This window comes from Podarcis cretensis, assembly GCF_951804945.1.
Source record: "Podarcis cretensis genome assembly, chromosome: 8".
Classification (NCBI taxonomy): domain Eukaryota; kingdom Metazoa; phylum Chordata; class Lepidosauria; order Squamata; family Lacertidae; genus Podarcis; species Podarcis cretensis.
Window position 1 is genome coordinate 69,125,071 of NC_137177.1, and position 56,834 is coordinate 69,181,904.

The 56,834-nt window shown below is 45.0% G+C and overlaps 3 protein-coding genes and 2 long non-coding RNA genes across 5 annotated transcripts; 2 read left to right on the top strand and 3 right to left on the bottom strand.

Moving 5' to 3' along the window:
* The first annotated feature begins 3,414 nt into the window (after positions 1-3,414).
* LOC307222259 lies at positions 3,415-5,986 on the top strand. The gene is made up of 2 exons (XR_013841688.1): positions 3,415-3,577; positions 5,769-5,986. It is a non-coding gene; the product is annotated as an uncharacterized lncRNA (long non-coding RNA).
* A 3,954-nt stretch (positions 5,987-9,940) lies between these two features.
* CFAP107 (cilia and flagella associated protein 107) lies at positions 9,941-15,293 on the bottom strand. Its single transcript, XM_079987333.1, has 4 exons — positions 15,058-15,293; positions 12,925-13,038; positions 12,643-12,820; positions 9,941-10,207 (listed from the first exon to the last, which is right to left on the bottom strand). The coding sequence occupies exons 1-4, from the start codon at positions 15,166-15,168 to the stop codon at positions 10,011-10,013; spliced, it is 600 nt and encodes a 199-aa protein (XP_079843459.1). The 5' UTR covers positions 15,169-15,293; the 3' UTR covers positions 9,941-10,010.
* Positions 15,294-17,559: 2,266 nt separating this feature from the next.
* LOC307222080 (arylacetamide deacetylase-like 4) lies at positions 17,560-28,721 on the bottom strand. The gene is made up of 4 exons (XM_079987151.1): positions 28,380-28,721; positions 22,213-22,429; positions 20,843-20,906; positions 17,560-19,223 (listed from the first exon to the last, which is right to left on the bottom strand). The coding sequence occupies exons 1-4, from the start codon at positions 28,554-28,556 to the stop codon at positions 18,449-18,451; spliced, it is 1,233 nt and encodes a 410-aa protein (XP_079843277.1). The 5' UTR covers positions 28,557-28,721; the 3' UTR covers positions 17,560-18,448.
* LOC307222295 lies at positions 28,717-29,666 on the top strand. Its single transcript, XR_013841731.1, has 2 exons — positions 28,717-28,846; positions 29,607-29,666. It is a non-coding gene; the product is annotated as an uncharacterized lncRNA (long non-coding RNA).
* A 393-nt stretch (positions 29,667-30,059) lies between these two features.
* On the bottom strand, positions 30,060-42,288 carry LOC307222085 (arylacetamide deacetylase-like 4). Its single transcript, XM_079987158.1, has 4 exons — positions 41,767-42,288; positions 35,516-35,726; positions 32,283-32,346; positions 30,060-31,652 (listed from the first exon to the last, which is right to left on the bottom strand). The coding sequence occupies exons 1-4, from the start codon at positions 41,941-41,943 to the stop codon at positions 30,881-30,883; spliced, it is 1,224 nt and encodes a 407-aa protein (XP_079843284.1). The 5' UTR covers positions 41,944-42,288; the 3' UTR covers positions 30,060-30,880.
* Between the last annotated feature and the right edge of the window lie 14,546 nt (positions 42,289-56,834).

Consider the following 56,834-nt stretch of genomic DNA (forward strand, 5'->3'; position numbering starts at 1 on the left):
CGTCATGTGGAATAACGACTCAAGACAATGTGCTATAGGATTAAATTGGCCACAACTTTATTAAATTTCAAATGTGGGTAGACCTTGGCTTAGGCATTGGGCGTTCTCCCTCCCCAGTCCCCAGCCAGGGACCTAGGGAGCATCAGGGTTATCCAGTGTGTGTGTGGGGGGGATGGGCCAGCTCTGGAGAACATATGTTCAAGCAGAGATAGCCACCCCCGTTACGCCGCCGCCGCAGGGGAGAGCAATGACGACCTTTCGGTGTACAGTCAAAGCCTCCCTTCAGAAACCCCTTTAACGGGGAACCCTGGTATCACCGCCGCAAAGAGGAAGATGGACTAAAGGATTCCGCCCAAGGCCTGATACCGCCAAAGTTGTGACATTTTGCTATGGGAAAGGCGAAACCTGCCAATGCAGGGAAATTCCTTTCCGGCCCTTTAACAGCGACCTTAACGTAGCAGCGCCCGCATACCTGTGAAGAAAAGTTAACCTGCAAAACCTGTGAAGAAAAGTTAACCTGCAAAATAAGACATTAACTGAGGGTGGGTAGGGTGGGAGAAGCTCTGGAGCCAAGTGAGGATTCCCAGGTAAGATCCTCCCTCTATTGTGTGGGCAGGTAACCCCTCCCCTACCTGGCCTGGTCTCCTTGGCAACACTTCCCCCAGGTGGGATTGGACAACTGACTGAGGTAGGCGGAGACCTCCAGGTATCCCACCTGAGGGAAGGCAAAGCCAAGCCTATGCTGTTGGGGCCGCTCCAGATCCAGGGTCTGCGCGCGTCCACGCAAAGGGCGCCCCCCGTTTTAAGCGGGGAGTGGTCATTCTTGCAAAGCAATTTGCCCCCAAATAATTTTCATACTTTAGTTTCACTCGTATGTGCATTTTTTTTGGGGGGGGGGACATATCACCCCACGATATGCCATTTTGTACACGCTGGAGAACTGCCCTGCAAAATTCTGAGAAGTAAAAAAATTGTTGAGTCTCAGTTTGCATATCATTTTGGAAAGAGTGAATTAGTCGAGTGAGCATCTAAATGCGAAGGCGAGTTGAATTTCTCTCCCTCCTTAGTGGAGGCAGATGATATCGGGTGGTACCATGCATTTGAGACTCCCAGATCATATTCTTAATCTCTGCAGAGGATGGGTCAGACAAAAGGATTGTCCAACTCTGTGACTCATGGAATAGACTGTGGAGCAGGCAAGGGGGGCGGGGGAGAGTGACTTCCCTCCCCAGGCTACTGATCCTTGGATTAAAATTAAAGGCAGAAAGTAATTGTTTTGCTCCATGTAATCTGCTTGATGAGCAGCTTTAGTGAGCTGATTCAATTTGTTTCTTCTCCCTGCTGCATCAGACTCCCAAATGCGTATTATATATATAAATGAAGAAGCTTCAAACGGAAGCAGGGTTGAGGCTTTCAGGGTGGCAACCTGCCTATGTGCAGAGCGAGGAGAGATTGCATTTCCTGCCTCTGAATACCCTTGGTCACTGTGGCTGCTGTATAAAAGACAGAATGCCTCACAGGGATATTGGAATTCCTCCACCGAATTCCTCGTTCACAGCTCGGTGGCAGAGAATAAGAATAAGAAGAGTTTGGATTTGATATCCCGCTTTATCACTACCCGAAGGAGTCTCAAAGCAGCTAACAATCTCCTTTCCCTTCCTCCCCCACAACAAACACTCTGTGAGGTGAGTGGGGCTGAGAGACTTCAAAGAAGTGTGACTGGCCCAAGGTGACCCAGCAGCTGCATGTGGAGGAGTGGAGACACGAACCCGGTTCACCAGATTACGAGTCTATCGCTCCTAACTACTACACCACACTGGCTCTCTGCTTTGCATGCATGCAGAAGTTCCAAGGTTCAGTCCCTGGCATTTCTAGGTAGTGCTGGAAGAGACTCCTGTGGGAACCCCCAGAAAGCCACTGCCAGCCATCGCAGTCAGTACTGAGCCAATCCGCTTTTGTTTAAGGTGGATTCTTACATTCTTCTGATTCAATCTCCCCTGCCCTTCCAGTTTAATTTGGTGAATTTATCAAAATTTTGTTTGTGTCTGGGTGCAATTCAAGGTGCTGGCTTTAGCCCAGTGTTTCCCAAACTCGGGTCTCCAGCTGTTTTGGGACTACAATTCCCATCATCCCTGACCACTGGTCTTGCTAGCTAGGGATGATGGGAGTTGTAGTCCAAAAGCAGCTGGCGAACCAAGTTTGGGAAACACTGCTTAAGCCTTTAAAGTCCTAAACCAGGGATGCAGTGGTGAGATGGAAGAAAACCAATCTCAGCTTGAATCCTGGAATGATAGAAACACTGTGGGTGAGTAGTTCCTGTGTCTAAGAAATTGGTCCATTGCCTACAGTGGATGATGATCATGATGATGATTATAAATTAATAATTAATTAGAGCCTCAAGGTCCATAAATAGCAACACCCTAGTGGTCCCGGGCCCTAAGGAAGTTAGATTGGCTTCAACTAGAGTCAGGGCCTTCTCAACACTGGCTCCGGCCTGGTGGAACGCTCTGCCTCATGAGACCAGGGCCCTGCAGGATCTGATTTCTTTCTGCAGGGCCTGTAAGACAGAATTGTTCCGCCTGGCGTTTGGCTTGGAGCCAATTTGATTCCCTCCCCTCTTTCTTTTTCCTTTTTCCTTTCTCCTCCTTTGATGAGGCTGCATTTTAATATTTTAATGTTTCAATATTTTAATGTTGTATTTTAATATTGTTTTTAAGTTGTATTCATTCAACTTGTTTTTATTATTGCTTGTTAGCCGCCCTGAGCCCGGCATTGGCTGGTGAGGGCGGGGTATAAATTAAAATATTGTTATTATTATTATTATCTGTACCCCGCCCATCTGGCTGAGCTTCCTCAGCCACTCTGGGTGGCTTCCAACAAAGATTAAAAATACATTTAAATGTCATATGAAGGAGCAGGTTGACGTCTTTGGGAGTGCTTTGGGATCCAGCCATGTCACTGGAGACTCAGTAGCTAGACAAGCCTTCTACCAGCTGCAATTGGTTTTGCAGAATCATAGAATTGTAGAGTTGGAAGGGGCAACAAGGGTGGTCTGGTCCAACCCGCTGCAATGCATGAATCTTTTAGCCCAAGATGGGGCTCGAACCCACGACCTTGAGATTAAGAGTCTGATGGTCTACCGACTGAGCTATTACTGGTTCATGCATTGGTTACTTCCAACAACATCAGGAGGGCCACGGGGCTTCTTCACCGCTTGCCTGAAGTGTGTATCAGAACTGGCCAGGATTTCAGTTGCTGGGGAATTCAAAGACAGGCTTGAAGGCATCTCCATGACAACCTTCTCTGTTACAACCATCCCATGTCACTCTGAGGGACACCTCAGTGGGGAGCTCATATATGAATCATTTCTGCAGAAAGTCCTGGAGTTACATTTCAAGGCGATTGTTGCTGTAACACGAGCACACACCCTGCTGTGGGCTGGTTGGAGAGAAAGGACAGTGTGTTTAATTTTTCAATAAATTAACCAGCAGCTATGCAGAAATGATGCCTGTGGTTAAATTCCATTCTTAATAGGTTAATCGGGCAAACACGGAGAAACAGCTGCACATTAGATCAGGTTAGTGCAGGATTTGTAATGCAACCAAACATGACCAGGCACCTGCATGGATTGTTTAACATCTGCCCCATCTATCTACAAAAAAGAAGCATGTCTTTCTTTTTCCAAAAAAAGGAACTCTCTCCCCCCCTCTGTCTAATTAAATGCAGTTATTTAGTTATTTAGGGTTGTGTCCAACTAAGTCTTACCTGGAGAAGACCCCCTGAAATTATTTTTAATAAGCCTGCTCTGAGTAGGACTAACATTGGACACAACCCTTAAGTTATATAATTTCTTTAAAAAAAAAAACTTTTATTGATAAATGCAATACTTACAAACACAAACCAGAACACTAAACAAACTTATTATGCATAGATACATACACCTCATGCTGGCCACATGACCTGGAAGCTGTACGCTGGCTCCCTCGGCCAGTAAAGCGAGATGAGCTCCACAACCCCAGAGTCGGTCACAACTGGACGTAACAGGGGTCCCTTTACCCTTACCTTTACATACACCTCTCAACTTAGATTACAAAAAACAACAACAACAAACATACAAACTAAAAATACAGACATAAATTTTGACTTCTGTATATGTGGCATCCTTTGTTTCTTTTCTTCTTTTTGCTGTGTTATCAATCTTATTTTTGACTATCTCATCTTATACCCATTTCTTCTCAATTTTTTACTCTATACGTTTCATTCATTTCATATTGATATATTAATACCAGAAAAATGTTTTTTGATGTATTCCTTCACGCACGTCCACTCCTCTATCAGTTTTTTATTTTTGATTGGCCTCTTACCCCTGCTGTAAGTCTTCCTGATTCTATATATTCACAAAATCTTATTTCCCCTTCTCTTATTGAAGGAGTTTTTTCTCTCTTCCAATTTTTTGCTATAATCATTCTGGCTGCAGTTATATCATTTCAACAAATTTTATACTGGTTAACACTACAGCTTCTAAGTGGCATACAATGATTGTAGAGAGATATCCTCCAAGTTTCCCTATTTTCCAGGGACAGTCCTAGACTGACAGAAGCCACCCCTGTTTCTGATTAGACCCTGCTTTCCCTTAGGACATCCCTATTTTCATTGAAAAACTGTTGGAGGGTATATGAATGAGATAATTCAGTTGAAGTTAATAATAAAGTTAGAAAAGCTTTCTTAAAATGCCTGCTGAAATAAATAAAGTCTTCACCACACACCAAAAGTTCAACAGGGACAGAGCCTGTCTGATCTCAGCCAGAAATGGGCCCACAATGCACGTCTCCTGTGGAGTTCAAGACAATGACTTCAGGGATCAGGACTCCCCAAAGTCCAAGTTTCACCAGGAAGTGGTCTGACGATGACAATCCTCCCCCCTAAAACGTATATGCTGATTAATTAAAAGCAAGAAGCACCGCTTAAAAACAGGCAATGGGGTTAATGCACCCCTCCCCAAGATCTGGACCACTCCTCTCTCTGTTTGCGATGCCCACCAGCTGATATTCAGGGCCATGTGCTGCCTCAGAAAGTGGAGGTAGAGCACAGCCCCTGTCTGGGTGTCAGGATTGGTTCAGCTGCTGGTCAGCATAGCAACTCAGAGACGAGCAATAAAGTTGACTACAGAGAAACCTACAGCCAGAACTGACAATCTGTGCCTCCCTCTTCCCTCTAAGTCTCCTTCGTGTCTGGCTGCTTTCCCAGCAGTCTTGAACTCCATAGGGGAGGGGGGCCCTGTGCTCTTTCCTCTGCAAAGCTCTCTGTGCCCTTGGAGACAAGGGAGGAGGGGAGCTGAATACAGTAGGACTGGCAGGCTCCTGTGAATCTCAGTCCCCACCTCCTCCTCAGCTGCCTGTCCTGTGTCTGCAGTGCTCTCTGCCTCTTTTTCCTCTCTCTCACTCTAGCCTGTTGCTTTTTCAGCATCCATCCATTCTGCCCTCACTTCATCCTCTGACCTATCTTCCTTATCCCACCACCACTCCCCTGGCTCTTCCTCTTCTGAGACTTCCCTGAAGGGCTTTCTGGCTGCAGCCTCCCACCGTTCCTCGTCGTCCAGATGGTCCATAACACTCTGTAGCTAGTAGCCACTACTAGCACTACCCTCTATGGAATTGTCTAATCCTGTTTTTTTTAAAAAAAAAGAAGAAAAGACATCTTCCCATGTAGCTGGCGAGCTATTTCAGTGTTTGTTTTAATCTTAGTCTTTCTTTTTTAACACCTTCCAGGCGATAACAGCTTTGGTGGGAAACGCAGCTCGGGCTTCTTAGCAGCTGTGACAGAGTCAGGTGAGGGGAAATAGAACAAAGAGCATCATCAAAGCACCATCTTGTTGGGTTCTAAGTGGAGCATCATGCTGCCTGCAGCAACGAGACGATAGGACATGCCGTTTGGGAGAGGTGGCTCGGTGACACTTCTCCTATAAATAAAAACTGTTGAGCCAGCCTGTGTGAAGTATCCAGATCCCAGAAAAAGAAGCTTGCTAATTAGTGTAAAAGGTACACCGTGCTTCATTAAGGACACGGCTGCTCCATCTTCTGGCTGTTGATAGCTGGTTGCAGGCCAAAGTTCAAATGGTGCAGCTTCCTGTTAACTCAATGTCAATGATGGGGAAAGCTGCACTTTGGGAGTAGGAAAATCATTTATTTAATCAATCGCTTAGTCCTCAGAAATGTAAGCAGCTGCCTTTGCACACAGGCACTCCCAGGTTCAATCCCAACATCTCCCGGCAGGGCTTGGACAGATGCTACTCTGAAATCATACAGGGTTGGATTTGATATCCCGCTTTATCACTGCCTGAAGGAGTCTCAAAGCGGCTAACATTCTCCTTTCCCTTCCTTCCCCACAAGAAACACTCTGCAAGGTGAGTGAGGTTGAGAAACTTCAGAGAAGTGTGACCTGCCCAAGGTCACCCAGCAGCTGCATGTGGAGGAGCGGAGACATGAACCCGGTTCACCAGATTACGAGTCTACCTCTCTTAACCACTACACCACGCTGGTTGCTGCCAATCAGTGTAGAAAATACTGAGTTGGATAAGCGATGGTCTGACTTGGTATAAGGCAGATCCTGACTTTCCTAAGTTAACAGGACTATGAGTAGCACATCTGGGGCTGGGGATTCTGTTTCGAATGGACACTAACACTTCACCAACAAAGATTTGCACAAAGTTCACCTATGTGGATTTATAATTTAAGTAGGAATAGTCAGTGTTGTCAGCTGCTTTATTCTATCTCCCCTGCTCCCACCCTGGGCAGGACCATCTTGTGACTTAACTTCTGTACAAGGAGCAAAAAAAGAAAAAGAAAGACTAACTCTCATTCCCATTGGAGGAGAGGAACTGTATCTGAATAAGTGTGCATGCACATGAAAGCTCATACCAACAACAAACTTAGTTGGTCTCTAAGGTGGGACGCAGGTGGCGCTGTGGGTTAAAGCCTCAGCGCCTAGGGCTTGCCGATCGAAAGGTTGGCGGTTCGAATCCCTGCGGCGGGGTGCGCTCCCGCTGCTTGGTCCCAGCGCCTGCCAACCTAGCAGTTCGAAAGCACCCCCGGGTGCAAGTAGATAAATAGGGACCGCTTACCAGCGGGAAGGTAAACGGCGTTTCCGTGTGCGGCTCTGGCTCTGGCTCTGGCTCTGGCTCTGGCCAGAGCAGCGATGTCACGCTGGCCACGTGACCCGGAAGTGTCTCCGGACAGCGCTGGCCCCTGGCCTCTTAAGTGAGATGGGCGCACAACCCCAGAGTCTGTCAAGACTGGCCCGTACGGGCAGGGGTACCTTTACCTTTAAGGTGCCACTGGAAGGAATTTTTATTTTTATTTTGTTTTGACTACGGCAGAATAACACGGCTACCTACCTGTCACTGGAACTGTACCTGTAAGACTTCAGCATGGTAAGAGGTTTAGGACCCCTGCCAGGGGATGCACTATGCCATGGCTGTTGTTTTAGCATATCAGGACACAGCACCCACTTTTCAGGCAGAAGTTCCCGTGTTCAATCTTGGCATCCCCAGGTAGGGTCAGGAGACACCCCTGCCAGCCAGTGGAGACAAATACTGAGCTAGGTGGAGCTGATTCAGTATAAGGTAGCTTTCTTTGTTGCAAATGAACAAAACAGCAAGGTCTCCTTGAGAGAATTTGGTGGCCAGCCTCTGTGCTTTTCAACCGTGGCTTGACCTACAAATGTTAGCAAACAGCAAGCTTTATCTGCATCCCGTGAAACACTTCAACTGTAGGTTTTTGATCAGCACTTAAAGGTAAAGGCCAAGTAATTTCTATCACACGCACAAACACACACACCACCAGGTGGCTAGCAGCCTTAACTTGAAGGTTGTGTCCTCATTTTCTACAAAGCAAAGGCAAAACCTGCTGGCTCAGTGCATCTCCAACTGCTTTTGTGTACGTAATGTACTTCCCAGAGTGCCTGGCGATGTACACACCTTCAAAGCCAAGGGTGTATAAAGGTCTACTGAAGCCAAGGGCACAGAAAGGTTTGTTTGCAAGTTGCACTGAGAGCCAGAGAATTGGCAGGAACGCGGTGACTTTCGTTCACCTTGAATGCATACCTTATTTGCATTAGGGTGGCTCTGTGTTTTGCCTTTAGAGGACCGTCTCTCTGTTTGAAGAAGGTCATCGGGTTCGAGTCCAGCCTAAAGAATTATTTTTGTATTCATTTAAGTAAAGAATATGCAAAACCAAGGCGGCGCAAAACGTAAAGATGTAATACTACCAAATCATCAGTTAAGAATGATTTGTGTAACAACAACAAAAGCCTCCCAAAGGACCTATCTGAACAGGTACAGGTTTATAATGATATCTCAAAGAAAGCAGAACTGATTCTGGCAGGATTTCTACTGGTGGGATGTTCTGCAGGGGGCAGTCTGGCACTCCAAAGGCTTGGTTCCTGGTGGAGGCCTGCCAAATCTCAGGGCCATGGGATGACCCATGAAAGTGCCCCGCCAGAAGATGTCAGTGATCAAAGTGTAGCATGTAGAATAGCAAATAATTAAGGTACATTGGGCCCAGGTAGTTCAGGGCTTGCTGAATAAACCTAAGAGCCGGGGGGGGGGGGGTTTGACTGCGTCTTGGGAGACCTTGAGATCAGTCAAGTTGCAAGTGCTAGTTTAACTGCATTGGCACACTCTGCCCTGAGCAGTGGTTTTCAACCAGTGTGCCGTGGCACCCTGGGGTGCCTTGAATGATGGTCAGGGGTGCCATGGACAACACTGGCCTCTGTCCCTCTTTCCTTCCCTCCCTCCTCTGATGGCCTCTCGTGTCTCTGCCTCCCAAAGGCTTACACAGCAGTTTGTTGCAGCAGCCCTGGCTACAAGCTCACCAGGCGAATGGTGCCTCTAGGAGGCACCTCCCTTTGGGCCAGTGGGTCTACTCTGAGTAGGGCTTACTTGGCCATGGACATACATGTGATGTTGGGGTGGGTGTGCTCTAACTCCTTGACCCTTGCTTTGGCAATGAAGCTGTCATAAGCATGTCCACCAGGGAACTGATAGTTACTTCAAGGGCTCAGTGGCCCAGGCTCACGACCCAAATTTGCATACAATCTGCAAATGCAGATGAGGGGGGGGGGAGCAAGGAAAGCAGCAGAAGATCTGGGGCCTGTTGCAAATAAGAGGCATGTTTAGCCTGGAAAAGAGGAGACCAAGAGTAGATACAATATCTATCTTCAATTAGCTAAATGACTGCCACCAACATTGTTTTCTCCTGCTCTGGAGGCTAGGACCTGAACCAATGGAATCAAGTGACAAGAAAGGAGATTCTAACTAAATATTAGGAAGAATGTTCTGACAGTACAAGGACCAAGCAGGCTTTCTTCCTGGCCAACAGATGAAAGATAATATAAGGAATGTCGTGAATATAATTGAATATTTGATGGCCAGCAATGAAAAGCAAGCGATATTAGTTTTTGTGGATGAAGAAAAGGCCTTTGATAATATATCTTGGAAATTTATGATTAAAAAAATTGGAATTAATGGGCATTGGACAATCATTTATAAATGGAATAAAAGCAATATATTCTGATCAAAAAGCAAAATTGATAGTAAATAATAACAGAAAATATTGAAATTACGAAAGGTACAAGAAAAGGGTGTCCACTATCACCATTATTATTCATATCGGTACTGGAAGTCTTTCTAAGGACTATAAGGAAAAATGAAAAAATAAAAGGAATTTCAGTTGGTTGGAAGGAATATAAAGTGAAAGCCTTTGCAGATGACTTGGTATTCCTTGGAGGTTTGTAAGCATAGTTTGGACGGCCACCTGTCATGAATGCTTTAGTTGAGATTCCTGCATTGCAGGAAATTGGACTAGGCTGAGCCAACTCTGCAGTTCCATGATTCTATCCAAACCCTTACAACTTGACACAAAGCACTGATTGTTGCAGCTGGTTGGGTAAAGATACAACATTTAATTCACCTCTGCGCCGAAACATGGATGGTCTGCACCCTTTCAGAGAGACTAAACAGAACTTCGTGGTAGCCACTGTGGAACACTGGCCTCAAGGGTGTGAAATGTGACAGGCCGCCGGCGAGCGCTATAGGCTGTACTAGGCGGCTTGACGTAGGAGACCATGTAGACGCTGTTCATCACTCCAGGCACGTTCTGGCCCCATTTTTTCACAATGTGCTTGAAAAGCCCATAGTTGGTAGGTGGTTCTGAAATGAGGACAAAGGCAAAAGTGGGCAGAGAAACTGTACTAGTTTCTACACACAGTCATCCGTTCCTCTGGATCTTCTGCACAGGCAAATCATCATCAGAATTCAAGGACCACATTACGGCCGGGCAAAAATGCTCAAGGAAGATGCAAAGCAAGGCAGGTGAGAGGGTATGGTCTGGGGAAAGCGGGGTGACTAAGGAGGAGGTGTGACCTGGAGAGAGTCATGAAGGCCAGGTAGAGAGGACCTTGGACCTGAGTTTCTCCACCGTTGCTCTAGGGCTGGAGGTACTTATTTGAAAGGTCCCCTGCACCCAGAGCAGCTTGCCTGCATGTTAAGATCAGTGACAGAGGCTCTTCTCATTTGCCTGCTACTCATGACAGACATTCAGGACAGGGCTATCTTTGCAGTAGCCCACAACTTTAGAATTCATACCAGGTGGCCTTAGAGACCCACCTGTTTTCATTGGCTTATCCTTCTTCTCTGTTTTGTTACTGAGCTTCCTGGGATGATGGCCTTGCAGAAAGTTTGCAGTTTATTTATTTCTGAGCTTAGCCCCTAGGTCTTAGGTTAGGTGAAGTGCTGGAAACAACTTTGATGTGATTTGTGCAACATTCCCCCCCCCATGTGATTTACTGATTTAGCAATTCAGAAACAAGACCTAGCCATTCAAAATTTGAAATTCAAACCCTCGACAGCTTGGGACAGGTTTACTTGAATTATCTCCTTACCCTATATCTGCCCACTCAACCACTTCCATCTGCGCAACTGGCACATTTACAAGTGTCACATAATGTCCGTTCTGCACTTGTAATGAATCAGTGCTTCAGTCTGGCAGCACCAACTCTTTGGAACTTCCAGACTGTTGATATTAAGCCCCTGATGCATACAGTGGTACCTTGGGTTACATACTCTTCAGGTTACAGACACTTCAGGTTACAGACTCTGCTAACCCAGAAATAGTACTTCGGGTTAAGAACTTTGCTTCAGGATGAGAACAGAAATCGTGCTCCTGTGGCGCGGCAGCAGCAGGAGGCTCCATTAACTAAAGTGGTGCTTCAGGTTAAGAACAGTTTCAGGTTAAAAACAGACCTCCGGAACGAATTAAGTACTCAACCCAAGGTACCACTGTATTATGCTCTAGGAGGCTTCATTTGGTCAGAATCAAGTATACACTTCCAGAGATAATGCTAAATGCATTACTTCTGGTAAATGAACCACCATAGATGCTAGAGGGCTGTGAACATTTGTGTCCTGGGCTTTTTAGCCTTGCCTACGCAGGTACCAATGAAACCAAAAGGATACATTGTTTACCAGATGTAAAATATATTGACATTATTTTCCGCTCTCCTACCCCACTAATGTAAACTGCTTCATGCTTTGGTTTGCTTTGCTTAAAGGTAAAGGTAAAGGTACCCCTGCCCGTACGGGCCAGTCTTGACAGACTCTGGGGTTGTGCGCCCATCTCACTTAAGAGGCCAGGGGCCAGCGCTGTCCGGAGACACTTCCGGGTCACGTGGCCAGCGTGACATCGCTGCTCTGGCGAGCCAGAGCCGCACACGGAAACGCCGTTTACCTTCCCGCTGGTAAGCGGTCCCTATTTATCTACTTGCACCCGGAGGTGCTTTCGAACTGCTAGGTTGGCAGGCGCTGGGACCGAGCAGCGGGAGCGCACCCCGCCGCAGGGATTCGAACCGCCGACCTTTCGATCGGCAAGTCCTAGGCGCTGAGGCTTTAACCTTTAGCGCCACCTGCGTCCTTTTGCTTTGCTTAAGCAGCATATAAATCTTTCCAAACAAAGTATCTAACCATTGAATTATCCGGGCAGAAACGCAAGTGAGGAGAGTATTGCAAGCATTGTGATGCATAGGGCAAAAATAAAAATAAAAATCTCTGTGTTTGGATGACTTTCTCAGCATTATGATGATGATGGAATAAACCAAAGGCCTTAATGAGAGGAAGGGATGGGCAATCCAAACAGCATGTAGAAGAGATGGGGAACCTGTAATTCTCGGAATGTTGCTAGACTACAGATGCCAACATCCCTGCCCATTGGTCATGCTGGCTGGGACTGTCGTCCAATGACATCTGGAGGGCTACAGGTTTGCTAGTTACAATATTCTTTTAATTCAGGGATGGGGAAGCTGTGTGAACATAGTTCAGATGTTGCTGAACTACAGCTCCCTTCATCTTTGACTATTGACCATGATCAGAGTTGGAGGCAATCAACATCTGGATTCTGTTCCTACAGTATTCACACAGGATCCCCATGGAATAAATACTTGGGATGTTAATGGGTCAATGGGATGTTAATAGGTTAACAGGACCATATAATAAATGATGGGTCGGTATGCATGATGAGAGCAACCTCCCCTATTGTCAACCTTCAAGGTTGCCTTGTCTCTTTTTCCTTTTCTTGAGATGCTACCACATACCAACAAGTGGGTAGTCTGTCTTCTCTGGGATCCAAGCCATTTTGTGTCTATTCCATTTGCGAAGTGGAGGCAGCAAAGGGTTGTAGCCGTGCCTATTATATTGATCGTCATATTGCGATACCAAGTGATGGTGTCTCGGTTCTTCGTGGTGGGTCAATATGTACTTCTTTGGCAGGCCCTAAAGTATAACACATGCTGAGCGTTAGCACAAGAATCCATGCTGCTTTTGGAGACGTGCAGCCCCAGACCTGGATCTGTCTTCCCACCCTCCCTATTACTTACATCCAGCTGCTTCATAATTCTTTTCATCACCGTTCGGTCTGGAATCTGAGCTGGGTAACGAACGTAATCTCGGTCGTAGCTGCTTTCGCCGGTTCCCTCATGGTCACGTATGAACTATGAAAATGCAGACAAGTGGCAGTCACTCTTTGGGAAGCAAGCATGGTTTATTCAAGCACCTTGGAGTCCTGGAGCAAAATTCAGACCCTCTCAGATTCCACAGCAGGGGTAAGGAACAAATGGGCCTCCATATCTTCTTGGACTAGCGTGGCGGCTAGCATGTGACTCTCTAGATGTAGTAAGAGTCCAAGCTCCATAAACCCCAGTCAGCAAAGAAATAGTGGAAGTTGTAGTTCATCAACTTCTGAAGTCTGTCTAATCCTGTGCTCCCCAACATCAGGTCTCCAGCTGTTTTGGACTACAATTCCCATCATCCCTGACCATTGGTCCTGCTAGCTAGGGATGATGGGAGTTGTAGTCCAAAAACAGCTGGAGACCCAAGGTTGGGAAACCCTGGTCTAATCCTTTCTTAAAGCCACCCATCTTCTGCGAGTGAATTCCATCATTTAGCTCTGAAGAAGTGCTTCCTATTGTCCTTGATCTCCGACATTCACAAATTCGCTGGGTGTCTCCAAGTTCTGGTATTGTGCATAATCTGATGCATAAACACCATGCAAATGTTTATACACCTCTATCATATTACCACCCCACGATATAAGCTGGAAAGCCCAATTTTCAGAACAACTCCCAACAGAAAGTCCAAAATAATCCAAGTAAAGTTATACACAAATTCTAGCAAAAACAAAATAACACAATCAGATAAAACTTGGCTTTCAAAATTACCAGAGATCCAAAATGACTAGCGTTTTCAAAAGGGTTTTCATGTGGTGCCAACAAGCCCTGGTTGCCCCTCTGGGAAGAGAACTGGCTCAGATCCAGGGGTCTCCATTGAGAAGACCCTGCCAGTAGTCACACCCACCTCACCTCTAACATAATGGTCCCCGAGAAATTTATACAGTCATGCAGGAAGTTGCTTTGGACTAATTCACCCCATTGGTCCATGTAGTTCAGAATTGTGTACTGTACATAATTATACAACCATCTGTAGACATCTGAAGGCAGCCCTTTATTGGGATGCTTTTAATTCATGTTGCTCTGCTGTGTTTTTGTATATTCTCCTGGAAGCCACCCAGAGTGGGCTGGGGCAATCGAGTCAGATAGGCAGAGTACACACTGACTGGAAGCATCTCTCTGTGGTTTCAGATGGGGGACATTCCCAGTTTTGCCTGGAGATGCTAGGAACTCCTCCTTCATGCCAAGCATCTGCTCTACCAACTCATCCTGAGTCAGACCATGGGTACATCTACCGCAGTATTGTCTACACTGACCAGCAGTGGCTTCCCAGGGTTTCAGAGAAAGTTATCTCCTAAGCCCTACCTGGAGAGACCAGTGATTGAACCTGGGACTTTCTGCCTGCGTCAAGCTGCAGTAATTGGTTGCTAAACCACACAGAGCTTAATAATGATAATGATGATGATGATGATGATGATGATAATAATAATATAATAATAATAATAATAATAATAATAATAATAATAATAATAATAATTTTATTTACACACTGCCCATCTGGCTGGGTTTCCCCAGCCACGCTGGGCAGCTTCCAACAAAATATTAAAATACAATAGTCTATTAAACATCAAAAGCTTCCCTAAACAGGGCTGCCTTCAGATGTCTTCTAAAAGTCTGGTAGTTGTTTTTTCCTTTGACATCTGAGGGGAGGGCGTTCCACTGGGCGGGTGCCACTACAAAGAAGACCCTCTGCCTGGTTCTCTGTAACTTGGCGTCTCGCAGTGAGGGAACCAAGAGAAGGCCCTCAGCATTGGACCTCAATGTCCGGGCAGAACGATGGGGGTGGAGACACTCCTTCAGGTATACTTCAGGTATTCTTTATAGGAATGCAAGCCCTTTGATCTGTTCCTAGAAATGGACCAGGAAATTAATGTGCCCCATCAATTTTATCCCATGTTATAGGTGTTGGGGTGGGGTGATGCTTCATTACCATCTTCTCCCTCCCCTCTCTACTGCAACCACCTGGGATTTAGTTCCCTTTCTTTCTTCCCTTCCCAAACCTACCTTTTTTCTTTCTTCCAGCCAGTTTCCAATAAGTACTTTAGTAGAATATTTGGGTTCTACCTTCCAGCTGGGAGTGTACCATTCCTGTGCATCTCTACACTGAGTAAACATGGTCCCGTTCACATGCTTTGGCAAAAAGTGAACTCGAAAGGTCCTAGACTTCCATCTCTGTATGTGCAGAGCAGGACATTTAACCTCTGATGTTCCTTGGTCTCGGGTTGCCTATTGTTGACCATCCCCATGGTAACACTCCAGGCAACAAGGGATTCTACCGTGGTGAAATCAATTCTACTATTCCACTGAAGGCAACAAAACACGTGTTTGTGAATGGACGCAGAATAAGGGGATAATGCTTGCTGCTTACCCCACCCAAAGATGAGGAATCCAAATCCAGAGGCATGATAGGCTGGGGCTGGTGGAATTGGAATCCATCAACATGCAGATTACCATTGCAATCTGACCACTGTGAAGATGTCTGGGTTTGGACAGAAAAGGGCACCATCCTATGCATGCCTGCTCAGAAACTACTCCCATTGGGTTAACCTGGAACTTAAAGGTAAAGGTAAAGGTACCCCTGCCCGTACGGGCCAGTCTTGACAGACTCTGGGGTTGTGCGCCCATCTCACTTAAGAGGCCAGGGGCCAGCGCTGTCCGGAGACACTTCCGGGTCACGTGGCCAGCGTGACATCGCTGCTCTGGCGAGCCAGAGCCGCACACGGAAACGCCGTTTACCTTCCCGCCGGTAAGCGGTCCCTATTTATCTACTTGCACCCGGAGGTGCTTTCGAACTGCTAGGTTGGCAGGCGCTGGGACCGAGCAGCGGGAGCGCACCCCGCCGCAGGGATTCGAACCGCCGACCTTTCGATCGGCAAGTCCTAGGCGCTGAGGCTTTAACCCACAGAGCCACCTGCGTCCCGAACCTGGAACTTACACTTAGCTAAATGTGTACAGCAGGCATGTCCAACTCCCAAGAGACTGCGATCTACACACAGTATTAAAAATCTGGCCGTGTTGTTGAGCTTTATTTAGGGAACCAGAGTCCCTCATTTTCCATTAGCATGCTCTACCTAGTGGCGGACAGCACTACCACAAATAGCACAATGTGCCAAAGCAAACCTATCTTGCCCTCTAGGGAAGCCCAGGCAGCTGCAGTGGTGGCTAGGCGCTCACTCTCCCCACCCCCTACCCAACTTAGGCTAGTAGTCCAACTGTAACTCTAACTACACTGTCTGATTTTGGCCTCCTTTATTTATGCATTTGTTACTTGCCAAGGTAGACTACTGCAAAGCATTTAGTGTGGGGCTACCTTTGAAGATGTCTCAGAAGCTTCGGTTGGTACAAAATGGGTTGTATCCAACTAAGTCCTGCTCAGAGTTTACCCATTGAAATGAAAAGATCTATGGTATGACAAATCTGCTAACTCCTGTGGGTCTGCTGTGAGTGGTGCTAACATCGGATACAATCTGATATGTCCACCTGGCTATTGTTTTGGACCAGGTGGTCAGAATGCAGGTACACCAACGCCTGTTAGAATTCATGCTCTGTGATTGCAGTCATGGGATTGTTGTCTTTCACGTGACGGTGTATGTTTTGACTCCACAGTGGGAAGTGACGGAGACAGGATGTTTGTGTTACTGTGTTCCGTGAAGTGGGACTATTGTCCTTTGTTTTCTCTCTCTTTGCTGTCTGATGCTAGAGAGAGAGGGAGCCATGTTGCAGTGCTCCGTGTACGTTTATATGTAAATAAAGTAGATTAGCCAAAATGCTGAGTTGCTGAGGTCTGTTACGCACACTGCGAACACTCTGCAGATCCCTAAGTGTGCCAGTGTCTGTTGGCATCAGTCGCTGTGATGTTTGGGCTGAAGAAAGCTTTTGAAGCTCCCGAACGAACAACCAGGAGGGAGAGAACATGCCAGTCGGGCCTGTGTCTCTACCAGGGTCCTACTCGGGTGTAGGATGAGCTCCTGACAATGCCTAGTGAGGTCTTTGCTCCCCCCCCAATATTTTCTGGTAGAGGTCTGGGCCCCCGTGATGATGAGCAGGCAGAGGAGGCTGAGCACAGTGTGGTTCAATGGCTGGCTTCACCTGAGCATGAGATAGGAAGCCACGTCGCACTGGGCTCCCTGCTTGGCCTCCTCCCAGTGACACAAGGTCTCTATCCCCTTTCTCCTTGGTCTAACATCATGTAATATCTTCATGACTGAGTGGATGGTGGAATGGGGATGTCCCTGATACTAGTCCAACTCTGATGTCCCTGATACTAGTCCAACATTCTGACCACCACTCTAATTTTGTTAAATTGTGGGGGCGGGGTAGGGAACCCTCCCAGGGATTTGGGACTCCAGTTGCTCCCCAGGGATACTGGGTACAGACTCCAGTCTTGCTCCTCTAAAAAAGCATCTAAACATTTGAGGGTTTGTAGGAATGGTTTGCCAAGAATGGTCACATGACTGATCCCCTACAGAAAAAAACGTTGGCACAAAAAGCCGAAAGACACAAATCTGTTTCCCAATTACCTTGTCCTTAAATTGGCAACATTCAAACGTTTATTGAGGTTGCTTCTTTTCCTGAATATCATCCATATGAAGATTTTTTTAAAAAGGGTTCAACAACCTTGGACCATAGGCACTACAGTGGTACCTCGGGTTAAGAACTTAATTTGTTCTAGAGGTCCCTTCTTATCCTGAAACTGTTCTTAACCTGAAGCACCACTTTAGCTAATGGAGCCTCCTGCTGCTGTCGTGCCGCTGGAGCACAGTTTCTGTTCCCATCCTGAAGCAAAGTTCTTAACCCGGGTCATCCTGAAGCAAAGTTCTTAACCCAGGTATTTCCGGGTTAGTGGAGTCTGTAACCTGAAGTGTATGTAACCTGAAGCGTATGTAACCCGAGGTACCACTGTATTAGGGTTGCCACATGAACATACGTGTGCACAGAACAATTTATTAAACTGCTTAACATGTACATATGAGCTCTCTTTAAGGCAGGGGGATGTTAACTCTTGCCCTACCAGACTCCTTCTCCAAGATCTTGTAGCTTAGCCAGCGTATATCGTTCTCAATAGGTATATTGTTCTCAATACTGAGAAAAACTCCCTGTGGTTATTAGACCATGATGGCATCAGGGTATGTGCGTGATTTCCAGCAGAACATAGCTCAATTCCCATTGTAAGCATAAGGTTGGGTGTGTTTGTCTCTCTGTGTGTTATGCCATGCTCCCGACAGCAGCCATTTTTCATTATGCCATACCCCCTAGCAGCCATTTAGCGTCATATCATAGCCCCACCATGGTAGCTGTTTTATGACTGGTGCCCCAGCACTCTCTCAAAGTGCAGGATGCTCCCGTCGGTCCAAAATGGTCGGAGACCCCTGATTTAGAAAGATGCTTTTTGGTTTTATAAGCTCTTTATAAAATTGACTATCTTGTCCAGCCCTCTTTTACCAGAAGGGAAATTCAACCAGTCTCTGTCGAAGAAGGTTAGAATCCCGTGGAACCCATTTTCAATGTGGTACCATGTCACTGCTATGCCATTGTCCTCCAATCTTTTCTTGTAGAGTAATCCATCATCCCTCAGGACGTCGTATTCACAGGTCACGATGCAGGTCTCGGGAAGCAGGCGGACAATGGCATTGTCGGCAAGAAGGGGCGAACACTCTGAAGAACTTAGGACCTTCACTTTGTTGTAGACTTCATCATCACAGGGAACTGTCGCCACGGGCTTGTAGCCTCTGGTTTTAAATTCGCTTGGGATGTTTTCTGCACTCAGCCATTTCTTGTACTTCAATCTCAGGTCCACTGGAACATGAGAGCCTTCCAAAATATCTTCAAGGAGTGAAGCTTCCCCATTCACGTGTTGCAATATGTAAAAAGCAGCCCGTTCCCTGAATAAAATGGGCACGGCGTGGTTTTGCTGGTATGAAGGCAAGTTGAAGTCTACAGCCTGGAGGCCCGGGTAAATGAGGATCTGTGCACGCACTTTTGCAAGGCCTGGTCTATTCACTAAACTCTGGGAGATACAGGCAGTCATGCAGCCACCCGCGCTGTCGCCAGCAATGATGACACGGGTGTTGTCCACACCATAGTCTTCTGCAGTCTCCAGAAAGTGGGTGGTGGCAGCAAGACAGTCGTTGAGCGGGGCTGGATACTTGTGCTCAGGAGCCAGACGGTACCTAAGGCAAAATCAATCCACAGTAAATCATTTCCATCTGAGATTGTGTATGATGCTCCTGCTTTTGAATGATCAAATAACGGCCAGTCCCCATAGGGTGAAAGGCAGGAAGCCCACCAGCAGGTGGAGCCAGAGCCAATGACAGGCAACTAATTCTACTCTTTCCCTTTATCTCCTGTCTGCCGAGTTCTTCAGGAACAATGCTGAGATTAATGAGGAAGCAGACAAACCATACCTACTATCTCTATCTATCTATCTATCTATCTATCTATCTATCTATCTATCTATCTATCTATCTATCTCTATCTATCATCATCTATCATCTATCTATATCTATCTATCTATCTATCTATCTATCTATCTATCTATCTATCTATCTATCTAAAAAGGGAGGCGGGTGGCCCTGTGGGTTAAACCACAGAGCCCAGGGCTTGCAGATCAGAAGGTTGGCGGTTTGAATCCCCGCGACGGGGTGAGCTCCCGTTGTTCGGTCCCAGCTCCTGCCCACCTAACAGTTCGAAAGCACGTCAAAGTGCAAGTAGATAAATAGGTACCGCTCCAGCCAGAAGCAGCTTAGTCATGCTGGCCACATGACCCAGAAGCTGTACGCCGGCTCCCTCGGCCAATAAAGCGAGATGAGCGCTGCAACCCCAGAGTCGGTCACGACTGGACCTAATGGTCAGCGGTCCCTTTACCTTTATCTTTCTTTCTTTCTTTCTTTCTTTCTTTCTTTCTTTCTTTCTTTCTTTCTTTCTATTAATCTATCTATCCATCTATCATCTATAAAAATATATTCTACCCTACCTCCCAAAGAAGCTAAGGGCAGCCAGCACACAAATGAAAAAAGCAATTAAAACATCATAAGAGCAGCTGCAATACAGATGCAGACTGCAAAATAGGTCTCAAAAGGCTCGTTGCAGGAGGAATATCTTCACAGCACCTGTAATATTTAACAGGAGGAGTTAGATGCCACAATACCAATAACCTGCTTCCTACACTGTGTGGAATGGACCTCCTGATAAGATGGTACTGGATTGTAAATAATAAGGCAGCAGGGCTTGGAGGAATCAAGACCAAGGTTGGTGGTGCAGGGCCCCATTTCCCCCTATATGCCATTTAGGCACATGGGCTTACCCTCCATGGCAGTGGCATAGCATGGGAGGGGGCCACAGGGGCATTGACACAGATGCTATTAGGCAGTTGAATGCTCATGCATGCTCCGTCTGTTTCCCTCCTTCCCACTCCATTGTTCCGCATGGCCCTGGGCGCTGGCAACCCACGCTATGCCACTGCTCCATGGGCAGGCAGACCCGGAAGGTGGTCCACAAAGGGAATGTTCCCCTTGGGCTGCAAAGGGCGCTCTTTCCCTGAGGTGAGCAATGCTGAGCTAGATAGACAAAAGTCTGGCATGGTATAAAGTTGCCTCTCATCTATGTACAGTGGGTTACCCGACTTGCTCAGTGGTCAGAGAGCCAGGGGAAGTTGCGGCTCACGGGGCAACCACACAATTAGGCTTCCTTCTACAGCTGGCAAGTGAGCTGCTCTTAACATTTTGCCATGCTGTGGTTGAGTCCATCACAACCACAGGGGGCTGGGGGGGGGTGGAAAACATTGACTTACTCCACAGACACAACCACGGATTCACTCTCTCGGGCCAAATAGCGGCAGATATTTTCATGGGTTTCTGAAACAATAATATTCCCATAGTTATCCATATATTTAATCATTAGTAAGATGTGATGGTTTGATTATGTACCTCCCAGGTGCAACAGTTAATGAGAAGAACCTCATCACCACCAAAAATATATGCCAACAAAATTAACAGAGAAGAAACTCCCTGGGGATGTTATTGCAATATATTCATTCAACAAAATAGGGAAAATAAGTATGTTTTTCACCATGATAAGGAAGAGAGGGAGGGGAGGAGGCACAGATCCCATCAGGGCCTGCCCCAGTCAGACTCCATCCCCTTTGGCCAATAGGGAGTGGATGGGAGAACAGTAAAATTACAGAATTGCATTATTGTAAACCATATAAATCCCAAACCTACAGTTTCTTCTAGTTTCAAAATGCAGATCACTGCCCCGTCTCCCAAAAGATTTTTGTCCATTACTTTCCAGTGACTGAAGAACAGAGAGTTAAGGTGGGCTAAATTAGCAGGTTAATTACAAGCGGAACAAATAAATAAATATAACCCCACTGAAAAGTGGTCCAAGATGCAAAGCTCCAGCCTCATACTGGAAAGCCTTGACCTACCCCCTTCCGATTTTTAAGTCTCTTCAAAAAGATTTGAAAGTTTTTCCTCTAGAGCCCACGAGGACTGGAAGGTTGATGTTGTTTCTCTAAAGCTAGGATGGGGAACCTTTGGTCCTCCAGATGTTGCTGGACTTAATTGTCCCTCATCACCTTTGGTAATGCAAGCTGGGGCTGACGGGAGTTAGAGGTCAGCAACATCAAGAGAGTAAAATGTTTCCCACCCCATGCTCTAAAGCAGTGTTTCTCAAACTTGGGTCTGCAGCTGTTGTTGGACTACAACTCCCAGCATCCAACAATAGCTAGAGTCCCAAGTTTGAGAAACACTGGTCTAACCTATCTCACAAGGTTGTTGGGAAGATATAATTGCAGGGAGAATTGTGCAGGTCAACTTGAGCTTGTTGGAGGGATGGCGGGGGAAGAAAACAAAACAGAACAGAACAGCAGCAGCAGCAACAACAATGCACAGGAATCAACAACTACTTTGAAACTTGTCAATAAATGATGGCTGCAGCCCTTAGGATTATTAAGGCACATCCTGACTCCAGAAAGCCCCCTTTGGCTTGAGATATTTTTGTGGATGCTTTGGTGTGGTTAGATGGCTGATGATTTTGAGGAGAAACCTTATTATGAACTGGGTCTTAATTCAGAGGAGATCCCTCTACAAATGCTCTCTGTGTATGCGTTACCCTACTTCATTCAGGTGTTGACGCAGATTAAGTTTGGACATAACTCACGGATGCTTCCAAACACCCAGCCGCCTCCATGAAAGAACACGATCCCCCTCCTTCCGCCAGCAGAGGGAGCCTTCGGTTGGTAAATCCGGACAGGCACATGCTTAAACTTTGCGTCTTTAATGAAGAGTGCATTTTCTTTCCCCAGTTTCCGGCTGTTTCGCACCATCCGCACAAACTGGATTTGTGTGCAGATATGTAGGTTTTCCAAGATCCTTCCCTTTTGAGAGGGGGACAGGGAGAAGAAACAAAAGTCATATAGGAATTAACTCGTGGCAAGTTCATCCAAACAACTATTTAGATGTTCAAAATCTAAGGATCATAGTGCTACCCAGATTGGATGAAACATGCTGGGGCATGAGGACAGGGGAAATCATTTCAAAATTATAACATTATGGGTTATGTGGTTGACGTGCTGGATTTAGATATAAGCTAAACAAGCTATAGCTTGGGGCCCACTCTCTTGGGAGCCCCCCAAAAATATAAAGGGAAAAAACCCCTGGATGTACATTTCCGAAATATAAGATAAAAAACAAATAAAATAAAACCTACATACAGCAACAGTGTTTTGTGTTGTGTAGGCTCCTATGATGTAAGTAATGGGCCCTGCCTGCTAGCCTGCTCCCTAAAATATCACTGGTTTGCTCATTTCTATATGTTGGGTGCCTACATTCTGCATGTGCAAATGGCTTTAGATACATATGAGGTCCATAAATTACCATATAGCATATATTCAACACAAAAAATAGTGACAATTTCTTGTTGACAAAGGACAGCTGGACATATAAAGGGCCCCATTACCTTCAGTAGCTTAGGGCCTCTTCAAAACTAAATCTGGCCCAGTGTGGAGGATGTGAAGAGTAATGATATAAGAGAAGATTCATTTTATTAATATGCTTTTTATTAGTTTTCTTAAATAACAAACACACACAAAAATTAACAAAATAAAATAATAACAAAAGGAAAAACATACCTACATCCATAAATCCCTAAGTTCTTACAACCCCCCCCCAAACCCTTACACCACCATATTCTTAATTCCCAATTATCCTTCCCAATAGACTTCTGTCTTCCTCAAAGGAAGGAGGTCATGACTAAATAAGCGATAGACATTGGCTATAACATTGACTTTGAGAGTCCCTTTATCATATCTTGTTTAATTGCCCTTTATACACTGTTCCCCGATCAAGGATTCTGAGTTCAACCATTCTGGAAATTGTTGCTAAGCCACCTGAATTACATCTAGCTAGTTGCAGTTCTTTCATATAAAAGACTTCATGGAATGCTGCTTGACTATTAAAAATCTAGTAAACTATATGCACCATCTTTATCTTCAAGGCCATAATACGGTACATCTAGAGATTGTAAGTAATGTGAAGGAGATTATCCATTGAAATATTTTAGTTGATATTTTAGAATGTAAAATGCTATTTTATTTATTGATTTGTTTTACCTTGTGGGCTTATAGCCGAATAAAGTATTATCTATCTATCTATCCCCCCCTGACTTTGAGAGATGGCTGGAATTGTGGAATGTTAATATGAAGTTCATGGCGTGTACGGCATTAAGGGAAAACCTGTCGAAAATGATCTACAGGTGGTATCATACACCAGTGAAGCTAGCTAAGATCTATAGATTGAAGAACAAAAGAGGCTGGAAATGTGGGGAGGTAGAAGGAGACTTCTACCATATGTGGTGGTCATGCAGCAAAGTGAAAGGCTTTTGGGAATCAATCTATAATGAGCTTAAAAATTTTTTTAAATACACTTTTCCCCAAAAGCCCAAAGCTTTTCTGCTAGGAATGATGGGCAAAGAAATTAAAAAAGAAGATAAAACATTATTTTTATATGCCACAACAGCTGCAAGAATTATGTTAGCACAAAACTGGAAAACGGAGGTAATACCCACTATAAATGACTGGCAGGTTAAAGTGATAAACTATGCCGAGCTGGCTAGAATAACAGGAAGATTAAGGGATCAAGACGAACAGAAATTTCATGATAATTGGAACAAATATTGGAACTAAATATTGGAACAAATATTGGAACTAAATATTGGAACAAATATTGGAACTAAATTTCAGATGACACTGGCGGGGTTGGAATAACTCTAACAGTAAATGATTACTATGCAAAAGAGATAAAATATGTGACCATAAAACTTATTTGATACTTACCAAAGGAGTGGAGGGAAGTCCAAGGCTCGGCAGAGCCCAATTCAACTGTGTATTATACATATGATTTATGGAACAGATATAATATGTGCAAGCTATGTAATGGATTTGGTATATGTCTATATGTATATATATGTAATATCAATAAAAATTTATTGTCAAAAAAACAAAACAAAAAACAAAGCGGGTCTGTCTTATCTTTTTGTTAAACTGCTTCTTTGACCATTTTCCCATTTCTTTTATTATTTGAATGTTATACTTACAATATTTCTTGTAATTTGCGAAAACTTAATCAAAGCATGTCCAGCTTTTGACTTGAGGACACTGTTTTTGTTTTTTGAAAAAAAATTCTTTATAAGTTTCCCACTCTTTTTTTAATTTTTGGTTTGGCTGTCTCCTAATTGCCTCTGTCGTTTTTTCCAGTTCAAGATATTCAAATAATTTATTCTGACATTAGGTTACGTTTAGGATAAGTACAATAACAACCTTGTTAATGCTTTTTTCTTTTCTCTTGTCTTATTTATTTATTTACATGGGTGTGTATTAACAATTGTTATTCTTTTCATCATATATATATATATATATATATATATATATATATATAATCCCCCCCTATTTTTCAATAAAGAATATTAAGAAGAAGAAAAACCTAGCCCATCTAGGAGAAGCAAATCTCTGATCCTAAACCTCTGCTGCCTTGGGATATATTTGGGAGAAGAACAGGCTAAGCAGTAAACCAGCGGCCAGCAAAATTTTTCAGCAGGGAGCTGGTCCACTGTCCCTCAGATCTTGTGGGGGGCAGCACTATATTTTTTTGGAGGGAATGAATGAATTCCTATGCTCCACAAATAACCCAGAGATGCATTTTAAATAAAAGGACACATTCTACTTAGGTAAAAACACACTGATTCCTGGTCCGTCCTCAGGCCGGATTTAGAAGGCGATTGGGCCGGATCCGGCCCTGGGCCTTAGTTTACCTACCCATGCAGTAAACCCTACACAAATCCAGAATGCAGTCCCTAGGATGGTGCCTTGTACGCCTCCTTCCGGCAACTCCTGCAGCCAAACTGGTGCCAAACGTCCCATCAACCCTGGCCACTGGCCATTTGTGCTAGGGCTGATATTGGGAGTTTTAGTTATGATGTGTATGGCATATAGACCTAATGAACTTGACCACTGGTTCCCAACTGGTACCCTACCCTATAACAAGCTTGATTCATAACAGCAGTTTGTGCAACCTCCTAAGGAAGGTGACAACGCAACAAAATTCAAAACAGTAACAGCTAATTGCACATTTATCCAATATCAAATTAAAACTATTTAATTAATTCAGCAACATTGATGAACTCAATCGAGCTTTTGAAAGTCATTGGCACCTACACTACATCCCTCTTGCTTCTTAGCAACCCCCCCAGCCCCCGCCCAGGTAATCCCACTGCCCCTTTGGGGAACCGCTAGGCTAGATGAACAAACTAGCTTTATGGAAGGCATGCTTCAACTGATTGCTTTGAAGAAAAAGCAACTGTGGCAATGGAGGCCCTGCTCCACCAACCTCAGCGAGTCCCTGCCTGCCTGCCTGTTCTGCCCGCTTATCAACTTCCTCCACCACCACCACCCTAATCTCAGTGTTGTCCTTGTCGAACTCAGCAAAAGTTGAATTCATTGGCTCCATAGAACTGTACAATTGTAGAACTGTGGAGCTGGAAGGGACCTCCCCCCCCCCAGGGTCATCCAGTCCCACCCTGCAATGCAAATAAATTCAACAAAACCCCCTCTAGGTAGCCATCCAACCTCCAATGTAAGAGAGAGTCCACCATTCTCCGAGGGAGTCAGTTCCACTGTCAAACAGCTCTTATCATCAGAATGGTTCGTAGGAAACTCTTTCATTATAATTTGAATCCACCGGTTTGGGTCCTACCAACCTGCTGGGATCTTGGTGGTCATCTAGTCCAACACACAGACACACAGACACCTCCGCAATACCGGCATCTCAGCCCTCGGTCCCCCATCCAATTTGAAACCATACCGGACCCTGCTTAACTTTACAAATGTGCTAGCAGTTTTATTGCTGCGCCACTAGGAGGCCAACTTGCTCCATCTTCCATGCCACAGCTCTTCAGATATTTTGAGGACAGCTCTCCTATCACCTCTCAGTCTCCTCTTTACCAGGCTAAACATCCCCAACTCCCTCAACTGTTCCTCATTGGGGGCTTGGTTTCTAGACCCTCGATCATCTTGCTTGCCCTCCTCTGCACACATTCCAGTTTGTCAATATCTTTCTTAAACACCCTCCCCCCTCTCAATAGCTCTGGTGCCACCTTTCTGATTTCCACCTTAACACTGGGTAGCAGCTACCACAGAGGTGCAGAATCCCTCTCCAAATCTGGCACAGGGCCTACACTAATTGCCTGGAGGAAATCTGCCTGCCTATTAACTGTTATCTGCTCCTGAAAGGACAGTATGTAGTAAACAACACTTTCAAGGGCAAACAGCAGCCCAGGTGTGGGTGTGGGTGCTTCAGCAGGAAAGAGAGTGAGCGGGAAAAGATTGAACATGCCTCCTTCACCTCACCGCATACCATTCTCTGTAGTGGCACCTTGCCAATGGAGCTCCCTTCAGTCTGTGCTCACCTCAGATATGTTTTAAGAGGTGACATTAAACCATTTTATCAGGCCAGAGTTTTGGACTCCCATGAGATAGACCATTTCCTTGGAGTGCAATTTTATTGATATTATTGCAGCAGTTCTGGCCATGCCGACTTTGAGAGTTTAACTTCCGTTTTACTTCAGCACAGCTGTTTCATTTGTTAATGTTTAGGTTCCCTGGGCTCCAAAATGAAAGACGGGCACAATATAAAGGTCTTGTGTAATTGCGTAATTTTTTTTTAAAAAAATCTGTGTTGACTTTCTTTCTCACAAAGTTTCTTCTTTCTCATTCTTTCATTTATTCATTCGAAGTCTGCCTGTGAGCCTGCTACAAACACTGCTCCCACAGCAGGCAGTAATTGGCCTTTGGATGAAAATGTTCCAGAGGTTCTGTCAAACACCATTAATAATTTTTAAAACTTTCTCCTTCTCTCTCTCTTTCTCTCTCTCTCTCTCTCTCTCTCACACACACAGAGAGAGATAGCTGTCACATCCAGACTGTTTAAAGCACATGGGTTCCCCCAAGGAATCCTGGGAAGTGTAGTTTGCTCCTTACAGAGCTACAAGTCCCAGCAAACTGCACTTCTCAGGATAAAGGTAAAGGGACCCCTGACCATTAGGTCCAGTCGTGGCCGACCCTGGGGTTGTGGCGCTCATCTTGCTTTATTGGCCGAGGGTACAGCTTCTGGGTCATGTGGCCAGCTGACTAAGCCGCTTCTGGCAAACCAGAGCAGCGCACAGAAATACCGTTTACCTTCCCACTGGAGCAGTACCTATTTATCTACTTGCACTTTGAGGTGCTTTCGAACTGCTAGGTTGGCAGGAGCAGGGACCTAGCAACGGGACCTCACCCCGTCGCGGGGATTCGAACCGCCAACCTCCTGATAGACAGGTCCTAGGCTCTGTGGTTTAACCCACAGCGCCACCCGCATCCCTACTTCTCAGGATACTTTGGGGGAAAGTCACGTGCAGCAAGGATGTGACCAGAGTCTCACTCAAGTCACTACAGAAAGTTCAGCGAAATGCTAGCGCCAAGCAGCTACGCTGAACCTGGAGGATTAATCCTGCCCAATCATTCAGCACCAGACCAAAACTTTTCTGGGTTGCGTTTTTAAACACTGCCAAACTCGTTCCTTTCCTTTTCCCTCCTCCTGCCCAATAATTCGTCTCTCGTTAGATCTCTCCCTCTCCGACAGGGGGGCGCCCACTTTACCATTCGCGATGTCGGATAGAAGCAGGTTAAAATCAGGAGGAGAGCGCAATGGCGCGTGGCGGATGGGGAGGCGGTTAAGTTCGTGGGTTTCCCGCAAGTTACAACCTCGCCTTTGGATGGGGCGCTGCGATCCACTCACCAGGACAGACGCCCCAATCAGCGTGGCGTGAATGATTCGCAACTTGGCCGGGTGCTCGACTCCGGGAGGGATCTCCGAGTTGGCGTAATCGAAATAAATGCTTCCCAGAACCAGCAGGAGGAACGCTGCCAAGAGGGCAGCCACCAGGAGCACCAGGAACGCGTGCAGGAAGCCCATGTTGCTGCGGCTCGGAAGAGCGCCTGCTTACGCCCTTGGATTTTCCTTCTCACCGAACTTGGCTTGGGCTGTAGCTTATTTGCTGCTTTCTCCCGTGGCTGCGATACTCAGGTTGCAGGCAGCTGGAAGGAGCGTCCCTAATCCCCTCCCACGCGCGGGAGGGAACGAAAGGCGAGCCCGGGTTCCTTCAGAGCAGCAGAGAGACCGACCGAAGCCTCGCAGGATTCGATTGCCACCCCCAGAAATTCAAACGCCCCCTCCCCTTTCCCATGCAAGCCGAGCAGAGGCAAGTGTTGTTGCGCATGCAAAGAAAGAACCAGCGAAAGGTTTTCGCGTCCTCAAGGTTGCCGAACAGGTTAACAGACTATTGAGACACCCGAACAGGAAGCGCTGCAGAAGGCACGGCGAAGTGAAACTAACTTAGGCTCAGGAGCTGGCCGGGCCAAGTATTTCGTCTCTGTTGCACCTCATTGGGTGGAGAGAATGATTAAATCTAGGAGTCTCCACACAGCTCCAGCGGAGGTGGAAAACCTGTGGCTCTCCAAGTGCAATTGGACCACAACTCCCACCATTCCTGACGGTTGGCCATACTTGCTGGCGGAGCAGTACCTGCGGGGTGGGCCGGGGCGAGGGGGGGGGGGAAAGGGTTACCCAGATTTTTTGTCCTCGATGAAGGCTCCAGAGGGGCGCCATTGACGCTCCCAACCTGTGTTTGTGTGTGTGCGCGCGCGTAAATGCGCATGGGGTGGGGTGCCAAACTGGGTCTTTGACCCGTGCTAAATAAAGCCCTCTTGCTGGGGCTGATGTTGCCCACTCCTGTCATAAAGGATGCCTTGTTGTAGTAGAAGAACTGGTACAGCTTCTCCAAAGTTCATCTCATCAACTTTTTGGAATGCTTGAAATGTACAAAAACACATGCAACAAATTTGGAGTTGTGGGTGGGTTTTGAACCAAGAACCATGTAGATGCTACACAATCATTTTCTGAAACTAAACTCTCTCTCTCTCTCTCTCTCTCTGTGTGTGTGTTTGTCTGTGTGTGTGTAGGAAGACAGGATCACAGTCACTGGTCAAGCCCTCAGTACTTTCAGAATGTGTGTAGGGTTTTTTTTTAAGAAGGTATGCACAAACAGAAGCAGGTTTTGGTGCGACTGGCTCTGCTGCACTGGGAGCCAACACTAGAGGGCGCTGCAGGGCTTCACAACTATAATTCAGTGAATGGAGCAGAACAGAAGAAGAGAGGCCTCTGGGTGCTGAATTTTAGCTTTGCACAAGGTGCTGCTGAAATGTTAAAGAACAAAGTCTGCCACTGGCACAAATGTGTGTTGAAGGAGGGGGAGACTAGTGGGCACAGTCCCGCCCCCTATATGTGTGTTTAGTAAACCACTCCATAAGTTCTCTCAAAAAGTCTTATCATAGCATAAGAGTTCCCCAGGGCTGCTGAAATTCAGGGAGACATATTCTGGGCCCTGCTACCAACAGCCTGGTGACCCAGGGGCACTGATTTATTTTATTTGTTTGTTTGTTATATGCTTCTCATTCCAATGAATCACAAAGCAGCTTACAAACAATAATTAACAATAACAACACAAATACAGCACAATTAACGGCATGAGTAAAGCAATTGCCTCCCATAGAACACCATCGACGAAACAACTAAAAAAATAAGCTAAACAGCGCAATTGTAAAAAGTCAAATTATAGGATTCACAAAGTACTATGGCATTCATCTATGAAACAACGCCAACCGCATTAAAAAAATAACAACCAAGTGCTGCCAAATTCATACACACACGCTCCCCATCCCCATGATTCAAAATCTTTCCTTTGGTTCATTAAAAGGCAAGTTCACATAATGCCCATGGCAGCAAGGCTGTCCAAAAGGTTCTTCGGGCTGGAAGTGAGCAGCTGAGCCTCTTCTTCCCAGAAAAACATCAGGGCAAAGTAGAAAACAACCCTTCTTGCATCCACTGGGCAGTGAAGGGACAGCTGCTCCCAATGCTTGCTTTCCTCTTCCCTCCTCATTCCTTTATCCTTTTATATCACATTTCTAAGGTGGCACGCCTGCAAGCAGGAGCTGTCTTATTTTTAAATATCTGTAGAGCACATTTTACAATACGAAAAGTATCCCTGCATCTCTGCGTTCCTCATAACTTCTGCCATTGTTTAAAACCACCACCTGAAGCAGAAATGGTGTGAAGTGCAGTTAAAAATATGGGAGAAGCCAAAATGAGCAGATCCTTTCATCTCTATTCAAAGATAAATAAGATAGTTGCTGTTGATCATAAGAAGTCAGAGATACAAATCATGACTTTTTTTTTAATGCTCATAAGTCTTTTAGAAATGTTATAATGCTGTCTACCCCCTTTTTCCCAGAAGGAAATGATAGAAATCCATCAAATAGACTTATCACCCCATGAAATCCATTTTCAATGTGGTACCAGGTGACCGGTACCCTATTGTCCTCCAGTCTTTTCTTGTAGAGGATGCCATCGTCCCGTAGAACATCATACTCACAAGTTACGATGCATGTTTTTGGAAGTTGGCCGAACACAACGTCATCTACCATGAGCGGAGAGAAAGTTGGCTCTAGAGCTTGTTTCACCACTTCGTAGAGGTTGTCCTCATAGGAAGCGGCTGTAGGTGGCTTGTAGCCTCTGACCTTAAACTCACTGGGGATGTTTTCTGAGCTGATCCACTTCCCAAATCTCATTCTTATGTCTCTGGGAACATGGCAGCCCTGCAAAACACTTTCTAACACTGACAAGTCCTTATTGAGATACTGCAAGGCTGCGCTAATGACTTTCTCCCGGTACAATATGGGGACGGCTCGGTTTTGCTGGTACGAAGGCAGGTTGAAATCTAACGCTTGGAGGCCAGGATAGATCAGAATCTGAGCAAGTGGCCTCGGGATACCAGATCTCGTCACTAATGCCTGGCAGACAGAGGCAGCAATATTCCCTCCGGCGCTGTCTCCGCTGATGACGATGCAGGCCGGGTCGACTCCATAATCTTTGGCGGTTTTCATAAAATGTATGCTGGCAGTCAGGCATTCCTTATACTGGGATGGATATTTCTCCTCAGGGGCCAAATGATACCTGGGATATGATTTATTTGTATATAAGACAAATCTGGCCAGAATAACCAAACCAAAATAACAGCACGATAGGATCACTTCTTATACACATTTAACTCACATGATTTCAACCATATGTGGCTCATAATCAGGCATAGGCAAACTCAGCCCTCCAGATGTTTTGGGACTACAACTCCCATGATCCCTAGCTATCAGGACCAGTGGTCAGGGATGATGGGAATTGTAGTCTCAAAACACCTGGAGGGCTGAGTTTGCCTATGCCTGCTCATAATGAAAGGTTGTAGCCAGCTAGGTTCCGCTCTGAGTAGACCTATTACAATTAATAAGCCTAAGTTACTCATGGTCATTAACATTAATGGGCCCTACTCTGAATAGGATCCAACCCCAAACTCATAGCCATTTTCCCATCAGGCACTGCAATCTGAATTTACTTTGCATTGGGCTGGGTGTGTTTCAATTGGGAAGAGATAGCCTTCTGCTGGGGTCCACCATTAAGTGATGCCAGTTGGGAACTCCACATTCTGTCCACTGAATGTGTGACCAGGCAGGTGCCAGTGGTGGAATCCCTGCAGCGTTTAGCAAATTCAGCAGTATAACGCTATTAGTCAGTTCCCAGGGTCTGTTTACTTACCCAACAGAAAGCACCACCGAATCACTTTCTTTGGCAATGTAGCGGCAAAGGGGGTCATAGGAATCTGGAAAGACAAGATGTGTGGGCCATGTTAGAAGAGTTCTGGAGGCCGTCTCATCCTAGCAGAAAGTTGGGATTAATACAGGTGTTATGAAGGCAAATGATTCCAATTAGAACAACCAAAGCAACAAACATGTTCCATACAGTTTCAAAATAGTAGAATCATAGAACGGTAGAGTTAGAAAGGACCACGAGGCTCGTCTAGTCCAAGCCCTGCAATGCAGGAATCTTTTCTTCAACATTTTGTTCAACCAGGGGCGTCTTGCCCATAGATATACTTAAGACGGCCCTGCTCACAACTCTAAGGTTAAGAATTTAATGATCTGCCAAATGAGCTAAATATGATTCACCTTTGGTCTTTGTGCACCTGAGCACTTCAAGATTATTCATTTATAGCCCTTTATGAGGAAACCAACAAAGCATCTTAGAATGCTCAGAGACACAAGGACCATTCCATGCTCCCCACCCCCACCCCAAACTGTATGTTATGCATTTTTCAGTACACTTGAAAGGACAAGGTGAGCTCCTCACCGCCAGCTATTCCCGGCTCACTCTGGGACAATCTGTTAAGATGGAGAGTAGGAAGATACCCAACTGATGTAATCTGTTCTTTTTTTAAAAAAAATTTTTTTTATTGGTTTTACATTTTCGAAACAAATTCCTAGCAGCAATATTACAATACATACAAAAAACAGACAAAAAGTAACGAAGACACAGGTGCAATCTGTTCTAAACTATTTGCAAGCTGAATGTTTGGCTGCATTATTTACATCATATACACCTGGAATGTTACTTGTTGCATAGGGGTATATGGAGATGATCTGTTTTATGTATTTTTTAGAAACTGAAAAATAAAGTTAAGAAGAAGAAGAAGAAGGGGAAACAGACAAACAGACAAACAACACTTGTAGCTCTTCTGGGATCTGAAGGCATGAAGACTTTTCCCTCTCTAATCATCCATAAGGACATCTCTCTCTCTCTCTCTCTTTCTCTCTCTCTCTCTCTCTCTCTCTCTCTGTGTGTGTGTGGCATGAGAAACTCATCCTCAGTCTGATCTCAGCCAGTGGCACTGACTATCACCTTTCTCCTTCTTGGTCTCATTGTTTCCCTTGCAAGGAGGAAGAGGAGGAGGAGGATGGAGACAAAACTAGAATTAGTTGAGTCTGCCTGTCATTGGCTTTGGCTACTGTTGGCCTCCCTGCTTTCTGTTATAAAATGTGGCTAGTTAATTGCTTTATGGCCCAATTAGCCCAGTTTATAGCGGTCCGGCACACTTCTTAGCCAAGCTGTGCCGACCTTCTTCTCTCCGGTTTCGCCTTGCAGAGTAAAAAAACACAGCGGAAAAAACTGTTGCTGCTTGCTTAGATCCAAACAAACACATCAAGCTCTTGTGTGTCCAAATTTATCAGTTCTTTATTGCAGCAGAATATTTACAGCTCAGCATTTCTCAGATTCTCCTGGACTGCTAGCATTCATGGCGTCCGTCTCTTTCAGAGACAAAGAGAGAACAGAACGTAAAAGCTCCTCCCTCCTTCCAAACCTTGGAAACCTGACGTCAGAATGTGAGGCATTACTCAGAACAACTTAACCCTGTACGTTCTGAATCCCAACACTTTCCACCGTACCAGTCCCAGTAGGCACCAACCATCACAGTACCAACACTGAGTTAGATGGACAGAAATCCACAACCAGAACAGCATTCATCCCTCAATTACTGCAAAAATCTTTCTCATTTCATCTAGCCCAATTGCTCTATCCTCCCTCAAGTGCTGCAGAGGAAATTGCCACAGACAAATCAGAGGTTGGTCCCAGAGGTAGAGCCCCAGACTTGATTTTTGTCCCTTAAGGTTGCAGCTCAAAGCTTAAGGTCAAATGTGAGGTTGTGTTGTTGTTGTTTTTTAAAGTTCTGTGTAGGTAAAGGGATCCCTGACTGTTAGGTCCAGCGCAGACGACTCTGGGGTTGCGGCGCTCATCTCGCTTTACTGGCCGAGGGAGCCGGCATACAGCTTCTGGGTCATGTGGCCAGCATGACTAAGCCGCTACTGGCAAACCAGAGCTGTGCATGGAAATGCCGTTTACCTTCCCGCTGGAGTGGTACCTATTTATCTACTTGAACTTTGACGTGCTTTTGAACTGTTAGGTGGGCAGTTGTGTAGGTGGTTCTATCTTATTTGCTTAAAAACAAGCAGTTCAAACTGGTACTGATAAACAATGATGTTGTTGACATGTGGAAACAACTGTACGTACTACTGCTTCCCTGGCTAAGGTTACTTTTTGACGTCAACAACCAACACAGTGGAGTAACTTCTTTCCTGTTGAGCCATTTCCCCTGTTGAAAATTATTTCCACCTGCTCCTTTTCTCATCCATTGGAGGACCATCTCCCTTGTTCTTTGGCTTCATGTCTCCAGTTTTTTTGACTGACTGCCCACACCAAAATGGTCAAATCTTTCCTTGTAGAAAAACTGCTAAAAAATAAAAATAAAAAACCTGGATGGATTTGCTTGCAGTTTATCCAGTTTCAGTCTATAAGGGCAAATTTGCCTGCAACTTTCATTCACTTCTGCAGGAAAAAAATATAGCTTTTCTTTTAGATTACTGATGGGGCCGGGGGCAGAGCATCAGATTTCAGAGATCTGATTTTGCCCGGAATAACAAATCAAATAGGAAAAGCAGATTTGATCCAAGACAAATTCAGTTATTTCTCAATGCTACAGACAGTATTTATCTTGGTGATGATCTAGGTATTACATTTATTTCATTATTAGTAACCATGACTAGCTTCTTTTTAAGTAATACAAAAAATGCCGTCCCACAGCATGTGGGGAAAGAGAAGTTTAACCATTTCCTCCCTAGCCTTGAAAATTGTCCCCATGTTACAATATAATTATGAATAAAAATAAATAATTAGTTATTATTACCATCATCATCTATCATCCTAAATAGAAATAAATGAAGACTGTCTAATAAGGATGAGAACTATTATAATGTTGCATTTCAGGGAGATGGAGTTATGGATCCTCAGGTCCATGGACAAAATGAAGCCCTCAAGTCCTTTCTATTTGACCCTTGGCTATCTCAGGTGAGATACCCTCTTCCCCAGGCCACACCCATCAACATCTCTGCTCCCTGCCTTCCTCAAGTGGAAGTGGCTGACTTTTCAGAATGCCTTACTGATGCTGCCGAACATCCAACTTCCTCCATGGAAGTAGATGACTCCTCTTCTTTCTCTTGGGCCCCATGGCTGGTAAACCCTTACTGGGATGTCCTCAAACACCAGGTCCCTAATGTCAAGCTTGGGGTCCTCCCCCATTCTCTTTACTTCTTGGATGTAGCGGTAGAAGTCAATCTCAGTGCACAGGTGGAGTTTCTCCAGAATCTTCCCCTGTTTGGAAGAAAAATACAGTGAGAGGAGAGGAGGTGATATGAATTCCAAAGAGCGTGTTCTCTCCTGTGCTGGATGTTTCCATTCTCATAAGAAGAGTCCAATGGCGCCATCTAGCACAGCATCCTGTTCTCATAGCAGCCAACCAGATGTCTCTTCTGGGAAGCCCTCAAGAGGTAACTGAGCACAAGAGCCCTCTCCCCTGCTGTGGTTTCCAGCAACTGCTATCATTCTCCCATTATTGTAACTGTTAGGAGTGGATTTCTGTTAAATCTTGAAATGCTAATATTTAATGTTATTCTATATTATTTTAATAAATGTTGTTTTATTTGCATATTGCGTATTGTATTATGCATATTGTCTTGTCTTGTCTTGTTCGCTTCCCCGCTCCTCCACATGCAGCTGCTGGGTGACCTTGGGCTAGTCACGCTTCTTTGAAGTCTCTCAGCCCCACTCACCTCACAGAGTGTTTGTTGTGGGGGAGGAGATTGTTAGCCGCTTTGAGACTCCTTAAAGGGAGTGAAAGGCGGGATATGAAATCCAAACTCTTCTTCTTCTTCTTTATATGATACTAGCTGCTCTGAGCCTGGCTTTGGCCGGGGAGGGCAGGATACAAATAAAATTTATTATGATGATGATTATATTCCCTATTTCTGTCATTGTCATGTATAGCCCTAGCAGAGTGCCAGATTCTGAGTTCTTAGCGGATGAACAAGACACCTCACAGTCTGAGGATACTGAGGAGCAGGCAGGGCCCCCTGAGGCCAACACTGAGTCTACTTGTGAGTGAGGTGTCTCTTCGTAAGTAAGCAATCCCAGACACTAGGGCTGGGAGATGTCAGGTTTTCAATATCATGATGTATCACCAGCCAAGCATTGTGGTTTGGCGATACACCGTGAGGTTGAAACTACAAGCTGCATTGGCCCCAGCCCAAGAGGTGCTGGGTGAAACTGCCACAGCTCTCACCATGGGAGCTGAGGAACTTTTCACCCCAGTGCCTCGTGGGCCAGCACAATGCAACTTATTTGCGAGGTTCAGCTGGGGAGTGGGAGGGCTCCTTCCTCCCAGCTGAGTGAGCCCCCAGGCCCCTGACACTTGCACACATGTGGCAGGAACTGCTTCTGCCCCTCAGCTGAGAATGCCCCATGCCTCTCCAGCTTGCATGCGAGGCATCAGAAGAAGAAGAGTTTGGCTTTGATAGCCAACATTATCACTACCCGAAGGAGTCTCAAAGCGGCTAACAATCTCCTTTCCCTTCCTCCCCCACAGCAAACACTCTGTGAGGTGAGTGGGGCTGAGAGACTTCAGAGAACTGTGACTGGCCCAAGGTCACCCAGCAGCTGCATGTGAAGGAGCGGAGTCGTGAACCCGGTTCACCTGATTACGAGTCTACTGCTCTTAACCACTACACCACACAGGGCTCGCTTAGCTGGCAGGTGAGAGCAGTTTAAAACAGCGGAGGGAGGAACAAGCTGTATCAGCCTGGCGATACAGCTTGCTCCTCCCTCTGCGGTGTGAGGGGCTGAACAATGGCAGCTTCGCCCGGCCGTAACTTTCAGGTGAAGCAGCCGCTGCTCCTCAGTCCCTCTGCTACCAGTGGCCCGGTGTTGAAAGTGACACTGGTAGCAGAGGGACTCAGGAGCGGAGGCGGTTTCGCCTGCAATATATCACTGGGTGAAGCAGCCTTCATGGCCTGCCCTTCATATATCAGTACATCGCCCAGGCCCCAGGCCTACCTGATTCTCCTGCACTGCAAGCAGCCATGGGTGGCTCTGAAAGAGGATTAGACAAATTCATGGAGGATAAATCTGTCAATGGCTATGCTCTGCCACCACAGTTGGAGGCAGCAAAGCTTCTGAATACCAATTGCTGGGAAGCGAAAGAAGGGCAGAGGCTCTTGTGCTCAAATGCCACTTGCTGGTTTCCCACAGACATCTGGGTGTACAGGATGCTAGATCATTGGCCTGTTCCATCAGGCTCTTCTTTTGTTATCCTGTCAGGAGGCCAGGGTATATAATGCCTTCCTGGTTCTGGAAGCAACACGGGTCTCTGTCTTGTTTCCGAGTCTAGTAGTCACTCTGCTCTGGTGTGTTATACCTTGCGTGGCACCCTGTGATATTGACCTTTCCCTTACTTCTGGTGTGTGGACACACACTGCCTCCCTATGTGTAAACTTGGTTTGTTTAGACTGTGCTGCACTGGAAGCTCTGTTTGTGCTGGTCAGTACTTTGGTGAAAGCCTTATATCTCCTGGGGCTGTAGTTCTTGAAAGCACCCACAAGAACATGACTGAAGAAGCAGGGAAGACGCAAAAACACAATGTGAACCATAATCTACTATTGCTCCAAAAAGTGCTGTGTTTGGGGGTGGCCCCCAAGTCCCATGGAGGACACTGTCACGTTGCCCCTGTTATATAACAACAACAACAACAACAACAACAACAACAACAACAACAACAACAACAATTTATTATTTATACCAAGCCCATCTGGCTGAGTTTCCCAAGCCACTGGGCGGCTTCCAATCGAGTGTTAAAAACAATACAGCATTAAATATTAAAAACTTCCCTAAACAGGGCTGCCTTCAGATGTCTTTTAATGATAAGATAGCTGCTTATTTCCTTCACATCTGAAGGGAGGGCGTTCCACAGGGCGGGCGCCACCACTGAGATGGCCCTCTGTCTGGTTCCCTGTAACCTCACTTCTCACAATGAGGGAACTGCCAGAAGGCCCTCGGAGCTGGATATCAGTGTCCGGGTTGAAAGATGGGGGTGGAGACGCTCCTTCAGGTATACAGGACCAAGGCCGTTGAGTCTAGTTGGCTTCTCTACAGTGGTACCTCTGGTTAAGAACTTAATTCATTCCGGAGGTCCGTTCTTAACCTGAAACTCTTCTTAACCTGAGTTACCACTTTAGCTAATGGGGCCTCCTGCTGCCGCCGCGCCATTTCTCTTCTCATCCTGAAGCAAAGTTCTTAACCTGAGGTACTACTTCTGGGTTAGCGGAGTCTGTAACCTGAAGCATCTGTAACCCGAGGTACCACTGTATATGGAACAGGGCTGGCCTTTGTAGCACCCCTTTGGCCGTAGCCTCTCCAACCTTCCAGCTCTCCAGCCATGCTCTCTTCCTGCCTCCAGTACCTCTTTCATCAGTTGTTCTCCCTCTGTCTCAAGGGAACCATCAACTTGGGAAAGCAAGACTGCCCACTGCAGTCCTTGCTAGGGCTGCCGTTTCCTCCGTAGCTTCTTTCTGAACCAAACCTTCCATCTGCTCCACAGTCCCTGCCATGGTCCTTTGTGCTGGGGTATAATCAGGAAGGATGGATTCTTTGAACTCATACGTCACCCTTTTCCCCCTTGAAGGAGCCCAGAAAGCCACATCGTCAACAGGCATACATAAGAAGAGCCCATCTAGTCCGGCACCTTGGCCTCACCATGGTGGACCTGAAGGAAACTTCAACACACAGGAGCATTCAAGAGCATCCTCCCCTCCTGTGGTTTCCAGAAACTGGTACTCAGAAGCATTACTGCCTCTGGCCATGGAGGCAGAACATAGACACTGTGGCTAGTAGCCAGTGACAGCCTTATCCTCCATGAATCTGTCTAATCTTATTCTAAAGCCGTCCAAGTTGGTAGCCATCACTGCCTCTTGTGGGAGGCAGTATCATAGCTTAACTATACACTGCGTGAAGAAGTGCTTTCCTTTATCGGTCCAGAATCTCCTAACATTCAGCTTTCTTGGAGGTCCATGAGTTCTAGTGTTATGAGAGAAGGGGATAAATCTTTCCCCTATCCGCTTTCTCTGCGCCATGCAATTTTTATGACCTCCTATTGACACATGGGATGCTGCTTTTGTGGAGTCCACCTAGTTCACTATTGCCTGCACCTGCTTTGGCCATGGGAGAAGCTGGGGTATGAATCTGGGACCTTCTTCGTGCAACACAAATACTCTACGATGAGTTTCAAGATTATGCCAGGGAAGCTCGCATGCAAAACTGTATTTACATATTTCTTTCATTCAGCCTACATACTTCCCGTTCCTATCGTATTTAATTCCAACTGAAATCAGGAAGCTTCATTATACTAAGTCAGACTACTGGTCTCTCTGGCTCCTCAGTATCTACACTGATCGGTGGTGGCTTTCCAGGTAGGGGACATTCCGAAGCCCAGTCCAACCTGGAGATAGTTGGGATTGAATTTGGGGACCTTCTGCATGCAAAGCAGTTGTTGAGCTACTGGGCTATGGGTATTCTATAGACATAGGAAACAGCTTCATACCAAACCATCTCTCTTTCCAAACTGACTTGCAAGAAGTTAAAATAGTTGTCCTGTATTAGGGATGGGGGGCTTGAGACCTCCAGCTGTTGTTGGGCTTCAGTGCCCATGTTCTCCGCTGGCTCTCGTGGGAGCTGGAGTCCAGCATCATCATCATCATCATAATAATAATAATAATAATAGTAATTGTCAGGGACTCAGGAGCAGAGGCACAGGGAAGAGAGGAGATGGAGAGCGAAGGGGAAGAATCCGAGGGGAGCGTAGGAGAAGAGGACAGTGGACCGAGGGATTCCATGAGCCTCTCCAGCGAATTGGAAGATTCACAGAAGGGGGCACCAGTGGCCAGGGGTAGGGGGTTCCCAAGGGGAACTACCCAGGAGCAAGGGGGCAGCAGGGACTCCCAGAGCAGTAGTTGGAAATCAGGACCAGCTTCCCCACCAGAGCAGAGTGGGGGGGAAGAGTCCCAAGTATCGGGGCCAGTGCATTCCCCACCAGGGAGAGAAGACGAGGCAGGGCTGACCACGCCTCCATCAGAAAGTCGGACAATGGAGGGGAGGTCAGATCCGGCCAGTATCACGGAAGAGGGAAGCAGTGACCGAAGTAGTGTAACGGTTAGGAGAAAGGTCACTGGGTTGGCGCGAGAGGCAAGTTCAAATGTACAGGAGCACGGGACAGCAGAGAATGAGGATTGGGAACCGGGTCCTAAAGCCCGCCGGAGGCAGGGGGAGGAGCTAAGCGACTCAGCGTCGGAAGAGTCCAGAAAGGGCAATGCCCCAGCGGGCAGGAGGACCCAGAGGAGGAGAGAGCAGCGTAAAAGGTGGAGCAGGGCTAGGATCTTAAACTGGTGTCAGAGGGGAGGAGACTCAGACGGGACTTTGCCGATCTAGGGTTTAAGACGTAGGGCTGCGCGCTGCGGCTTTGAAATGGAAATTGAACTTCAATAAAGACTTTTGTACATTACGACAGCCTAGCGTTGGTCCTCTGTGAGCTGGGACCTAGAGGCAGCTCTGACAGTAATAATAATAATATAATGATAATTTATTATTTATACCCCACCCATCTGGCTGGGCTTCCCCAGCCACTCTGGGCGGCTTCCAAAAATATATATTAAAATACTGTAATACATCAAACATTAAAAGCTTCCCTAAACAGAGCTGCCTTCAGATGTCTTCTAAAAGTCTGGTAGTTGACATCTGGTGGGAGGGTGTTCCACAGGGTGGGCGCCACTACCGAGAAGGCCCTCTGCCTGGTTCCCTGTAACTTGGCTTCTCGCAGTGAGGGAACCACCAGAAGGCCCTCAGTGCTGGACCTCAGTGTCCGGGTAGAACGATGGGGTGGAGACGCTTCTTCAGATATACTGGACCGAGGCCTTTTAGGGCTTTAAAGGTCCATTCCTGTTCCATATAACATGCAACCCTGATATCCTAATGGATGCGAGCTTGAGTCAGACTATAGCTTAGTGTTAAAGCATCACCCTTGTGTGCAGGAAGTCCCAAGTTCAATCCCTGGTGCTTCCAGGTAGGGCTGAGAAAGATTCCTGCCTAAAACCTGGAAGAGACCCTTCCAGTCAATGTGGAGCATACCGAGCAAAATAGTCCAATGGTCTGACTCACCATTCCTGCATTTCAGGGGGTGGACTAGATGGCCCTTGGGGTCCCTTCCAGCTCTACAATTCTGTGATTCTAAGGCAGCTTGCTATATTCGTAATCATGGAGGCAATTTAAAAACAAAAAGGTTCCATCGTTAAAAAACACACGAAAAACTTACCAGGAGTGTTGCAAGGATCAAGAGCCAGTTAAGAATGCGAAGCTTCATAGGCTGGTCAATGCCAGGAGGAATCTCAGACTTGGAGAGATCACAGTAAATGACCCAAGTGATCAGCAGGGCAAAGGAAATGATCAGTATTTGCAGGAGAATCACGAAATAGTTGAAGATTAGCAGCATGTTCTCCAGTGTTGGTTGGATGCTTCCAGTTGTTTGTTATCTCCTGGTTCCAGATGCTTGTTATCTCCGGTGTCTGCAGTTTCCCAGTGTTATAAGCTGCATACTGTTTGGAACACTGTAGTAGTATCTGAGGGTGGCTGGGCTTTTTTAAGGCTCCGGTTGCAGCAAACACACAGGAAGCCCAAGAGCGTCTGAAAATAGAAGTTGGCCAACGAGCCGCTGGAGTTCTTTTAAGGTTGTGCAAGCCCTGTCAAAGAATCGGGCAACTAAGGAAGGTTAGGAAAACATGACTGTTTTGATCCCAGCTCACATGTCCTGTGATCCATGTGCTGTTGCTTTCTTTTGGGAAAGAGCAAGTTCCAGTGCCTCTCTGCCAATGGAAGTGGTTCAGGAACACCTTGCTAAACACAAGCATGTCCCCAGGTTACTCACTTCAAAGGCATCGCAATGCCAAGGGCGATTGCGAAAATGGATGCGGAGGGGTGGAGCAAGTGGTGCAAAGGGGCAGAACCCTCTCCTAATTTCTGTAACTAGCAAGACAACCACCACCTGGATTTATGAGGGTAGGGGATCTGTGTCTAAGGTTGCCTCTGAGGAAGGCTCCTTTATATCCCTCAAGTTTTATAGCACCCAGCAGAGCATGCCCCTCTTTGTTTTCATGTTTTGGGTCCAAATTAGAGTTTGAGCTGCCCTGCTGCAATCTCTCCACCCTCTTGGAGCTAACAGCAGTTTATGCCTGCCTTTTTGGCATGAACTGAGCTAGAGCCAGCTCCAGGGGTAATTTAGATTTTGGGGAAAGGCAAGGACTTGCAACCTTGTTTGAGAAGATAATATTACATTTTATGCTGTAAGCCGCCCTCTTATATTAGGGCAAAGGACAGAAAACAAACAAATGGAAGAGGAATTTCCACAGTACAGAGTCATAGTTCAGTCACTCATGGAGGACCTGGAACAGAGCTGGTGAGATGTGTGGTCTGGAGAGAGTTCGAAGGGCCACACAGAGAAGCCAAGAGGGCCACATTCATATACTTGCCAATTTAGGATGGCATCCCATGCATCTGAGAAAGTGGACTGTGATCCCCAAAGCATATGCTTGTAACACAGTCCCTTAAATAGAAAAAGTCCACGCCACAACCACTTCCATTCCTCTGTTTCATGGAACATAGGGTTGCCAGACCTCCAGGACTGAGCTGAAGTCTCAAAATTAGCCTGTCCCTTTCCAGGTTGCAGGTGGAGGGCTTGACTCTCCAAGTGGATGATAATGCCATTTAAAAAAAAAATAAGTAGACTGTGCATGTAGCTTCAGCCTGGCAGGCGTCAGCTGCAGATTACTGCATAGACTCTCTTTCCCAATTAACCTCCGCCTCTGCAAATTATTGCATAGATACTCCAGGGAGTCTGCCCTCCTCCCTTTTCCCAATTAACCTCTGACTCCGGGGCTCAGAGGGAGTGCAGAGAAAGGAAAAGAACTGAGCTAGGCTCAAAGGGAGGATGGGGGTTATGAGTGTGACTGTGCATCTAGTGCAGGGTGACAGAAGTGTGCAGAATATGTGAAGAGCAGCAGCAGGAGTTAGGTTCTGCTGCCTCTGTTGCCCACAGAAACTCCCAGGTTTCAGGTTTAGACCTTGAATTCTCAGGATGATCATGACCTGACAACCCTAGTGGAACAGCATCCTTCTCGAGATCCACTATCTGATCTTTCTGGAAACAAATGTAGATCATTTATCTTTTCCATCAGTGTGGTGTGTGTGTGTGTGTGTGTGAGAGAGAGAGAGAGAGAGAGAGAGATTAGGTCTCTGTCTTGAGTGTTTCTTTGTGTTGTATTTTAAAGCCAATCTTAGATTTTGTTCGTACTATTCTTAAACTTATTTAAGCTGTTTTTATTGCATGCTTGCAGGTTGCCTCGGGACTTATCTGAAACATGATTCCTGCATTCATAAAAGTGTAATAATTAGTATTAGTGTTTATAGTCTTTGCGATGCCGGAATATACTTGCATTTCAGTGACATTGCAGGGATGTTGGGAGTGAAGGGAAGAATACAATGCACATATGCCGTCACTCACCTCCAAATGAGCCCCAACAGGTTTAGCTTCCAATTATGCAACTGCTCAAGGAGCCTCCTGAGGACATTTTCTCAAAGGCTTAGTGCAGATGACATATGAGTGCAAGAGCTACCCTGCTTAATAACATCAAAGACCAATCTACATAGGCACCCTGCTTCCCACAGTGTCCTACCTGATGCATCTGAGAGGCCCACACCATCTGAGCCTTGGACTTCAGGGTCCAAGATGGACCTCGGTGCAGCACAAAGAGCTCCTCCTACAGTTGATCCTCTGGGATCCTCCTCCAGTCTTCAGTTTCCTTATATTCTCTTATCAAACCTTTCCTTCTATCGCTATATAGTTTGAGCAATCATCCTTCAACAGCCTGTTAATAATAAGGATCCACAGATTTTCTTTGAAAACAAACCAAAACAAAACAAGCCTATTCCGTCAATGAAAAAAATACAGTCATACAAAAATTAAAACAAAGGGCCTTAAGGGGAGAAAAGGAAAGGGAAAATAAGTAATAGAATGAGTGGCTAGTAGCGACAATGACTGCCGTCTACTGGACAAGGCTACTACTTTTACTATCGGAGGCAGTATACTGCCAGTATACTGCAACGAATGTGTCCTTTTGGTTTCAAATGGTACATGGGTAGATGAGTCTAAGAAGCCCAGGACACAAATGTTCACAGCCCTCTAGCAGCAATGGTGGTTCATTTACCAGAAGTAATGTATTTAGTGTTAACTCTAAAAGTGTATACCGTGGAACTTTGGTTGTCGAACTTAATCCATTCGACTCCCGGAACTGTTCGAAAACCAAGGTGCAGCTTCTGATTGGCTGCAGGAGCTTCCTACACTCAATCGGAAGCCATGGAAGCCACGTCGGATGTTTGGCTTCCAAAAAACATTCGCAAACTGGAACACTCACTTCTGGGTTTGCTACGTTCAGGAGCCAGTTTGTTTGGGAGCCAAGCCAGTCAACAACAAAGGAACCACTTTACTCAGTTCTGACCAGACTAAGCCTCCTGATATATATTGTGCTCTAGGGGGGTTTAGTTTGGTCAGAATCAAGTATACATTTCTACCCATGTACTATTTGAAATCAAAGGGGTGCATTGGTTGCCAGATTTGTGTTTTTTTCTGCTCTTCTTCCTCACTACAGAAGCATAGAGCTAATATTGCGCATAGAGCTGATATCTTGCTTTCATGCTGTCAAAAAAGCAACTGCAGACCCACCAAGTGTCCTTATTTTCCAGGGTCACTCTTGGATTTACAAAAGCTGTCCTGGTTTCTTATTTGATATTGGAATGTTCCTCTTTGCCTTGTTGTTGTTGTTTAGTCGTGTCCTACTCTTCGTGACCCCATGGACCAGAGCACGCCAGGCACTTCTGTCTTCCACTGCCTCCCACAGTTTGGTCAAACTCATGCTGGTAGCTTCGAGAACCCTGTCCAACCATCTCGTCCTCTGCCATCCCCTTCTCCTTGTGCCCTCAGTCTTTCCCAACATCAGGGTCTTTCGCCTTAGGACATCCCTATTTTTATCAGAGAAATGTTGGATGGTATGGTAGGATGTCTCTATTTTCACTGGAGGGTATGGAGTTATACGACCCCCTAGACAAGTAACTACACAACATTTAGAAGACATCTGAAAGCAGCCCTGTATAAGGAAGTTTTTTTGTTTTTTTTTGGACTTCCGGAGGCGGCGCGAACGGCAATGGCTGCCCTCTTCTAACTGGGAGAGGGAAGCTCCGTTGAGAACGGGTCGTCCGCTGCGGCGAAGCGGAGACCCGCTTTGAAAAACCACAGGCGGCAGAAGCCTGTGGTCCCGGGACCCGGCGGGCGCCAGGAGCAGCCCCCAAAACGTTGAAGGAACCCCGTAAGGGGCTCCGGATCGCGGAGGGGGTTGCGGCGCTGTGGGTCGTTCCGCGATCAACGGAGCGAAGCCGCGTTGCTGCTGCCAGTGAGCGCTGACCTTTCTTCCCTAACCTCTGATTCGGAAAGCAACAATCCGTGAGTAATTTGGATCTTACAAACTTCGAGACTTAAAGATATTGAATTTGGCAAAGCGGAGTGACGAAAAAAAGGGAAGTCCGTCTTCCGCTGACACTGAACTTTAAAGCAAAGAGCGGGAGGAGTGGAGGCAAAGAGTGAACTGTCAACTTAATTGATCTGAGCATCCGTGGAAATTATTTTTAAGCAGAATAAGGATCTTAAGCAACTGATTATTTGACTTCTATTTGGACTGTGATACCTTTCCTCCATTTGGATTACAATTTAAGCAAGATACCCAGGTGCTGGAACTGCCTGAGTAACTGAGTAGTCAGTCTGCAGGGTTGGATACTTTGAACTTAAATTTTGAAACAATCTGAGGGAGCTGGACTGGCTATTTTGAAACACCTTATGGAATACCAGTAAGCACTGTTTGAAACACTGTGACTTTTTAAATATTAACTCTGCTAAAACCTACCCTATTGAAGGTTCCTGGATATTAAATTAGACTTTATTAATTCTATTGGAATTGATTTCTTCCTTAAAGACATTTTAAGCTCCCTCTAGAGGATCTGGGATTTACAGCAGTGACATTGTTTTACTTTCCTTTTCCCGGCCTCCTGTTTGACTGTTACCATCTGGGCCGTAGCTTTCTCATGGGAAAAACTCAGTTTGACCTTGACTCTTAGATATCTCTGGAATGAGTGGCGCAAGAAAAAAGGGACCGAAAACCAGACAAACAACTTTAACAACTCTAACCGCAGCCTCTCAGGCACGTAGATCATCTGTGCCTACTCTGCCTACTTTGCCTATTTTGACCTCTGAGGAAGAAGCTGCTTCTCTGCCACGGGCAGAAACTGAGGAATTACAATTGGAAGAGATGGCCTCAGGAGCAACTGGCTCTATGTTAGAGAAAATTCTTGAAAAATTGGAAGCTTTGGATAAAAAAGTTGATCAGCACATAGCTAAAATTGACCAAAACACAGAATGTCTAAATAGATTAACTGGACAAGTCGCACAGAATGTACAAGCAATTGGAGAATTAAAGGAGACTGCAGGTGAAAATCAGAAATTGGCTGAGGATACCAGCCAAAGACTGGGAAATTTAGAAAAAGAGGTGAGGCCACTCAGCAAACAAGTAGGTGAACACCAGACCTATCTTTCTATGATAGAACTGCGGAATAGGGAGACCAATTTAAGGATTAGGTCGGTACCAGAGGTGGAAGAAGACAACCTAGCTGAGTTTCTGACTAAAGAATTTTCCAAGTTCTGGAACTTAGAGGAGAAAGACTTTAAAATCATATCAGCTTTCATGCTTGGAAGACTTATAAAGAAAGAGAAGCCCAGAGACTGTCTAATAACACTGAGATCAAAGGAGGAAAGGGACAAGATTTTAGGTCTGCACTACGGAAAGTCACTGGATATTCTGGACAAAAGAATTGAAATTTACAAGGATATTCCTAAACAGCTGTTGGACCTTAGATCTGACTATTTGGAACTAGCAAGACTGTTGAGGAACAACTCAATCATCTTCAGGTGGGATTTCCCTCAAGGATTATCTTTCACTTTTAGAGGGAAGAAGATTAAAATCAGAACACTGCAAGATAGAGACAAGTTTCTGACCGCCTACGGAGAGGACCTTCAAAAAGGACTTGAACTACCTTCGGGGCCTGGAGCACCAGGGGTGCCTGCACCCTCGGATCCTGAAGACCCAGCGAACAAGGTACCACCCCTAGAAAAATAATCAGATTTATTCAGGATGTCTCTGCAACTTTTGAGCTGGAATATAAATGGCTGTAACATTCCGGAAAAAAGGAGGAAAATTTTTCATATATTAAAAAAGGAACAATTGGACATTATTTGCTTACAAGAAACACATGTGACTAGGCTCCACAGAAAAGTATTAATAAAAAAAGACTTGGTCAGGAATTTATATCTTCGGACAAAGTAAAGAAGAGAGGCGTGGTGATATATGCAAAAGAGAGCCTGTCACCTAAATTTTTATTTAAAGATGAACATGGAAGAATCTTGGCAATCGAAATACAACATCAAGGAGAAAAGATTCTGATATTAGGAATTTATGCACCAAATGAAGGGAAGTCGGAATTTTTCAAGAAGTTGCATGAGATTATGCTGGATTATCTGGATTATGACAACATCATTATGATGGGAGACATGAACGGGGTCGTATCAACTAACATGGATAAGTCACAAAGTCAAAATGTTACAAAAGATGGCAGACTACCAAAGACCTTCTTTGAACTGACAGACAATATGGACTGGATTGACATTTGGAGAACGAAGAACCCCTTGGGAAAAGAAGGAACATTTTTCTCTGAAGCCCAGCTGACTTGGACAAGAATCGACCAAATATGGATAACTAGAGGTCTGGCACCCAAGGTCAGAAAGGTGGAAATCTGCCCAAAAACCTGCTCCGACCATAACGCACTGAAAATGGATATGACACTATTACCAACCGGCTCCTTCAGATGGAAGATGAATGACAATTTGTTCAGAGATCAGGAGATTATTAAGAAGGCCCAGAAAGCATTGAAGGATTATTTTGAGATAAATTTGAACACTACGGTGGAAAAAAGAACTATTTGGGATGCAAGTAAAGCTGTGATGAGGGGGTTCTTGATACAACAGAATGCTGTAAGGAAGAGGATACAAAACGACAGAAAAGATAAGATTCTGGAGAAAATAAAGGAATTAGAGAAGAAGTTAAGACTAAACCCGAAGTCACAGCCGATTTTGAGAGAAATTAAACTTCATCAAGCACAATATTCGAAACTGATAAACCAGGAAATAGAGTGGAAGATTAAATTAATGAAACAAAAAACTTTTGAATCGGCAAACAAATGTGGGAAACTGCTAGTTTGGCAGTTGAAGAAGAGACAAAAATTAAATACAGTCACAAATTTGGAAATTGAAGGAAGTAACATTCAGAACCCCAAGGAGATTAGAAAGTGCTTCCAGAAATATTTCAAAAAATTATATACTCAAGGGCCGCAGGATGAGGTTGAGATTAAACTATTTTTGGAGAAAAATGGACTTAAAAAATTGTCACAAGAAAATAGATCACTCCTGAACAGTAAAATAACACCTCAAGAGATTGAAAATGCCATTCAGAACATGAAATTGGGCAAATATCCAGGGCCAGATGGGCTAACCTCCAAGTATTATAAGACACTAAAAGACTACTTGATACAACCACTGATGGAGGTTAGCAATGAAATTATGGAGGGGAGGAGGGCGCCGGATTCGTGGAAAGAAGCATTCATCACATTAATACCTAAATCGGATTCTGAAAAGACACAACTTAAGAACTACCGTCCCATCTCCCTGTTAAATGTGGATTACAAAATATTCGCAGATGTCCTGGCAAACAGATTTAAAAAAGTTTTAAATGAAGTAATTCATAAGGACCAGGCAGGCTTTCTCCCAGGTAGACACATGTTTGCCAATACAAGGAACATTATTGACATTTTGGAACTTCTGCAAACAGACATAAATACAAAAGCAGTGTTAATTTTTATAGATGCGGAGAAAGCCTTTGATAATATTTCTTGGAAATTTATGAAGGGAAATTTAAAAGAAATGGGAGTGGGACGGGGTTTTGAGAATGGGATTGATGCAATATACTCAGAACAAAAGGCTAAATTGATAGTAAATAATGTGGTTACAGAAGAGTTTAAAATTGAAAAAGGAACACGACAAGGCTGCCCGATTTCCCCTTTGTTATTTATATCGGTTTTGGAGGTGCTCTTGAATATGATTAGAGGGGACCGGTTGGTGGAAGGGATTCAGGTCGGAGCGAAACAATATAAACTCAAAGCTTTTGCAGATGACCTGGTTTTGACCCTGCAGGAGCCAGAATCTAGTACAATAAGAGTACTACAATTGATTCAAGATTTTGGTCGGGTGGCGGGATTTAAATTAAATAAACAGAAAACTAAGGTGCTGGGAAAAAATTTGACAGATACAGAGTCGGAACGGTTTCAGAGAGAAACAGAACTAACTGTGGTTAAAAAAGTAAAATATCTAGGGGTAAATATAACAGCAAAGAATCTGAGTCTATTTAAGGATAATTATGAAAAATGCTGGTCTGAAATTAAAAGAGACCTGGATAGTTGGACAAAATTGAAGCTTTCCTTGTTAGGCCGTATTGCTGCTGTTAAGATGAATGTATTGCCAAGAATGTTGTTTTTGTTCCAAACATTGCAGATTGTGGACAAGACGGAGAGTTTCCGGAAGTGGCAGAGAGATATTTCTAAATTTGTCTGGCAGGGCAAAAAGCCCAGAATTAAGTTTAAGATACTAACTGACGCAAAAGAAAGAGGGGGCTTTGCCCTGCCAGACTTAAAGCTGTACTATGAAGCCGCAGCTTTCTGCTGGCTAAAAGACTGGCTACTTCTTGAAAACACTGATGTGTTGGATCTGGAAGGTTTTAACAACGCTTTTGGTTGGCATGCATACTTATGGTATGACAAGGTTAAGATAAATAAGGTCTTCAAGAACCATATTGTCAGGAAAGCAGTATTTAATGTCTGGACAAAATACAAAGACTTATTGGAAAACAAAACTCCGAGGTGGCTTTCACCTCTGGAAGCCAAGGCCCGAAAAAGACCCAATATGGAGGCCAAATGGCCAAAATATTGGGAAATATTAGAAAAAGATGGAGATAATTGGAAATTGCAGAGTTTGGAGAAAATGAAGGATAAAGTGCAAGACTGGTTACATTACGCTCAGATTAAAGAAGTTTTTAAAAATGATAAAAAGTTAGGGTTCCAGGTGGAGAAATCGAAATTGGAAACAGAACTGTTAGAACCTAAGACCAAGGTACTTTCAAGAATGTATAACTTGCTGTTAAAATGGAACACACAAGATGAAATGGTTAAATCGGCTATGATAAAGTGGGCTCAGGATATTGGGCATAATATTATGTTTGAGGACTGGGAAAGGTTGTGGACCATTGGGCTGAACTTCACTGCATGTAATGCTCTGAAGGAAAATGTAATGAAAATGATATACAGATGGTACATGACCCCAGTTAAACTCGCCAAAATATACCATTTGTCTGATAATAAATGTTGGAAATGTAAAGAACATGAAGGTACATTCTTTCACCTCTGGTGGACTTGCCCTAAAGTGAAGGCCTTCTGGGAAATGATATATAATGAGTTGAAAAAGGTATTTAAGTATACCTTCACTAAGAAACCAGAGGCCTTCCTTCTGGGTATTGTCGGCCAGAAGGTGTTAAAGAAGGACCGAACATTTTTTATGTACGCAACAACGGCAGCAAGGATACTTATCGCTAAGAGCTGGAAAACTCAAGATCTACCCACGCTGGAAGAGTGGCAGATGCAGCTGATGGACTATATGCAACTGGCCGAGATGACTGGCAGAATCCGAGACCTGGGAGATGAGAGGATTGAGGAGGACTGGAGGAAATTTAAGATTTACCTACAAAAATATTGCAATTTGGTTGAATGTTAAGAAGGATGCTAGATCATAAATAATGGCCCACCACTGAATTAGATTTGATTTTGACGATAAGCGAGATTAAGTAAAATATAAGTTTATTGGAGAACTGATAGATTGTATTTAAATGAGCGGAGATAAGATTGTAAATAAGTGGGTAATTTGCTTGGAAAAATTCTTATTTTCTGTAACGATGTAAGTGCGAGCGGGAGACGTGGGGGAGTCCAAAGATGTGATGAAACTATGTTATAAAATAAGTAATGTTGTTTATTTATGTATTTTTATTCAAAAACTTTAATAAATATGTATTAAAAAAAGGAAGTTTTTTTTTTAATGTTTAATGTTTTATTATGTTTATATATACGTTGGAAGTCACCCAGAGTGGAATTATTATGGAATAGGACATTCCTATTTTCTTTGGAGAAATGTTGGAGGGCATGCATCTGGTTGTCTGGCAATCACTGATTAGGTGCTGGAACTTTGCAGTGTGCATATTGCTGGAGAGATCTGTGACTATCAGGTAGTCCTTGGAATGCCATGAGAATAAATCAGTTCCTATCTTCTAGTAGGCCTAATTCATCATCTAGCTCTGCTTGTTGCTGTGAGTTACACTTTAAGCAGGTGGAACCACCTCCTACAATGGCTGCAATTTCCTTCTTAATCCTAGGCTAATACATCACCTCTCATGCACCTCCTAATGCCACAATGACTCTCACGGATTAGTTGTAACATTTCTTTACAGAAGCTACTAGTTATCACCACTTAGTTTCGATTGAAGACAATGTCATCTATCACTGTGAGTTCATGCCCGCAATTTGAGGAATCTCAAATCACACATGTTTCCGGATCTACAGTGATGGGTCTTTATCAGTGTCCTCATTTAGTTGTTATAATTTTTCATTTGCCACAGGAAGGGAAGCAATAAACATATCTACACGAGCTCCCATTTCCTGCCTCTTGTTTTCTACTAATTCAGTGGAAGGCACAGCCAGTGTGGTGTAGTGGTTAAGAGCGGTAGTCTCGTAATCTGGGGAACCAGGTTTGCGTCTCCGCTCCTCCACATGCAGCTGCTGGGTGACCTTGGGCCAGTCACACTTCTCTGAAGTCTCTGAGCCCCACTCACCTCACAGAATGTTTGTTGTGGGGGAGGAAGGGAAAGGAGAATGTTAGCCGCTTTGAAACTCCTTCATGTAGTGATAAAGCGGGATATCAAATCCAAACTCTTCTTCTTCTCTTGGAAGTGCAGTGAGCAATTTTTCCCCAGCTGTGCAAGTCACCTCTAAGTGATACTTCTGCAGCTTGAGCATCATTTGTTGGATCTGTAGTGGACAGTATTCAATGGATTGTGGAAGAAAGCTGTGAGAGAATTGTGATCTGTTACCACAGTCGCTGGGCATTAATATATATCCAGTAAATCTTTCACAGGAAAACAATATACTAAGTAGCTCTTTCTCAATCTGTGCATATTGAGTTTCAGCATCAGCGAGGGACCTTGAGATGTATGCTACTGGTTGCCAAGCATCATATGCCTATATTTTTGTAAGAGCACAGCACCCAAGCTAAACCGTGAGACAGCTGCTGAAATCTGGATAGGTCTAGTTGGTTAGTAAACTTTAACACCAGCTGTCTTCTATGGTGTTGCTTCAAAACATTCCTGGAAGCCTTCTGTTCCTCATCCCAGCACCATTCATTTTTCACTTCCAGAAGCTGCCAAAGAAGTTTTGCTGCTGTGGATAAATTAGGGGTATTTCTGCCCAAGGTAATCTCTGCCCCCTCAAATCTTTGAACATACTTCTTTGAATGTTGAGCATGGCATATATATATATAATTTTCAGATATTTTATTGCACTAGCCAAAGGCTATAGCAATGTTCAAATGAGGTGGGGGGGGGGGGGAGAAACAGCAGTCACTACATATGCAGAAAAACCATGGTCAAATCCACCAAAAGTTCTCATTACACAAATAAAATGTGCAGATTAGATTTCAGAGCCCCCTTTGCAATTGACTGCTAGTCCAGCCAATTCTGTCTTCCTAATCTTCCTAGCTGCCAGGGCATAGAGAGCCAACTTATAAGTCATAGAGCCATTTGAACCACCCCACCCTGGTTAGATTTGCTTCCTTTGTGAAAATGGGTTTTATGAATCGATTTCCTGGGTCTGCATATAGTGGACATTGTAGTAAGTAATGGCAAATGTCCTCTACACACATGCATCTTGTTTATAACCATTATATTATTTGTGCTTGTTTCACAACTTCATCAGAAAAAACGGCTCCTATAAATATCAAATTTTCTAACACCAAAAATACGTTTATCCCTGTTCAGCTTGAGGGTTCATGCTCTTGCAGTATTGAGGACTTGCTAGAGCTGTTGATCATGCTCTTCCTTAGTTGCACTTAGTTGCACTTAGTTGCAGGGACGTGGGTGGCGCTGTGGGTTAAACCACAAAGCCTAGGACTTGCCGATCAGAAGGTCGGCGGTTTGAATCCCCGCGACGGGGTGAGCTCCCGTTGCTCGGTCCCTGATCCTGCCAACCTAGCAGTTTGAAAGCATGTCAAAGTGCAAGTAGATAAATAGGTACCGCTCCGGCAGGAAGGTAAACGGCGTTTCCGTGCGCTGCTCTGGTTTGCCAGAAGCGGCTTAGTCATGCTGGTCACATGACTCGGAAGCTGTACACCGGCTCCCTCAGCCAATAAAGCGAGATGAGCGCCGCAACCCCAGAGTCGGTCACAACTGGACCTAATGGTCAGGGGTCCCCTTACCTTTACCTAGAGCTGTTGATCATGCTCTTCCTTAGTTGCACTCCAAATAATAATGGCCTCCACAAAGATAGCCACCCCAGTGATGTGCTGATAGAGAATATGTATGGTTTTATGATAGACTTTGGGTGCAAATGCAAATGGCAATAATAAAAATCTATACTGCCCATAATTATGAGCTGTTAACTTCAGTTGCCAGGATCCTGAAATGGCACCCAGTTTGCATTTTTTAAAAAGTGCATTTGCAAACTGCATCATTATCTCCCCTCAAGTTGGCAGTTCAAAGAGTTCTCTTACAATTGCCTTGTTGAGATCTCTTGAATCTAAGCATATACCCACGTGGCCATTATGCTTTTTCCACAAGTCTCAACCATACAGTTGGTTCATTTATTTTCTTAATTACTTCCAAGTCCTCTTACCCTGTGAACTGCCCTGAGCTCTATGGATGAAGTGTGGTATACAAATTCTAACAACAACAACAACAATCTCAGTTTGTAGTTTTGTCTTGAAGATCAAATAGCACTTTCCTGCATGGCTGAGCAACTGGAGGGCAAGGCCTTGTTATTCTGGGTGGAGTGTTCACCTGGCAAGCAGCCTAACCAACAAACAAGTCCTGGTATTCAGCTATAAGAATCTCATACCCTTGCTCAGTATGGTCCTGTAATGCAAATACGTGTTTTTCCACATTTAATTTTCCATAGGCTGCTGGACCTAGGATGGGTATCACTTTCTTCAGTACAATAAGGAACAAGTTGTATGTGGCATTTTTGTACTTGCAATGCATCTCGCCAGTATTGGAATATTTGTTGCACAATAACCAGTAACTTTGATATTTGCTGGTCTCAGTTTGGATAGACCTTTTGATAGATGTTTAGAGCCTCCTCTCCGAACACATGAAGGATATGGTGTTAACCATTTTGCTGCCAGGTGCAGTTCAAACCTTTGTCCAGACTTCTTCCAGTTATGTCCAATAGCCCTTGCCACTTGTAGGCTGGAGCAAGGCTACAATATTTCCATGTTTGCAAAGACCTGACAGTATCTATGAGTGCTTTATTACTGCCACTGGGCATGGCTGCTGCAGCTTCTTATCTTCTCTTTGTAGCCCTGCAACCAGAAACTGGCTGCCGGTTAATGCAACCCTTATTCTCCACCTTCTGACACCATGCAATGCTCATGGGGCCAATAACAGGCACTAAGAATGAGGAATAGGTTTATAAAGAGAGCTTTATTCAGAGGAGCCTCAAAGACCTTCTGCAAGAATGGAAGCTAACTGCCTAAGGAACTGGCCAGGTCATGTTGATGCAAGGGAAGTCCCCAAATCTCCATGTCCTTAACACTAAGGGAGTGTCAATAAGTTACAAACACTATCATTACAGTTGTCCTCCAACTTGTGGAGGGCAGTGGAAAAGGAGAGGGAGTAGACCCCAGGTGGTCATTAATGCAGGCTCCATTCATGTGTTGTATTTCTGCATTTCCTGAATATGAGAATGTAGTTCCCACACCTGCTTGCTTGTAGGCGGAATATAAGGAGCATGCTTAACTTTTGTTAGTTCTTTGGCGGCACCTAGTGGCAAATATTTCTGTGTCTCCAGACTTTCACATACAGTAGTACCTCAGGTTACATACGCTTCAGGTTACAGACTCCGCTAACCCAGAAATAGTGCTTCAGGTTAAGAACTTTGCTTCAGGATGAGAACAGAAATCGTGCTCTGGCGGCGCGATGGCAGCAGGAGGCCCCATTAGCTAAAGTGGTGCTTTAGGTTAAGAAAAGTTTCAGGTTAAGTACGGACCTCCGGAACGAATTAAGTACTTAACCCGAGGTACCACTGTATACAGGAAGCTCCGCACAGGGCAAACTGGCTGTTTGACCATGCACACTTTTACTAGCTGCCAAGTTTGGAGGTGCATTGTTCTGTCACACAGACCTGACCTTTAAATCATCTACAGTGGTACCTCGGGGTACAGATGCTTCAGGTTACATATGCTTCAGGTTACAGCCTCCGCTAACCCAGAAATAGTACTTCGGGTTAAGAACTTTGCTTCAGGATGAGAACAGAAATCGTGCTCCGGTGGCGCGGTGGCAGGAGGAGGCCCCATTAGCTAAAGTGGTGCTTCAGGTTAAGTACAGTTTAAGGTTAAGTACAGACCTCCAGAATGAATTAAGTACTTAACCCGAGGTACCACTGTATATGATTATGATTGTGTTTGTGATTATGATTACAATTATGATGTGTATGTCGTCCTTCACCTGAAGGTCACTGGGTGGTTCACAACATAAAAATACAAAACGAGAACACAAAATACATAATAAAACTAAAACTAAAATAAACCAATATCCTTCTCTCTCCTCCCCCCCCCTCCGCATTTGAAAAGGCCATTGAATGTTAACTACCCAAAGGCCTGCTTATAGAGAAATGCTTTCAACCCACTGAAAGGAATGGGCACATGTAACTTAAGTTCAGCTATCTATTTAACAATATTTGTACCATGCTTGATTGTTGAAACCACTAAGCATATTTTACATTAAGCATAAAATACACTTGGAAATTATATCTCACAAGAAGCTAAAAGCAAGCTGATTCCAAATATGAAGAAAACCAGTAGTTTGAGTTGTA

Coding starts and splice junctions, on each gene's coding strand:
- CFAP107 (XM_079987333.1), bottom strand. CDS start 15,168: ATGTTTACTCAGTGTAGAGATGCACAGGAATGGTACACTCCCAGCTGG. Junction 13,039..15,057: donor GGCTGGAAGAAAGAAAAAAG/GTAGGTTTGGGA, acceptor GCATTTTCATAG/TTCATACGTGACCATGAGGG. Junction 10,208..12,642: donor GACAGACTACCCACTTGTTG/GTATGTGGTAGC, acceptor TCCTCATTTCAG/AACCACCTACCAACTATGGG.
- LOC307222080 (XM_079987151.1), bottom strand. CDS start 28,556: ATGGGCTTCCTGCACGCGTTCCTGGTGCTCCTGGTGGCTGCCCTCTTG. Junction 20,907..22,212: donor CTGGGTGTTTGGAAGCATCC/GTGAGTTATGTC, acceptor TTATTGTTTCAG/AAACCCATGAAAATATCTGC. Junction 19,224..20,842: donor TCCGTGGTTGTGTCTGTGGA/GTAAGTCAATGT, acceptor ATTTTGCCTTAG/GTACCGTCTGGCTCCTGAGC.
- LOC307222085 (XM_079987158.1), bottom strand. CDS start 41,943: ATGCTGCTAATCTTCAACTATTTCGTGATTCTCCTGCAAATACTGATC. Junction 32,347..35,515: donor TTGGATGTTCGGCAGCATCA/GTAAGGCATTCT, acceptor TTGTCTTTCCAG/ATTCCTATGACCCCCTTTGC. Junction 31,653..32,282: donor TCGGTGGTGCTTTCTGTTGG/GTAAGTAAACAG, acceptor ATCATATCCCAG/GTATCATTTGGCCCCTGAGG.